Source organism: Geotrypetes seraphini, chromosome 14 (assembly GCF_902459505.1).
Source record: "Geotrypetes seraphini chromosome 14, aGeoSer1.1, whole genome shotgun sequence".
Lineage (NCBI taxonomy): Eukaryota > Metazoa > Chordata > Amphibia > Gymnophiona > Dermophiidae > Geotrypetes > Geotrypetes seraphini.
This window is the reverse complement of record NC_047097.1, coordinates 63,320,013-63,392,101: the sequence shown is the minus strand read 5'-3', so window position 1 is coordinate 63,392,101 and position 72,089 is coordinate 63,320,013. Positions and strand designations below refer to the sequence as shown.

At 38.7% G+C, this 72,089-nt stretch overlaps 5 protein-coding genes across 8 annotated transcripts; 3 read left to right on the top strand and 2 right to left on the bottom strand.

Annotated features, from left to right (window-relative positions):
• The first annotated feature begins 17,979 nt into the window (after nucleotides 1-17,979).
• LOC117348363 (olfactory receptor 1020-like) lies at nucleotides 17,980-22,575 on the top strand. Of its 4 annotated transcripts, none has more exons than XM_033920406.1 (2): nucleotides 17,980-17,989; nucleotides 21,650-22,575. In XM_033920406.1, the coding sequence occupies exons 1-2, from the start codon at nucleotides 17,980-17,982 to the stop codon at nucleotides 22,573-22,575; spliced, it is 936 nt and encodes a 311-aa protein (XP_033776297.1). The 4 variants fall into 4 exon arrangements, with proteins under 4 accessions (XP_033776297.1, XP_033776296.1, XP_033776295.1 ...); XM_033920405.1 differs by lacking the exon at nucleotides 17,980-17,989 and adding an exon at nucleotides 20,132-20,152 and having other exon boundaries at nucleotides 21,658-22,575; XM_033920404.1 differs by lacking the exon at nucleotides 17,980-17,989 and adding an exon at nucleotides 20,132-20,155 and having other exon boundaries at nucleotides 21,658-22,575.
• Nucleotides 22,576-33,110: 10,535 nt separating this feature from the next.
• LOC117348143 (olfactory receptor 469-like) lies at nucleotides 33,111-34,061 on the top strand. The gene has a single exon (XM_033919847.1). The coding sequence runs from the start codon at nucleotides 33,117-33,119 to the stop codon at nucleotides 34,059-34,061; it is 945 nt and encodes a 314-aa protein (XP_033775738.1). The 5' UTR covers nucleotides 33,111-33,116.
• A 9,085-nt stretch (nucleotides 34,062-43,146) lies between these two features.
• LOC117348142 (olfactory receptor 13G1-like) lies at nucleotides 43,147-66,708 on the bottom strand. Its single transcript, XM_033919846.1, has 5 exons — nucleotides 66,622-66,708; nucleotides 65,726-65,799; nucleotides 51,476-51,533; nucleotides 50,106-51,011; nucleotides 43,147-43,248 (listed from the first exon to the last, which is right to left on the bottom strand). Exons 1-5 carry the CDS (start codon nucleotides 66,706-66,708, stop codon nucleotides 43,147-43,149), a joined length of 1,227 nt encoding a protein of 408 aa, XP_033775737.1.
• Nucleotides 44,558-45,499, top strand: LOC117348501 (olfactory receptor 13G1-like). The gene has a single exon (XM_033920716.1). It carries the CDS (start codon nucleotides 44,558-44,560, stop codon nucleotides 45,497-45,499), a length of 942 nt encoding a protein of 313 aa, XP_033776607.1.
• A 303-nt stretch (nucleotides 66,709-67,011) lies between the features above and the next one.
• On the bottom strand, nucleotides 67,012-67,953 carry LOC117348141 (olfactory receptor 13G1-like). The gene has a single exon (XM_033919845.1). It carries the CDS (start codon nucleotides 67,951-67,953, stop codon nucleotides 67,012-67,014), a length of 942 nt encoding a protein of 313 aa, XP_033775736.1.
• Nucleotides 67,954-72,089: the final 4,136 nt, after the last annotated feature.

Below are 72,089 nucleotides of genomic sequence, written 5' to 3'. Positions count from 1 at the left end.
GTTCAGGTGGAATTCCTAAGACAGTTTCCAATAGATTCAACACCTTGAAGGGACCTAATTTCTCCTTCATTCTGGTATTCTTCGGGACATCTTGTAAAACTAATTACCTGAAAATGGGACACTCTCATTCTTTTATATTGGTCTCTCCTTCTTTTATATTGGTAAGGGTCCCCTTATGGGTAAATAAGTTGCTTTTCTTTGATAAATCTGCGTAGAGATCATTAAGGCATAGATTACTTAATTTTAGGATTCATACATCCACGGCCCTGCTGTTCCCCCTTTTCTTCAAAACTTCTGATAAGGTTGCATGTGTACTCACCTGAAAATGGGGGAATCTCTTTCTATTCTATCAGATTATCCTCCATTTTTAGGTAAATAAGATCTTTTTCTTCATCACAGCTTCATAGAGGTCATTAAGTCATCGAGTACTTAATTTCAGAATTCAGACTATCAAAGGATATTTTTGGCTTATATTTGACTATCCTCGATTTTTTTTGTAATAGATATAGCCTAGACTAAACATATTTTCAAATATTTCTAATAATGTTGGCGGACTATTGACCTGAAATTGGGAAACTCTCTTTCTTTTATATGAGAACGTTTCTCACTTTTCAGGTAAGTAATTTGCTTCATTTCGACACATCTGAGTAGAGATCATTAAGGCATAGATTACTTAATTTTAGGATTCAGATATCTACGGCACTGCTGTCCCCCCCCCCCTTTTCTTCATTTCTTCTGATAAAGTTGGCTGAATACTCACCTGAAAAGGGAGTCTCTCTTTCTTTTCTACAAGAATCCTCACCATTTTTGGGTAAATAATATGCTTTTTTCAATACAGCTGCATAGAGGTCATTAAGCCCAGGCGTTTTCCATTTTCTTCAATACTTCTAGTAAAGTTGGCAGACTATTCACCTGAAAACGGGGTACTCTCTTTCTTTTCTATCAGAAAGTGCAACATTTTTGGGCAAATAAGATCCTTTTCTTCATCATAGCTTCATAAAGGTCATTAAGTCTTCGATTAATGTTATGAATCAGACTAACAAACAATATTTTGGGGGGGTTTGCATTAGACCATCCTCGATTTCTTTCATAGTAGATATAGCCTAGAGTAAACATATTTTCAGATATTTCTAATAATGTTGGCTGAATACTCACCTGAAAATGAAACACTCTCTTTTTTATCAGAACGTTGCTCTCTTTTCAGGTAAGTAATGTGCTTCTTTTCAACACATCTGCTTAGAGATCATTAAGGCATCAAATAATTACCAGGGGGCCTGGTGTTCCCACTTTTCTTCAATACTTCAGATAATGTTGGCAGACTACTCACCTAAAATGGCACACTCTCCTTCTTTTATATGGGAAAGTGCTCCCTTTTGGGTAAATAAGTTGCTTCTCTTCAATGTGTCTACATGGCTTCCCCTGCTGCTACATGAATATTGAAAGAACTTAATGTTGTTCAGGTGGAATTCCTAAGATAGTTTCCAATAGATTCAACACCTTGAAGGGACCTAATTTCTCCTTCATTCTGGTATTCTTCGGGACATCTTGGCAAACTAATTACTTGAAAATGGGACACTCTCCTTCTTTTATATTGGTCTCTCCTTCTTTTATATTGGTAAGGGTCCCCTTATGGGTAAATAAGTTGCTTTTCTTTGATGAATCTGCATAGAGATCATTAAGACATAGATTACTTAATTTTAGGGATTCATTCATCTACGGCACTGCTGTTTGCCCTTTTCAATTCTTCTGATAAGTTTGGATGTGTACTCACCTGAAAATGGGGGACTCTCTTTCTATTCTATCAGATTATCCACAATTTTTGGGTAAATAAGATCCTTATTTCAACACAGCTTCTTAGAGGTCATTAATTAATTTCAGGATTCAGACTAACAAAGTATATTTTTTCTAGATTATATTTGACCATTATAGATTTCTTCCATAATAGAAATAGACTAGACTAAACATATTTTCAAATATTTCTAATAATGTTGGCTGACTATTCAACTGAAAATAGTAATAGATACCTTTCATTTTTATCAGAAAGTTGCTCTTTTCAAGTAAATAATGTGCTTCCTTTCGACACATCTGCTTAGATATCATTAAGGCATCAAATAATTACCAGGGGGCCTGATGTTCCCACTTTTCTTCAATACTTCAGATAATGTAGGCAGACTACTCACCTAAAATGGAACACAGGAAGGTGATAGTCATTATAGGAGACTAGGTGGATGCTAGCAGTGTAGGCTACCACATATCTTCCAAGGGTGGGCAGGTGGCTAAACAGGGGAAGAAGATGAAGGAGCCTTCATTATAGACTATATGAACTGATTTGCATACTCATTTGCAGAGAGGTTTGAACAGGAAACAGAATTACATTTGGATGCAGAGAAGACACTTTGGAAGAGTTGGGTGTGAACCTAAGGTTTGTGGGGAGATTCCTCACATGGGAATTTATTGTCCAATAACATTTGTATGATAGGAGTTGCCTCACCCTGAGGGTATGAGGAGACTACTCATAGGACTTTAAGCACAAGAGAGCATAGTCTCTGAGTTCCTGGAAACAAGGACTCCTTAGGCAACCCTCGAGGGGATGAATGCTGGCCTTCGGGCCTAACCCTCGGTAAGCCTTACTTGTGGTTAGGAGCCAGGGAACTGGGAGAAACAGAGTATGGTATACACCTTGGCTTAAGCGCAATGGTAGGTAAGGAGGCAGCTTGGAGACTCAGCTTAGGCCTATAGTTGCACAGCAAATCTAAGAGTATCCGAGCAGAGTCTGTGCATTTAGTAAAAGAGGGAGGGAAGGTGGGAGAAGATATAGCCATGATTTAATATATATTTTATCAAATTTCTGTTGCTTAATTTTCCCTTTCCCAAGAAGTAGATTCCTCCTGAAGTTGGGCAGCAAATCTAGGAGAGTCTGAGCATTTGGTAAAAGGGGGGGGGGGAGATATAACAAACAGTAAATGTATTTTTAAATTTATTTTGCTTAATTTTCTTAAGAAGTAGTTTCCTCCTGAGAAAATAATGTCACTGATGCGGGTTGAATATCGGAAACAACTCAAGGTTACTCAGATAGTATTTTAAAGACAGTTTACAAAATATTAAGTACATTCAACATTCTCCTCTTTTCTGATACACTTCTGCTAATGTTGGTAGATTACTCGCCTGAAAATCGGACACTCTTTCTTTAATATGGGAAAGTGCTCGCCTTTTGGGTAAATAATGTGCTCCTAATCGATATATCTGGATGGAGATTATAAAGGTATATATTACTAATTTTCAGGAATTAGACATCTAGGGCCCTCATTTTTACTCTTTTTTTCTATATTTCTGGATAACTACTCACCTGAAAATGGGGTATTCTCTTTCTTTTCTATCAGAAAGTGCACCATTTTCGGGTAAATAAGATCCTTTTCTTCATCACAGCTTCATAGAGGTCATTAAGTCTTTGATTTATTAATTTCAGGATTCAGACTAACAAAGGATATTTTTTTTAGACTATATTAGACCATTATAGGTTTCTTTCATAATAGAGATAGCCTAGGTTAAACATATTTTCATATATTTCTAATAATGTTGGCTGAATACTCACCTGAAAATGGAACACTCTCTTTTTTTTATCAGAACGTTGCTAACTTTTCAGGTAAGTAATGTGCTTGTTTTCAATACATCTGCTTAGAGATCATTAAGGCTACAAATATTTACCAGGGGGACTGCTGTTCCCACTTTTCTTCAATACTTCAGATAATGTTGGCAGACTACTCACCTAAAATGGCACACTCTCCTTCTTTTAATGGGAAAGTGCTCCCTTTTGGGTAAATAAGTTGCTTTTCTTCAATGCTTGTGCGTGGCTTCTTCCTGAAGCAAGTATGTTATTAATAAATGAATAATGAAAGAAATTAATGTTGTTCAGGTGGAATTCCTAAGACAGTTTCCAATAGATTCAACACCTTAAAGGGACCTGATTTCTCCTCCACTCTGGTTTTCTTCAGGACATCTTGGCAAACTAATCACCTGAAAATAGTACACTCATTTTTTTAAATTGGTAAGTGCCCCCTTTCTGGGTAAATAAAGTACTTCTCTTTGATAAATCTGCGTAGAGATCATTAAGGCATAGATTACTTAATTTTAGGATTCATACATCCACGGACCTGCTGTTCCCCCTTTTCTTCAAAACTTCTGATAAGGTTGCATGTGTACTCACCTGAAAATGGGGGAATCTCTTTCTATTCTATCAGATTATCCTCCATTTTTAGGTAAATAAGATCTTTTTCTTCATCACAGCTTCATAGAGGTCATTAAGTCATCAAGTACTTAATTTCAGAATTCAGACTATCAAAGGATATTTTTGGCTTATATTTGACTATCCTCGATTTTTTTTGTAATAGATATAGCCTAGACTAAACATATTTTCAAATATTTCTAATAATGTTGGCGGACTATTGACCTGAAATTGGGAAACTCTCTTTCTTTTATATCAGAACGTTTCTCACTTTTCAGGTAAGTAATTTGCTTCATTTCGACACATCTGAGTAGAGATCATTAAGGCATAGATTACTTAATTTTAGGATTCAGATATCTAAGGCACTGCTGTCCCCCCCTTTTCTTCATTTCTTCTGATAAAGTTGGCTGAATACTCACCTGAAAAGGGGGTCTCTCTTTCTTTTCTATAAGAATCCTCACCATTTTTGGGTAAATAATATGCTTTTTTCTATACAGCTGCATAGAGGTCATTAAGCCCAGGCGTTTTCCATTTTCTTCAATACTTCTAGTAAAGTTGGCAGACTATTCACCTGAAAACGGGGTACTCTCTTTCTTTTCTATCAGAAAGTGCAACATTTTTGGGCAAATAAGATCCTTTTCTTCATCACAGCTTCATAAAGGTCATTAAGTCTTCGATTAATTAATGTTATGAATCAGACTAACAAACAATATTTTGGGGGGGCTTGTATTAGACCATCCTCGATTTCTTTCATAGTAGATATAGCCTAGAGTAAACATATTTTCAGATATTTCTAATAATGTTGGCTGAATATTAACCTGAAAATGAGACACTCTCTTTTTTATCAGAACGTTGCTCTCTTTTCAGGTAAGTAATGTGCTTCTTTTCAACACATCTGCTTAGAGATCATTAAGGCATCAAATAATTACCAGGGGGCCTGGTGTTCCCACTTTTCTTCAATACTTCAGATAATGTTGGCAGACTACTCACCTAAAATGGCACACTCTCCTTCTTTTATATGGGAAAGTGGTCCCTTTTGGGTAAATAAGTTGCTTCTCTTCAATGTGTCTACATGGCTTCCCCTGCTGCTACATGAATATTGAAAGAACTTAATGTTGTTTAGGTGGAATTCCTAAGATAGTTTCCAATAGATTCAACACCTTGAAGGGACCTAATTTCTCCTTCATTCTGGTATTCTTCGGGACATCTTGGCAAACTAATTACCTGAAAATGGGACACTCTCCTTCTTTTATATTGGTCTCTCCTTCTTTTATATTGGTAAGGGTCCCCTTATGGGTATATAAGTTGCTTTTCTTTGATGAATCTGCATAGAGATCATTAAGACATAGATTACTTAATTTTAGGGATTCATTCATCTACGGCACTGCTGTTCGCCCTTTTCAATTCTTCTGATAAGTTTGGATGTGTACTCACCTGAAAATGGGGGACTCTCTTTCTATTCTATCAGATTATCCACCATTTTTGGGTAAATAAGATCCTTATTTCAACACAGCTTCTTAGAGGTCATTAATTAATTTCAGGATTCAGACTAACAAAGTATATTTTTTCTAGATTATATTTGACCATTATAGATTTCTTCCATAATAGAAATAGACTAGACTAAACATATTTTCAAATATTTCTAATAATGTTGGCTGACTATTCAACTGAAAATAGTAATAGATACCTTTCATTTTTATCAGAAAGTTGCTCTTTTCAAGTAAATAATGTGCTTCCTTTCGACACATCTGCTTAGAGATCATTAAGGCATCAAATAATTACCAGGGGGCCTGATGTTCCCACTTTTCTTCAATACTTCAGATAATGTAGGCAGACTACTCACCTAAAATGGAACACAGGAAGGTGATAGTCATTATAGGAGATTAGGTGGATGCTAGCAGTGTAGGCTACCACATATCTTCCAAGGGTGGGCAGCTGGCTAAACAGGGGAAGAAGATGAAGGAGCCTTCATTATAGACTATATGAACTGATTTGCTTACTCATTTGCAGAGAGGTTTGAACAGGAAACAGAATTACATTTGGATGCATAGAAGACACTTTGGAAGAGTTGGGTGTGAAACTAAGGGTTGTGGGGGGATTCCTCACATGGGAATTTATTGTCCAATAACATTTGTATGACTGGAGTTGCCTCACCCTGAGGGTATGAGGAGACTACTCATAGGACTCAGCACAAGAGAGCATAGTCTCTGAGTTCCTGTAAACTAGGACTCCTTAGGCAACCCTCGAGGGGATGAATGCTGGCCTTCGGCCTAACCCTCGGTAAGCCTTACTTGTGGTTAGAAGCCAGGGAACTGGCAGAAACAGAGTGTGGTATACACCTTGGCTTAAGCGCAATGGTAGGTAAGGAGGCAGCTTGGAGACTTAGCTTAGGCCTATAGTGCACAGCAAATCTAAGAGTTTTGAGCAGAGTCTGTGCATTTAGTAAAAGGGGGAGGGAAGGTGGGAGGAGATATAACCATGATTTAATATATTTTATCAAATTTCTGTTGCTTAATTTTCTCTTTCCTAAGAAGTAGATTCCTCCTGAAGTTGGGCAGCAAATCTAGGAGAGTCGGAGCATTTGGTAAAAGGGGGTGAGATATAGCAGACAGTAAATGTATTTTCAAATTTATTTTGCTTAATTTTCTTAAGAAGTGGTTTCCTCCTGAGAAAATAATGTCACTGATGCGGGTTAAATATCGGAAACAACTCAAGGTTACTCAGATAGTATTTTAAAGATAGTTTACACAAAATATTAAGTACATTCAACATTCTCCTCTTTTCTGATACACTTCTGCTAATGTTGGTAGATTACTCACCTCAAAATCAGACACTCTTTCTTTAATATGGGAAAGTGCTCGCCTTTTGGGTAAATAATGTGCTCCTAATCGATATATCTGGATGGAGATTATAAAGGTATCTATTACTAATTTTCAGGAATTAGACATCTAGGGCCCTCATTTTTACCCTTTTCTTATATATTTCAGGATGACTACTCACCTGAAAATGGGGTACACTCTTTCTTTTCTATCAGAAAGTGCACCATTTTTGGGTAAATAAGATCATTTTCTTCATCACAGCTTCATAGAGGTCATTAAGTCTTTCATTTATTAATTTCAGGATTTAGACTAACAAAGGATATTTTTTTTAGATTATATTAGACCATTATAGGTTTCTTTCATAATAGAGATAGCCTAGACTAAACATATTTTCAGATATTTCTAATAATGTTGGCTGAATACTCACCTGAAAATGGGACACTCTCTTTTTTATCAGAACGTTTCTCACTTTTCAGGTAAGTAATTTGCTTCTTTTCGACACATCTGAGTAGAGATCATTAAGGCATAGATTACTTAATTTTAGGATTCAGGTATCTACGGCACTGCTGACCCCCCCCTTTTCTTCATTTCTTCTGATAAAGTTGGCTGAATACTCAACAGAAAAGGGGGTCTCTCTTTCTTTTCTATAAGAATCCTCACCATTTTTGGGTTAATAATATGCTTTTTTCAATACAGCTGCATAGAGGTCATTAAGCCCAGGCGTTTTCCATTTTCTTCCATACTTCTAGTAAAGTTGGCAGACTATTCACCTGAAAACGGTATTCTCTCTCTTTTCTATCAGAAAGTGCAACATTTTTGGGCAAATAAGATCGTTTTCTTCATCACAGCTTCAAAGAGGTCATTAAGGCATAGATTACTTAATTTTAGGATTCAGATATCCATGAACCTGCAGTTCCCCCTTTTCTTCAATTCTTCTGATAAGGTTGGATGTGTACTCACCTGAAAATGAGGGATTCTCTTTCTATTCTATCAGATTATCCTCCATTTTTAGGTAAATAAGATCCTTTTCTTTATCACAGCTTCATAGAGGTCATTAAGTCATCGAGTACTTAATTTCAGGTTTCAGATTTTTTTGTTTATATTTGACCATCCTCGATTTCTTTCGTAATGGATATAGCCTAGACTAAACATATTTTCAAATATTTCTAATAATGTAGGCTGAATACTCACCTGAAAATGGGACACTCTCTTTCTTTTTTATCAGAACGTTTCTCACTTTTCAGGTAAGTAATTTGCTTCTTTTCGACACATCTGTGTAGAGATCATTAAAACATCAAATAATTACCAAGGGGCTTGGTGTTCCTACTTTTCTTCAAAACTTCAGATAATGTTAGCAGACTACTGACCTGAAAATGGAACACTCATTCTTTTAAATTGGTAAGTGCCCTCTTTTTCGGTAAATAAGTTGCTTCTCTTTGATAAATCTGCATAGAGATCATTAAGGCATAGATTACTTAATTTTGGGATTCAGATATCTACGACACTACTGTTCCCCACCCTTTTCTTCAATTCTTCTGATAAAGTTGGCTGAATACTCATCTGAAAATGGGGGACTCTCTTTTTATTCTATCAGATTATCCTCCATTTTTAGGTAAATAAGATCCTTTTCTTCATCACAGTTTCATAGAGTACTTAATTTCAGAATTCAGATTAACAAAGGATATTTTTTTGTTTATATTTGACCATCCTCGATTTCTTTCGTAATGGATATAGCCTAGACTAAACATATTTTCAAATATTTCTAGTAATGTTGGCGGTCTACTCACCTGAAAATGGGACATTCTCTTTCTTTTTTATCAGAATGTTTCTCACTTTTCAGGTAAGTAATTTGCTTCTTTTCGACACATCCGCATAGAGATCATTAAAACATCAAATAATTACCAGGGGGGACTGGTGATTTTCTTCAAAACTTCAGATAATGTTGGCAGACTACTGACCTGAAAATGGGACTCTCTTTCTTTTTTATCAGAACGTTTCTCACTTTTCAGGTAAGTAATTTGCTTCTTTTCGACACATCTGCGTAGAGATCATTAAGGCATGGATTGCTTAATTTTAGGATTCAGATATCTACCGCACTGCTGTTCCCCCCTCCTTTTTCTTCAATTCTTCTTTTAAAGTTGGCTGAATACTCACCTGAAAATGGGGGACTCTCTTTCTTTTCTATCAGAATCCCCACCATTTTTGGGTAAATAATATGCTTTTCTTCAATACAGCTGCATACAGGTCATTAAGCCCAAGTGTTTCCATTTTCTTCTTTACTTCTAGTAAAGTTGGCAGACTATTCACCTGAAAACGGGGTACTCTCTTTCTTTTCTATCAGAAAGTGCAACATTTTTGGGTAAATAAGATCCTTTTCTTCATCACAGCTTCATAGAGGTCATTAAGTCTTCGATTAATTAATTTCAGGATTCAGATTAACAAAGGATATTTTTTTGTTTATATTTGACCATCCTCGATTTCTTTCGTAATGGATATAGCCTAGACTAAACATATTTTCAAATATTTCTAGTAATGTTGGCGGTCTACTCACCTGAAAATGGGACATTCTCTTTCTTTTTATCAGAATGTTTCTCACTTTTCAGGTAAGTAATTTGCTTCTTTTCGACACATCCGCATAGAGATCATTAAAACATCAAATAATTACCAGGGGGGACTGGTGATTTTCTTCAAAACTTCAGATAATGTTGGCAGACTACTGACCTGAAAATGGGACTCTCTTTCTTTTTTATCAGAACGTTTCTCACTTTTCAGGTAAGTAATTTGCTTCTTTTCGACACATCTGCGTAGAGATCATTAAGGCATAGATTACTTAATTTTGGGATTCAGATATCTACGACACTACTGTTCCCCACCCTTTTCTTCAATTCTTCTGATAAAGTTGGCTGAATACTCATCTGAAAATGGGGGACTCTCTTTTTATTCTATCAGATTATCCTCCATTTTTAGGTAAATAAGATCCTTTTCTTCATCACAGTTTCATAGAGTACTTAATTTCAGAATTCAGATTAACAAAGGATATTTTTTTGTTTATATTTGACCATCCTTGATTTCTTTCGTAATGGATATAGCCTAGTCTAAACATATTTTCAAATATTTCTAGTAATGTTGGCGGTCTACTCACCTGAAAATGGGACATTCTCTTTCTTTTTTATCAGAATGTTTCTCACTTTTCAGGTAAGTAATTTGCTTCTTTTCGACACATCCGCATAGAGATCATTAAAACATCAAATAATTACCAGGGGGGACTGGTGATTTTCTTCAAAACTTCAGATCATGTTGGCAGACTACTGACCTGAAAATGGGACTCTTTCTTTTTTATCAGAACGTTTCTCACTTTTCAGGTAAGTAATTTGCTTCTTTTCGACACATCTGCGTAGAGATCATTAAGGCATAGATTACTTAATTTTAGGATTCAGATATCTATGGCACTGCAGTCCCCCCATTTTCTTCATTTCTTCTGATAAAGTTGGCTGAATACTCACCTGAAAAGGGGGTCTCTCTTTCTTTTCTATAAGAATCCTCACCATTTTTGGGTAAATAATATGCTTTTTTCAATACAGCTGCATAGAGGTCATTAAGCCCAGACGTTTTCCATTTTCTTCAATACTTCTAGTAAAGTTGGCAGACTATTCACCTGAAAATGGGGTACTCTCTTTCTTTTCTATCAGAAAGTGCAACATTTTTGGGCAAATAAGATCCTTTTCTTCATCACAGCTTCATAGAGGTCATTAAGTCTTCGATTAATTAATGTTATGAATCAGACTAACAAACAATATTTTTGGGGGGCTTGTATTAGACCATCCTCGATTTCTTTCATAGTAGATATAGCCTAGAGTAAACATATTTTCAGATATTTCTAATAATGTTGGCTGAATACTCATCTGAAAATGAGACACTCTCTTTTTTATCAGAACGTTGCTCTCTTTTCAGGTAAGTAATGTGCTTCTTTTCAACACATCTGCTTAGAGATCATTAAGGCATCAAATAATTACCAGGGGGCCTGGTGTTCCCACTTTTCTTCAATACTTCAGATAATGTTGGCAGACTACTCACCTAAAATGGCACACTCTCCTTCTTTTATATGGGAAAGTGCTCCCTTTTGGGTAAATAAGTTGCTTCTCTTCAATGTGTCTACATGGCTTCCCCTGCTGCTACATGAATATTGAAAGAACTTAATGTTGTTTAGGTGGAATTCCTAAGATAGTTTCCAATAGATTCAACACCTTGAAGGGACCTAATTTCTCCTTCATTCTGGTATTCTTCGGGACATCTTGGCAAACTAATTACCTGAAAATGGGACACTCTCCTTCTTTTATATTGGTCTCTCCTTCTTTTATATTGGTAAGGGTCCCCTTATGGGTAAATAAGTTGCTTTTCTTTGATGAATCTGCATAGAGATCATTAAGACATAGATTACTTAATTTTAGGGATTCATTCATCTACGGCACTGCTGTTCGCCCTTTTCAATTCTTCTGATAAGTTTGGATGTGTACTCACCTGAAAATGGGGGACTCTCTTTCTATTCTATCAGATTATCCACCATTTTTTGGGTAAATAAGATCCTTATTTCAACACAGCTTCTTAGAGGTCATTAATTAATTTCAGGATTCAGACTAACAAAGTATATTTTTTCTAGATTATATTTGACCATTATAGATTTCTTCCATAATAGAAATAGACTAGACTAAACATATTTTCAAATATTTCTAATAATGTTGGCTGACTATTCAACTGAAAATAGTAATAGATACCTTTCATTTTTATCAGAAAGTTGCTCTTTTCAAGTAAATAATGTGCTTCCTTTCGACACATCTGCTTAGAGATCATTAAGGCATCAAATAATTACCAGGGGGCCTGATGTTCCCACTTTTCTTCAATACTTCAGATAATGTAGGCAGACTACTCACCTAAAATGGAACACAGGAAGGTGATAGTCATTATAGGAGACTAGGTGGATGCTAGCAGTGTAGGCTACCACATATCTTCCAAGGGTGGGCAGGTGGCTAAACAGGGGAAGAAGATGAAGGAGCCTTCATTATAGACTATATGAACTGATTTGCATACTCATTTGCAGAGAGGTTTGAACAGGAAACAGAATTACATTTGGATGCATAGAAGACACTTTGGAAGAGTTGGGTGTGAAACTAAGGGTTGTGGGGGGATTCCTCACATGGGAATTTATTGTCCAATAACATTTGTATGACTGGAGTTGCCTCACCCTGAGGGTATGAGGAGACTACTCATAGGACTCAGCACAAGAGAGCATAGTCTCTGAGTTCCTGGAAACTAGGACTCCTTAGGCAACCCTCGAGGGGATGAATGCTGGCCTTCGGGCCTAACCCTCAGTAAGCCTTACTTGTGGTTAGGAGCCAGGGAACTGGGAGAAACAGAGTGTGGTATACACCTTGGCTTAAGCGCAATGGTAGGTAAGGAGGCAGCTTGGAGACTTAGCTTAGGCCTATAGTGCACAGCAAATCTAAGAGTTTTGAGCAGAATCTGTGCATTTAGTAAAAGGGGGAGGGAAGGTGGGAGGAGATATAACCATGATTTAATATATTTTATCAAATTTCTGTTGCTTAATTTTCTCTTTCCCAAGAAGTAGATTCCTCCTGAAGTTGGGCAGCAAATCTAGGAGAGTCGGAGCATTTGGTAAAAGGGGGTGAGATATAGCAGACAGTAAATGTATTTTCAAATTTATTTTGCTTAATTTTCTTAAGAAGTGGTTTCCTCCTGAGAAAATAATGTCACTGATGCGGGTTGAATATCGGAAACAACTCAAGGTTACTCAGATAGTATTTTAAAGATAGTTTACAAAATATTAAGTACATTCAACATTTTCCTCTTTTCTGATACACTTCTGCTAATGTTGGTAGATTACTCGCCTGAAAATCGGACACTCTTTCTTTAATATGGGAAAGTGCTCGCCTTTTGGGTAAATAATGTGCTCCTAATCGATATATCTGGATGGAGATTATAAAGGTATCTATTACTAATTTTCAGGAATTAGACATCTAGGGCCTTCATTTTTACCCTTTTCTTATATATTTCAGGATGACTACTCACCTGAAAATGGGGTACACTCTTTCTTTTCTATCAGAAAGTGCACCATTTTTGGGTAAATAAGATCCTTTTCTTCATCACAGCTTCATAGAGGTCATTAAGTCTTTCATTTATTAATTTCAGGATTCAGACTAACAAAGGATATTTTTTTTAGATTATATTAGACCATTATAGGTTTCTTTCATAATAGAGATAGCCTAGACTAAACATATTTTCAGATATTTCTAATAATGTTGGCTGAATACTCACCTGAAAATGGGACACTCTCTTTTTTATCAGAACGTTTCTCACTTTTCAGGTAAGTAATTTGCTTCTTTTCGACACATCTGAGTAGAGATCATTAAGGCATAGATTACTTAATTTTAGGATTCAGATATCTACGGCACTGCTGACCCCCCCCCCCTTTTCTTCATTTCTTCTGATAAAGTTGGCTGAATACTCAACAGAAAAGGGGGTGTCTCTTTCTTTTCTATAAGAATCCTCACCATTTTTGGGTTAATAATATGCTTTTTTCAATACAGCTGCATAGAGGTCATTAAGCCCAGGCGTTTTCCATTTTCTTCCATACTTCTAGTAAAGTTGGCAGACTATTCACCTGAAAACGGTACTCTCTTTCTTTTCTATCAGAAAGTGCAACATTTTTGGGTAAATAAGATCCTTTTCTTCATCACAGCTTCATAGAGGTCATTAAGTCTTCGATTAATTAATTTCAGGATTCAGATTAACAAAGGATATTTTTTTGTTTATATTTGACCATCCTCGATTTCTTTCGTAATGGATATAGCCTAGACTAAACATATTTTCAAATATTTCTAATAATGTAGGCTGAATACTCACCTGAAAATGGGACACTCTCTTTCTTTTTTATCAGAACGTTTCTCACTTTTCAGGTAAGTAATTTGCTTCTTTTCGACACATCTGTGTAGAGATCATTAAAACATCAAATAATTACCAAGGGGCTTGGTGTTCCTACTTTTCTTCAAAACTTCAGATAATGTTAGCAGACTACTGACCTGAAAATGGAACACTCATTCTTTTAAATTGGTAAGTGCCCTCTTTTTCGGTAAATAAGTTGCTTCTCTTTGATAAATCTGCATAGAGATCATTAAGGCATAGATTACTTAATTTTGGGATTCAGATATCTACGACACTACTGTTCCCCACCCTTTTCTTCAATTCTTCTGATAAAGTTGGCTGAATACTCATCTGAAAATGGGGGACTCTCTTTTTATTCTATCAGATTATCCTCCATTTTTAGGTAAATAAGATCCTTTTCTTCATCACAGTTTCATAGAGTACTTAATTTCAGAATTCAGATTAACAAAGGATATTTTTTTGTTTATATTTGACCATCCTCGATTTCTTTCGTAATGGATATAGCCTAGACTAAACATATTTTCAAATATTTCTAGTAATGTTGGGCGGTCTACTCACCTGAAAATGGGACATTCTCTTTCTTTTTTATCAGAATGTTTCTCACTTTTCAGGTAAGTAATTTGCTTCTTTTCGACACATCTGCATAGAGATCATTAAAACATCAAATAATTACCAGGGGGGACTGGTGATTTTCTTCAAAACTTCAGATAATGTTGGCAGACTACTGACCTGAAAATGGGACTCTCTTTCTTTTTTATCAGAACGTTTCTCACTTTTCAGGTAAGTAATTTGCTTCTTTTCGACACATCTGCGTAGAGATCATTAAGGCATGGATTACTTAATTTTAGGATTCAGATATCTACCGCACAGCTGTTCCCCCCTCCCTTTTCTTCAATTCTTCTTATAAAGTTGGCTGAATACTCACCTGAAAATGGGACACTCTCTTTCTTTTTTATCAGAACGTTTCTCACTTTTCAGGTAAGTAATTTGCTTCTTTTCGACACATCTGCATAGAGATCATTAAAACATCAAATAATTACCAGGGGGGACTGGTGATTTTCTTCAAAACTTCAGATAATGTTGGCAGACTACTGACCTGAAAATGGGACTCTCTTTCTTTTTTATCAGAACGTTTCTCACTTTTCAGGTAAGTAATTTGCTTCTTTTCAACACATCTGTGTAGTGATCGTGGCGGGGGGGGGGCACGATGTGAGCGGGGATGCCAGATCATGGGGGGGATGGCAGATCACATGGGGGCGGGCCTTCGTGAGGGGGGGAGCAATGCCGGTTCTCGAGGAGGGGGTAGAGCAGTACCACTACCTCAGAGGGGGGGAACGAATCAAGCGAGTTTCCCTTACTTTCTATGGGGAAACTCGCTTTGATATATGAGCACTTTGGATTATGAGCATGCTTCTGGAACAAATTATGCTCGTAAACCAAGGTACCACTATATTTGTAAAGTAGCTAACGTATTTTTTCATGTACTGTATATGGTTTTGTATGATAAACCATACAAAATCTTAATATTTTAGGGCTCTTCCATATTAAACCCCATTGTGAGTCTTTAGGGCAGATAGGAAAGTTTTTTTCAAGTACCTAATTGCTTTTTAAATTTGCAAAGCCACTTTGATCTTTTGCATTAAGGAGGATATCAATCAACATAAACATTTGAAAAAAAAAATCCATGTATGTCAGTCTGGGTCTTTTAGCCATTGTCTATAAACAAATACCATAGCCCAAAATAGCATTCTTCAAATATAAATTAAATGCTCTAATTATTTCTTTGCAATTTTTGCACTTTGGAATACTTCAGGGATTCAGTCCCTCATGTCACAGAACACAGAATATATATTTATTCATACCGTCAGTTGTATTCACACATTAATGTGAGGGAAGAAAGATCCCTGCACCCTGCCAAGGTAAGACATGATTAAAATGATCTCTCTACATATGTGAACGCCTCCAACAGTTACTATCTGTGATGTATTTTGATGTGACTAAACGGAGAATGTCAGAATTCTGTAAGAGCATTTAACTCCCTCTATTTCATAGCCGAGTTAGAGTTTTTTTTAGCACCTGTCGCCGCGGTAACAGCTCGGACAGTTCTATGAGTGTCGGAGCTGTTACCGCGGCGGGCGGTGCTAAAAACTCTAGTGCGGCTTTGTTAAAGAGAAGGCGCACTCACAAAAAAACCTCAAAAAAACACCACAGGAAAAATAATAGAATTTACTTCCAGTTCCTTTTCCCAAAAAAATAAGCCCTAGCATGAATTTTAAAGATGCTACCCCCAAAATAAGCCCTAGTTAAGATCGACCCCCGAACCACCCTCCCCCCCGAATGTTCCCAACACTCCCTGACTCCATCCCTGACACTAGTGCTGCCTGATTTGCTGAAAAAAACCCCATCCCTGCTACTTTAGGAGGCCTCGGAGCGGAGGTATGTCAGTCTCACGGTGGGAAGGTTGGTGGGTTAGAGGGGAGGAATGATGCTGCACTTGAGGGTGTGGGTGTGTGAAAGAAAGGAAAGACGAAGAATTGGGTAGAGGAGAGGAAGGGGGAAGATGATTGTTTATTTGGAAAACATAAGACATCCCCCAAAATAAGCCCTAGTGCGTTTTTTGGACCCCAAATTAATATAAGACACTCTTATTTTCAGAGAAACACGGAATTTCAAATAATCAAGGTTTCTGCTTTTTTCTCTCCTGAACTTTTTATTCATGCAAAAACCATCCGCAGTTTAACCTGTTTTACGTGTATTTTAAGTTCTTTTGTTTTCTTCACGCTCTCTCGACGTTAACCATGCTACTTTCCTGACCTTCCTTTTGAAATTTTGCTGGGTTCCATTCAGGATCCTTCCTTTCGCTTCTTATATGCTGTTTCCTCTGTCTCTCCTACAGAGAGTATTGTTTATTTATTGGGATTTATTAACTGCCTCTTCATTGAAAGCGGTTTGAATAGTAATCAGGTACTCTCACGAGGGGCCGTCGAAAAGTTCTCAGTCCAACTGATAAAGTTGGGATAGTCTCCATCGAGGGATATACACTTATTGCAGCGATTTTCCACTCCATATTTTTCCGACAGACAAAAAAAGTGCAAAATCACTGGACTAAGTGTATATCCCTCGATGGAAAGTGCCCCAGCTTGTTGGTTGGTCTGAGAACTTTTCAGCGGCCACTCATTTTTCTGCTGCACTCACAAGCTGACCATGGTACACCGGCCAATGGAGAGTTAAGTGACTTGTCGGTATAGCGGTATATAAGAAATAAAATAAAAATTAAATTAAATTGTTCAGGGTCATGGGGTGCTAAGACAGTAGCTCTAGTTCTAGGCCACTCTTCCCCGGCCCTAGGAGCAGGAGAAGAGGGGGTTACTGTTGGCCCTGGGGTAGGATGAGAGGCTGCTGGATTTAGGGAAGAGAGTGAGATTCCACTGGAGTGAGAGGGGGCAGGACGCTGCTAGACCTAGGAGGAGAGAGGAAAGGGAAAGGTCCTGATGACCTGGGGGAGGATGAGGAGGGGTGCTGCTGGACTTAGGAGGGGAGGGGGAGAAGCACCTCTGGATCTGGAAGGGGTGAGGAGTGCTGCTGAACCCGGGGAGGAGAATGAGAGATGCTGCTAGACTAGAAATGGGAGAAGTGCTGCAGGACCTGGAGGGATGGAGATGCTTATCTCAAGAGAGGGAGAGAGCGGATTGAGGGGCATTTGAGAAAGAGATAGAGACTGGTTTAGGGAAAAACAGGAGGGACACTGGACTGCAGGGGAGAACTTCTTCCCAACCAACTTCCTCAATTCTGAGCGTTATTTTGCCACTGTAGCTGAAAAGAGTGACAATTGTTTCAGATCATTGATTGAACCATATCTACAACATTCTCGGTTGGGCTGGGAACTTTTCGGCACCATAAAGCTGTGACAGCTCTTCTTGCCCCTGTTTTCCATTCCTTAATATCCTCTCACTCTTCTTACCCTTCTGAATTGTATATCATATGGGAAATAGTTCGATAATGGGCTACATAACTGGATAAAGGCATAATATACAAATCGATGGAATTGTGCACACTGGGGGAGTGAGAGGAATTTATTAATGTGTGCTATTGCTAAAATAGGTTATTTTACCACAAGTTGTGCCGATTTAGCACAGGGGCTCATGGTATTCAATGAGATCCTAATCTAAAAACGTGAGACATTCTTAAAAAAAAAAATCACACATGCAAATAAAATCAGTGGACAACAGTGAAGATTTCCTACATTTGCATGTGCCCATCGCTGATATGTGTCCTATATAAAGACATCTTTGAGCACTGACACTAGTCCACCTTCCTCAAATTCATAAAAGGCAGCTCCAAAGAAACCTCTTCCCCTCCATCATATTTTTCCCCTTTTTTGTTCTCTGTTCTTGACTTTATTGTAGTTCAGCCCTCTCTCCCTTTTGTTTCCTTGTTTGTCCGTCTTTGTCTTTTGAATTTGTTTAGTATTTTAAATTTGTAATGCCCCCTTTTTCAATTATTGTATATCACCTAGAATCTAAGATAGGTGATTAATCAAATTTTTTATTAAACTTGAACTTTGAAACCCTAATAGTAGCAATAGTCCATGCTACCAATCCCAGGGCATGTCTGTCTCAATAGCACACTATGGACTTTTTCTCCAGGAGCTTGTCCAAACACATCTAGACTATTTTCTGCAGGAGCTTGTCCAAACACATCTAGACTATTCTCAAACAGCTCACCATCAACATTAAGTTTCTTTTTAGCCTAACCAACACTCCAGGGCAAATAAAAAGTTTTTGTTATTGCTAGAACCGATTCAGCTAGAACCATTGGGGGTCACTATTCCAGACTGAGGTAAGTTCAAAAATTTGAAATTAATCCTTGTAGCAGTTCTCAAAACATTCCAACTTTTTATGCTAGAATTCCAGATCTTTAAATAAGGCGATATCGTGCTTCCCCAAATGTACTGGTTGAGATGGTGACCCACCTTTCTTTCCCTGCAATTCTACTCAATTCTTTTCAAAAGAATTCATATGCTAATAGAGATTCCCAACAATAACACAGACGCCAGCCATAAACCGCTCAATGATTCTATCTATCTAAACCAGGGATGTCCAACCTGCGGCCCTGTGAAGTATTTTGTGCGGCCCCGGTCGAGGGTGATGCAGTGTTTTCCTCTGCTGCCCCCCCTGGGTGTTTACCATCTTGCCGGCTCCCGCCTCTGTCTTGCTGAAGCGTTTGCGCGGCCCCAGAAACATTTTTTTCGGCCAATGCGGCCCAGGGAAGCCAAAAGGTTGGACACCCCTGATCTAAACTATAGCAGACCATATATTATCCAAAACAAGTCTCTGTACATACACTATTATACTTCAAAGTTTCTTGCAGCTTCAAAGCTATACTTCCCACCTAAATTTGGGCCCTTTCCATAAGGAGTCAGCTCTTCAACCTCCAATGTTATCTTCTCTATAGGCAGTATCATGGAGATAGCACCGACATCACCAAGCTTTGCCTCAAATACCATCAGATTGAAAAGTAGTCTGCATCAGTGAGGAAGAGGATCTTCAGGACCGATAGAGGCCTTGCTTTCTCTATGCGTCAAGAGTCAAATCTCTTGGCCCCCTATCCTAAGCTTCTTTTACAACAGCTGGACCTCTGCTACTCACTGCAAAAGATTATATTAATTGCAGTACTAACCGGGCGTCTAAGGTAAGGGGGTTATAGAGTCAAATCAGGCGCTTCTGCTTCCTCATTGCAAGTACAGCAATGAGGGGAATAACGCTTCGGGATCGGAACTGGCTCCGGCTGCAACGGGGTGCTGACTTGGCTTCTCCCTTTCTTTTTCTCGCACTGGGAGGAGGATCGGGGAGGGAAAGACATCAGTCCAGAAACAGATGGGCAAAGCCCAGCCCCACGGGGAGAGAGGCAAAACGTGGATCCGTCAGGACAGGGTGGCCCAGACTAGCATCGGGGAGGGGGGGGGGTTCAGTGGAAGGGGGATGGGAGGCAGGCAGGCTGGCATCAGAGGGGGGGGGGGGGTTTAATGGAAGGCAGACAGGAAGGATGCCATGGGGAGATGTTCAATGGAAGGACGGGAGGCAGGCGGGCATCGGAGGGGGGGGTGAGGTGAGGAAGGACGACTGGGGGCACTATGGACATAGGAAGGGGCAATGTTGTGTGTTATGTTTGATTAGTTATTGTTACAAGTACTATATATGATGCTGAGAATAAATGTCCAAATAAGTGTTCTCGACTTTTTAATTTATTATCCATGTCACATTTTTTATAAAGGTTAGTACCAATAACAACATGTTTCATTTAACATATTGATATATATCACAGTAATGTTGTATTTTATTATCTCTCATGCAATTAACAAAGTTAAAAATGGGAGGTGAAAGGGCCTCATAAGTGGAATAGCCTAGGGCCTCTTTTCATCTAAATCCAGCCCTGGTCTCAGGGGAGATATGATAGAGGTCTGTAAAATACTTAGTGGAGTGAAGCGGGTAGATGCGAGTCATTAGTTTATTTGTTCATTTTTATAGCCCGTCCTCCCCAGAACGGGTTACAATAAAATAAAATTAGGTACTTGGAACTTCCCTAACTGTCCTGAAGGATCACAATCTAGCTAAAGTAGCTGAGAAAACAATTATTAAATAGTAAAGATATAACAATTCAAATTTTTTAAAAAATACTCTTTCCAAAAATACTAGGACTAGGAGGAATGTAATGAAGCTACTAAGTAGTAGATTTAAAACATACCAGAGAAAATATTTCTTCACTCAGTGTGTAATTGAATTCTGGAATTTGTTGCCAGAGAATTTGGTGAAAGCAGTTAGTTTGCTATACCAAGAATATCATAACATAAAATTAATTAAATATTTAATTTATTGATTTCTTTAATTCAATTCATATCCTAAAAATTAACAAAATTTATTTCATCTACATTCAGAATCTAACATAACATGTAATACAAAGTGCAAAGTGCTACTAATAACAAAATCATAGGCTGGGGAAAGCTACAGGTACTATCAAAAGCTTTAAAATAGAGTCCATCAATCAATCTTCAAAGTTCTTAATGATAAGTTTTGAAGCCCTTCAGGCCCAATGAAGCTCACTTAACCTGATGATGAGTCAATTAAAGTTTCAATATCTCCTTGAGTAGTATTCTGTAGGCTTGACCCGTTAGTTTAGCAAGGTCTTAAAAAGGTTTGGCTAAATCCTAAAATAGAAGTCCATAAGCCATGGTTAGGATGGATGTAGGGAAAATCCACTGCTTATTCCTAGGATAAGCAGCATAAATCTGTTTTATTCTTTGGGATCTTGCCAAGTACTGTACCTGTGACCTGGGTTGTCCACTTTAGGAACCAGCATATTGGGTTTGATGCGCCTTCAGTCTGTCCCAGACAGCATATTCAGCAGTTCTATTTAAATAGGTTGATTTAATATCTGGTACTTGATATTAACTCCTTGCATATTGTAATGATCTGATAATGTTATGCTAGTCACAGTGGGAACTGGATTGGAAAGTTTAGTTAAAAGGATTTAGAACACTCAAGAGAGATATCCAGTTCTCCATGTATTTCACATGTACGTAATTACTTTCTGATTTTCATTTTCTCTTGCCCTAGCAGCACATATCTAAACTCTGCCCAAAAGAAAATGGAAGGCAACCAGACGTTTGTGACCAAATTCATCCTCTTAGGATTTTCAGACCTCTTCGAGCTACAGAGTTTACTCTTCAGTCTATTTTTGGTCATGTATCTTTTCACCCTACTGGGAAACATCAGTATCATCACGATCATTAGAATGGAACCCAATCTTCACACGCCCATGTACTATTTTCTCACTAATTTATCATTTGTAGATATCTGTTACTCTTCAACAATCACTCCAAAAGCACTGATCAGCTTCAAAGAGGAGCAAACAAGAATTTCCCTGTTGGGTTGTACTGTACAGGTGTTCAGTTATGTTGCCTTGGCAACTTCAGAGTGTTTGCTGCTTGTAACGATGGCATATGATCGTTATGTGGCAATATGTAACCCGCTGCTTTATACTGTTGTAATGACTAGGAGAGTTTGTATCATGCTAGTAACAAGTGTGTACATGCTTAGCATAGTATATTCACTGATACAAACTGGTAATATATTTTCTTTGACATTCTGTGGATCCAATGAGATCAATCATTTCTATTGTGATATCCCTCCACTGTTAAAACTCTCCTGCTCTGATACCTACTTTAACGAAATGGTCTTATCTACTCTTGCTGGCATTGTTGGTTTTCTAGCAGTTACAGCAATAGTCCTGTCGTACATTTTCATTATTTCTGCGATCCTGAGAATCCGTTCTTCAAAGGGCAGACACAAAGCGTTCTCCACTTGTGCATCTCACTTTATCACAGTGATTTTATTTTTCGGGACTCTAATCTTCACATATGTAATCCCAAGTTCCCGTTTCTCTCTGTACATAAATCGTGTGGTTTCTGTAGTATATACCATGGTAATTCCTATGGTAAATCCCATGATCTACAGCCTCAGGAACAAAGACGTGAAACAAGCACTAAGAAAAGTCCTGGAGAAAAAATGGTCTTGTTAAGCAAAATATTTCATTATTATTATTTAAAATCTATAGCCCACTATATCCAATGATCAAAGCAAGTTATAAAATAACATATACAATATAATAAAAAAGATATCACAAACAATAACATAAAGCCTTTCTGTGGTTCATCTAAAGCAGTTTATGTTTCACATATGTGGGTACTTTCTCTGTCCCAATTGGACTCACAGTCTAAGGGGCTCATAATCGAAAGAGAAAAACATCCAAAATCTGGCCTAAGTCGGCACTTGGACTAGCATTTCTCAAAAAAGTCCAAGCGCCGATAATAAAACCAGGTTTTGGACGTATTTCTAAACGACCTAGGCCTTCATAGTGCCGCTCAACATCCAAAGCTAAACAGGGCGTTTCGGGAGGCGTGTCAAAGGCGGGAGTTGGGCGGGACGTGGGTAGGCTTAGACTTGGACGTTGTAACTTAGACCATGTAAAACATGTAAAACATGGTCTAAGTCACAAAAGGCATACAACCCACCTAAACTCCCCAGATAAGCACTTCAAACACATAACACAGATCCCCACACCTTACACCAGTGATCACCAACCCCATAAAAATGTTATTCACAATTTTAAATTTCAGCCTCCAGACCATCATCACCTGGCCGCCTGGCATAGGAAAGCCTAGTCATCCAGCCCAGAGGCAGCTTAAGTCATCTTGGGGGTGGGTTAGGGACCCATAGAGAAGAGAACCCATGCCCATAAGCCCCTGTAATCACTGCATTGATACTTAAACATGTGCATTCCCCTATATACCCCCAAAACCCTTTTTTACTGGCATATAAGTGGCTCCTGCAGCCATAAGGGCTATTGGGGTGGTAGATAAGTGGATCTAGGGGATTCTGGAGGTTTTCTGGAGGGATTCTGGAGGTTTGGGGGGATCATTACCTATAAGGGAGCTGTAGGGAGGAAAAGCCATGGCACCCTTTTTGTGTAGTTCATAGCAGTGCCCTGTAAGGTACCCCACTATTTAGGTGGCATGTCTGGGTGTTCAATCCATCACTTTGCAGACCCCTCCCACGTCCAACAGGGTTTGATCTAGGCATTTTGGACTTGGACGGAAAGTTGGACAGAAATGTGGTATAAAGATGGACGATTTAGTGGTTTGGATGATCAGATCGGCAGGACGTATAATTAGACGATTTTCTAAAGTAAAAAAAAGTTGGACGTCTCTTTCGAAAATGTGTCTTAGGCTCTTTTTAACTTTGGACGATTTGCGAGATGGACTTAAACGGACTTAGACGTCCCTTTCAATTATGCCTCTCTAAGGTTTTTTGTTATTGTAGGGTGTATGCATGTGTGTGCTATTTTCAAAACTAGTTCAAGATGGTAATAATTCAAAATTTATTATAACTCGGAGATGAATAATAGAACTCAAATCCTTAGTACTATCGTCAAGTGAACTGGAGTTACCACAGTACTGGTGGAACAATATCAACTTCTTAATGCTTTCTGTCTAAGACATTGAGTTAGGCAGAAAATATTAAGAAGTTGATAATGTTCCACCAGTAGTGTTGTAAATCCAGTTCAGTTGGCAATAGTACTAAGGATTTGTGCCTGTCTAAACTCTTTGTAATTTTTCACAATTCATTTGTAGTTTTGAAAAAAAGGGGGAACATCAGGGCCGTAGATGTCTGAATCCCGAAATTAAGTAATTGATTCCTTAATGATCTCCTAGCAGTGTATCAAAGAGAAGCACATTACTTACCCGAAAAGTGAGCAACTTTCTGATATAAAAGAGAGAGAGAGTGACCCATTTTCAGGTGACTGGTTTGCCAATATTTCCTGAAGAATACCACAAAGGAGGAGAAATCAGGTCCCATCAGGGTGTTGAATCTATTGTTTATGTTTATTAAAGACTTTCTATACCGCATAACAGCTAAAAAAAGGATCCAAGCAGTGTACAATATATAATACACATTCATAAAGAAAGGAATTCCATTTAAAAATAGGATAGAAAAGAGTAAAAGCAAACGTTAAAAAAACACAATCAAAATCTCCATAATAATAATTCTAGTAGCAATTCCAATAAAAACAAGCAATCCGATCTCAGTAAACCATAATAAATATATACAGTTAAAAAAATATTTTTCCATGTCAAAAAATTAATTATTATATAAATACAAATTACAATCCCAAACTCAATTAATCAATATGAGAAAGCCAATTGAAAAAAGTACACTTTTAGGTGTCTTTTTTTTTTTTTAGTCAAGGTGTTTTTATTGAAAAAATTTTTTTTGAATTAAGGTATACATACAAAAGGATAAAAGAAAACTAGAGTTATACAAGTTGCATAAAGATATATATGATTAAATTAGTAGTAAGGTAAAGCAACTGTGACACCATGAATGATGTAGATAACATTTGTGTAACCCATAATCATACAACTGGTAGAAACAAAAAGGCAATTCAACAGCATGAATCCTTTGTAAATAAAGGGAAAAAGAGGCAAAAACAAACGTAAAAAGGGGTCAGAAAAATCAAGGAGTAGGAATATGAAGAAATAGCCTCAATGAGTTCTATCTGGTTTTGAATCGAGGGAATCTATAGGTGGATTTAGCCAAGTAGGCTTCAGTGCGATAGGTAAGGCAAACTAAGTTCCACCATTGGGAGTGTGAGACTTGAGTAAGGTCTTTCCAAGAACTAAGGAGGACTTTAAGAGCTAGGGAGATCAGAAAGTCCATTAGATATGCGTCATCCTTAGTAAGTAATGACTTCAGGGCGGAAGATTTTAGTAAAAGCATTTGATAAGTGAGAGCAATGTTAATGTGGAAAACGGAACAAATGGTATTCCAAACATCATTCCAAAAGGAACGTATCGCTGAGCAGGAAAAGAGGAGATGTTGCAAAGAACCTACTTCTTTATGACAGGTCCAACAGTTCTTGGAGTAGGAGGGATTTATATTATGAGATTTGATAGGTGTCCATTGAGCTCTATGCAAAAGAAAAAACATGCTTTGGAGAAAGGATGCTGACCTAGAAGTGTGAAAGGTGGATCGGAAGATGTGTGACCAGTCGTCATCAAAGATGGTTTGTTCTAGGTCCAGTTCCCAGGATTTTAAAAGAGGGAGGATAGAATTGGGAGAGTAGGACATAAGGAGTTTATAAAAGTGGGAAGCAGTATGTTTATATATGATTCTTCTTTTCTCAAATTTATGGGCTAATTATTCCATAACCTCGGAACTAGAGAAAAGAATGCACAATCTCTAGTTGACGCAAGATGTGCCTTCGAGATATGAGGAACGACTACCCTATTGTCATTCAAAGATCGTAATAAACGTCTTAAGGCATAAAATAACACCAAGTTGGAAAGATATGAAGGCTGTAGCTGAAATAATGCTCTTCTGTGCCATCAAGATCTTAAATTTGATCCTAAATTCCATTGGTAACCAATGGAATTTTAAATACAGATGTCACATGATCACAAATATATGCACAGCCTAATAATCTAATTGCAGTATCTTGCACTATTTGTAAACGTTTCAACTATCCCAATGCAATACCTACATAAGCTATAAATTAGTCCTAACTGCTGAAATTAAGTATTTGAGGGCTTAATGCGGACATGGTGGACATTCTGATAGAAAAGAGAGAATCCCCCATTTTCAGGTGAGTATACAGTGGTTTTTAACACGTTATTAACACAAGTTAATTTCTTCACCGCTGGGGAACAATAACAAGATCTAACCATCCTACTCACAGATAAGTAACCACATTTTGAAACTTTTAATAATAATAAACAGGATGGTGAGGGGACAGTGAATTTCAATGATGGTCCCCCAATGAACCCCAGTTTGGTGATTTCACCAGTCACGGGTGTTGGTTCTGAGATATTCACAATATTTAATTAAGAATTATATAATATAAAGAGCTACTGTGATTAAATTACATATTGGAGTATACAGCCAACCTTATCAGAAGAATTGAAGGGGGAACAGCAGTGCCGTAGATGTCTGAATCCTAAAATTAAGTAATCTATGCCTTAATAAAAATGCATTTTAGATGCAGAGCGGCTTTAGAAAATTGCCACCTACATCTGAACAAAGTACAGAATCAGGCACTTTCATGTTCTTTAGGGATTCAATCCCTTATGTTATACAGAACTCAAGAATATATACGAGCAAAACCGCTGCTAATTTAATTCACAGATCTTTCAAAGTCAAGAATCAACTGCATCTCTCTGGTACAGGTATCGTAGGCATTAAATTTCAGTAATTATGAAGTGAATGTTCTTTATAAGTACGGTGGTACCTCGGAATCCAAACGCCCCAGAACACGAACGCTTTGGAATCCGAACTTTTTTTCGTAGTAAATTATGGCTTGGAATCCGAACTCTGCTTTGGAATCCGAACGCCCTGCACATGGTATGTGTGTGTTTGTGCCCCAGAATCTGAATGCTGCTTTGGAATATTTGTTAATATTTTACCTTAAAATCCAGTGTATTTCCTGTTAAAATTTGAGTTTGTGGGACCCAGGAATGGATTAATTCAGTTTCTATTATTTTCAATGGGAAAAACTGTCTTGGAACTCGAACAGGATTCTGGAACGGATTAAGTTCGTATTCCAAGGTATCACTGTACACAGAATATTGTTTAGAAACTTTGGGTGTAACTGATAAGCTTTACGTCTGTCTCTTTTATTTCTGTTTTATTTTCTCTGTTATTGGTTGCTTTTGATATTTTCCTCCTCTTATACTAAGGCACGCTAATCAAATTAGCTCACGCTAAACGCTTAAGCGTCCCTAGACTAACATGCGCGCTAATCGGTTAGCGCACCTTAGTAAAAGAGGACCATTGTGTTGCTTTGAAATATGGTATTGGTGAGAATAGTTAAATAAATGCCAGCATGGGAAGGGGCTAAATAGAGGAATTTGGCTTCTACTGGTCACAGCCTGATTTAACTTATCAAAAACTAAGTTGAGAAATCACTTATCAAAAAGAAATTGAAAGCATGCCCACTAATCAGACTAGGAAAGTTTAGTCGAGAATTGTTTAGTCTCCTGCATTGAAGGAAACTCTTTGCTATGATCTATCCCTTACTATGTTTCTGACCCATGTCAAGTTTCAAGTTTAATGAGGTTTTGATTAATTGCTTAATCATAATTCTAAGCGATGTGCATGATAATAAAATTGGAAAACAATACAATACTAACAAAAGCTAAGTCCAGTAGGACTATAGACAGACTTGACAAAACTAAGAACACAAGGAGAGGAAGGGAAAAGAACTACAAGTTATTTGAAAGAAAACAAGACATTCAGGGGGAAAACATGAGGAAAGGGGAATTTAAAATTCTACAATAAAATTATACAGTGAGGTTAAAATTGGCTAGGAAACTAGCTAGTTAAATATCAAAGGCATCTTTAAAAAGAAAGCTCTTTCATTTACTCTTGAATCTTTCCAAGTTGTTTTCTTCCCTCAAGTAGATAGGAAGCGAATTCCATGTTTGGGGGGGGCTGTGACAGAAAAAATAAATGACCGTCTTGTGTTGATCATTTTAAGAGAAGGAATCGTCAGCAAATGCTGTTCATTAGATCTCAACGGTCTATTAGAAGTGTAAGGAATTAATAATTTATAAATGAAAGCAAGAGTTTTTATAAAGAAGAGATTTGAGTGTGAGCAGACATAATTTATATGTTATCCGGTGAGCTACCGGGAGCCAATGTGCTTTCTTAAGGAGAGGTGTTCCATGATCAAACTTCTTGGCTTTAGATATGAGCTTGTCTCTTATTTTGCCAGCAAGGCAGTCACTACAGGCAGGAGTCATGGTGTCTCTTATAAGCCTATTCTAGTATGACAATTGGAGATACACTTCTTTATAGAATAGTAGTATAAATGGCTGAAAATGCATATGTACATTAAGATAGACCAACTTTATACCACTTTATGCACTCTCTCGGCTGCCCCTCACTATCTCCCTTCACTTATCTCCCGCTTTGTTTCCCCCTAAGCTCCACTTGTCTGTGCCCTTCTCATCCTCCACCAACTCCAGACATCGTCCCTTCTGCCTTGCTGCGCCCATATGCTTGGGACAAGCTGCCCAAATCCCTATGGCGGACTCCTTCTCTGGCAGTGTTCAAGGCCCAGTTCAAAGCCCACCTCTTCAAGTCTGCCTTTCAACTCCTAACTCCTCTCACCTTGGGTTTTGTCCAAGTAAAATTGTAAGCTCTTCTGAGAAGGGACCGTCTATTAAATGTCAAAAGCGATAAATAGTAGTAGTTGTAGTAATTATAGCTAGTGTAAATGGCCACACCTAGATATTAGTATGCACATGCTCATAGTATTCTAAAATTTGTATGTGTACTTGTGCATTCCGTCGACTGTTTTGCCCAGTCTCCACGCTTGCTCACTCCCACTGGCAAAATACACGCCATTAAACCATGGCATGTATGTTTATGCTAGTTGATAATCTATAAGAGGTCATTTATGCATATATGACTAGAATCCCACTATTTAAATACCTTCCCGCAGCCTAAAACTAGATCGTTTTTATAGAATTAGTCCCAATATGTGTAAAACAAAATGAATATGCATCTTATTTAAAGGGGGTTGGGACTTGATAGACCACCTTTCTGTGGTTACAATCAAAGCGGTTTATTATTTTGTATCTGGGGCAATGGAGCCTGGTTCCCTTGGTTTTCAGGGCGTTGCACCCACCATCACTCTTTCTCATCTCATTCAAAACTCATCACATTTCTGCTGATTGTTTCGGTTCAGATCATTCAGAGAGATTAGTATCTTGTTGCATTCCTTATTTTTCTTTTTTTTTTTAATATTCTTTATTCATTTTTAAAACTTCAATTGTGCACAAAAGATGATGCATTTACATAAATTAATATCATTACAGCACAATATACTTAATAGAATAAAGACAAAACTTATTTTTTCCCACCCATTTTCAATTTACAAACATCTCATAAAATACTTGTAATCAACCCTTCTATATTTCTTAACAAATGCCAAAACATACTCCCCCCCCTCCGTGCATGTGTTCCCCAAATTATACAAATAAATCAATCTTTACAATATTTAGTTAATGGTTCCCCAACTTCCATACATTTTTTATAATAACCCTTCTGAATGGCCATAAATTTTTTCATTTTAAAGATATAACATAGGGATTCCCACCAGAATGAATAATTTAATCTATCCCAATTTTTCCAATTCTTTAAAATAAGCTGCATGGCAACTCCCGTCATGATAAACAAAAGTTTGTTATTTTTTGCCGAAATTTGACTTTTTGCCCTCATAGATGTTCCAAATAAAATGTTATCATACCATAGTGCCATTTTCTAATAAATTTTCTAATAAATTATTAACCTGATCCCAAATTGATGTCCAGAATTTTAGTATCAAAGGACAATAGTATAGTAAATGATCTAATGTCCCAATTTCCAGATAACAATGCCAACTTCTATTAGATTTAGAACTATCTACTCTATGCAAAAAAACTGGGGTCCAAAATACTCTAATAATAACTTTATAACTTTATTCTTCTGTACTGCCATAGTCATGAGACTTCTAGGCGGTCCACACTGAAGAGAGCTGGACAGTCAGCGAGTTACAATATGTAGAAGTCCGGGATACAGTATATAGAAATTTACAAAAAAGCATATAGAATCTTACAAAAGGTCCAGGATACAGCATATAGAATCTTACAAAGAGCATATAGAGACTTACAAAAAGGTAGAGAGATACAGCATATAGAATCTTTCAAAAAGGCAGTGAAATACAGCAAACAGAATCTTAAAAAGGCTGCAAAATTTAATGTTAGACATTTCAGACTTAAAAAGCAGGAGTGGACATATGTAGATACTCTAATAAAAAAAACCGTTTGTCTCATAGATGAAGACATTGTACATCTCATCCTCCAAGATCAAATTCGTGGCCATTGAGACGCAGTAATTTGATGCTTTATCTCAATGCTCCAAATGTCACGCAGACCAGTTTTTGGTTTCTTATTCAAAAATCCAGATATTAATTTATACTTTATAATTGGGCATCCCTTATTTTTAAAAATAAAAGGCTGAGTTCTATCAGTGTGCAAACTTAGACACCTGATTTAAACTGATTTTCAGTACAATATCATCCTAATCTAAATAGCTAAACACTTATCGATCCTCTATTTTTTTATCTACCGGTCGATGGCGATTGACCTTTTGGGCAGCCCTGATTTAGACGTTCAGAGTTAGACCTGTTTTAAAAGCGCATAAGAGCCAAAAAGGTACCCAAACTGGATGCATGAAGGATGACACCCCAAAAAACACACACACTCACTCCCCTAGTGGTCACTGACCCTCTTCCATCCCAAAGATATGAAAGAAACACTACATACCAGCTGTTATGACAGCTGCAGATATTATGGGAATCCTAGTAGGGTAGCAAGCAGGTGTCTGGAGTAGCCTGGTGTGTGGTATAGTGAACTGAGAGAGGGAGGATCAAGGTTCATATCCAACCTTACCTACTACATTTATAGTAGAAAGTTTGAGGCCAACAAAACTCACCCCAAATCTACTGTACTGCTATAGACGTGCCACCTGCAGCCATAATGGCTATTGGGGAGTTAGAAAGGTGGGTTTAGTAAGTTTTGCAGGGTTCACCATGCAGTATAAGGGGGTTATGATGAAATGTGTACCTGACACTCTTTATGTGAAGTTCACAGCAGTGCCCCCTAAGGAACCCCACTGCTTTGTTGGCATGTCTGTGTGGCCAGTCCATTAAATACTCAAAAAACAAAAACAATGCTTTTCACTTGGAAAGGAGATATAACTTTAAAAATACCATTCGCACTTGATAATACTCCAATAGAATCAGTTTCTCAACTTAAAATCCTTGGTGTAATAATTGATGCAGATCTTTCATTTCACAGCCACATTAGCGAAATAGTTAAATCATGCTTTTACAGATTACGGCTCCTTCGTTCAATTTCGACCTTTTTAGATTCCAAATCAATCAACATTTTAGTTCACTCTCTAATTATCTCAAAATTAGATTATTGCAATTCTCTGCTTATCAATATAACTCAGAAAGAAAAGAGACGACTCCAAATTATCCAAAACACATCAGTTAAACTAATTCACAAAGCAAGAAAGTTCGACCATGTTACCCCCTTACTTATTAAATCACATTTGCTTCCCATATCTCATCGAATTACCTTCAAAATTATATTTCTGGTATATAAGACATTGATCTCTAATGAACCCCAATTTATATAAAAAATGATTGTCCCGTATAATTCTTCTCGCTCTCTAAGGTCATCCTCATCACAATTGCTATCAGTCCCCTCGTTGAGAATTATAGGCACAAGACGTAATGATATGTTCTCTGTGATGGCCCCTACACTGTGGAATTCTCTTCCAAATTTTATTAAAAGTGAAAAAGACCTCGTCTCTTTTAAGAAAATTTTAAAAACATATTTATTCCAAGATGCATTTGATTCATGAAATGCAATATTTTAAGGCTCTTTCATTTTCTCTTAACTTTTACATTTAATATCTTTGTACATTTAAAACATTTTATTTTACCTCACCCCATTATTACCCAATGTGTTTTCCTTTTTATGTAAAAATTTTAACAAACTACAAAATTGTAACTTTCCCCTGCCTTTCCATTTACTCTTGTCTGTCCAATTTGTTTGTCAGTTGTCTAACTTATTCAAATTATATGTATTGCCACATTCTGATGGTTTTTAAATTGTACATCGCTTTGATATTGTTATAAGCGATTCATCAAATGCAAATTAAACTTGAAACTTGAAACTTGAAAATGCTTGCCCCCTCATGTCCAAATGGGATTGTTTTGGATAATATCACACATTTGGTTGTTTTGATTTTAGAAAATGGCCCAAAAAGAGAGATGAATCGGTTTCAAAACTGGTCATTTTTCCAACCAGACTTTTGGATGACTTTTCAAAAATGTCCAAAGTCGGACTTAGATGTCCTATTGAAAATACCCCCCTCCATTCATTATATGAACTTGACTATTATAAGTGCTGAATTAAAACTGTAAACTGCTTTGATTGGTTTGAACTAGAAAGTTATATAAATGGCACTCAATGAATTATATCTTTCTGGAGGTATTTTGGAGAAAGATATTAAATTATTACCTCAAAAGTAAAGGAATAAACTAAAATGCATCATTCAGATATAGAGAAACTCAATGAATTATACTCAGAATTTAGCTATTTGATTGCTAATTCTGTAGAGTATGTGGAGAATCTAAAAATATCTGAGATTCTATTTGAAACCAGGTTCAGGTAATGTTAACCAGACAAACCTGCCTATGGACAACTTTATCTAGCACTGACTGGCCAAATCTAACCTATGATAATTGTTTTTTGACCTTGTAAATTTTGTGTGGGTAAAGAGGGAGAAATTTTGGCCATCAGTGTTGTGTACCTAAATCTAAAAATTAGCCAGATAAATCCTTTAAATATTGACCGTTCAATAAGTGAAAGCTAGATCCAGGGATAATTATATTTTTCTTTCCTCTTTCATCCAGGAGTAGAAACATAACCACTTTCTGTGGAAATGGCAAGAAGAAACCAAACCACCGTGACCGAGTTCATCCTCTTGGGATTTTCTGACCTCCCCAAGCTGCAGAGTTTACTGTTCATTGCGTTTTTCTTCATGTATGTTCTCACTGTACTAGGGAACGTCAGCATCATCACCATAATTAGGGCTAGTCTTCAGCTTCACACACCCATGTACTTTTTCATCAGCAACTTATCGATCTTAGACCTCTGTTATTCTTCAACAATAACCCCCCAACTATTGGTGAACCTCATGGTGAAGAAAAAAACCATTTCTCTGATTGGGTGTGCTATCCAGTTCTTCAGTTTTACAACGCTGGGGACCGCAGAGTGTTATTTGCTGGCCGTGATGGCGTACGATCGTTATGTGGCGATATGCAACCCATTGCTTTATACTTCCGTTATGACCAGAAAAATGTGTATCCAGTTAGTGACCACGGTTTACATAGGTGGCTTTGTAAACTCTTTTACACAAGTTAGTAATGCCTTCTCTCTCTCATTCTGTGGTTCCAATGAGATCAAACAATTCTTTTGCGATATCCCCGCACTGTTAAAGCTCGCTTGCTCAAGTACTGTAATCAATGAGACTATACTATCTTTCATGGGTTTCTTTATTACCAACATTTCATTGGTGGTGATAATTCTCTCTTACAGTTACATTATCGCCGCCATCTTGAGAATCCGTTCTGCAGAGGGACGACAAAAGGCCTTTTCCACGTGCTCCTCCCATTTTATCACCGTGATTTTATTCTTTGGAACACTTATTATCATGTATGTAATTCCGAGTTCCCATTACTCACTAAACAAAAGTAGAATGGTTTCTGTAGTGTACACGGTGATAATCCCTATGTTGAATCCCATGATTTACAGTCTCAGGAACAACGATGTCAAAAATGCGCTGAAAAAAAGCTTTAGACCACGGCGGTTTTCAGCATTAAAATGACTGCCTCAGTTATTTAGCAGTAGTTATACAATAATACTTCTAAGGGTTTAGGCTGACCCCCCCCCCCCATTATTTGGCAGCTTGAACATCTAGACAAATCACCATGAGTTAAGGCACCAATGAATATGCATGAGATCTATTAGCATACAATGAAAGCAGTGCATGCAAATAGACCTCGTGTATATTCATTGGGGAAATCCTGAAAATCCGACTGGACTGCGGCCCTCGAGGACCGACATTGGACACCCCTGAGTTAAGGGGATGATGTTTGGAGCTGCCAGGGCAGGAGTGTTTGAAAATCACCCACCACAACCACCATTATTCAACAGAGATGCTCTAGGTAGGTGCCAGGAATGAAGTGTTGGGGGCAATTGTTGCATTGGGGGTAGGCTTCACTTAAGTGGGGGAAAAATATGTTTAAAGTGATATTGGTGTGGGGGGTTACGTATTTAAAGCACCAGCGTTTTTAAAGATAGCAAGTCTGACTTTGTGATTCTGTCTTTGCGTTGTTGGGACTAGGAATACTTCGGGTTCTCAGGTGCAGCCACTCAAAATCCAGGTTATTGACTTGCATTGTACATTTTTCAGTAGTACAAAGTAAAACAGGGGAAACAAAACCACAAACTCAAAAGCACACAAAAAAAAGGTGGAATTGTCCTAGTCAGAATGGCGAGCACCAAAAAAAGTGTCCTTCAACTCATCTGATACATACAAATGCCTTTATTCATCCAAAAGCTCCTCTATATATGTCCGTTAGGATAATCAATGGTTCACGTCTTTGAATTAGCCGCATATAGAGGGTGTGTGCATCCTTGTATTTCATACGGTTTTCTAATACACCCGTTGAAGACTCATAAGACTCTTGAGGCAGGCCGGTTGGGCCGAAACATGTGCATGTCCACACCTGGAGTACTGTGTTCAGTACTGGCCACTGTACCTCAAGAAGGACATGGCGGTACTCGAGGGAGTCCAGAGAAGAGCGACTAAACTGATTAAGAGGTATGGAAAATTTTGCATACACTGACAGGTTAAAAATGCTGGGGCTGTTCTCCCTGGAGAAGAGGAGACTTAGAGGGGACATGATAGAAACCTTCAAAATCCTAAAGGGCATAGAGAAAGTGAATAAGGGCAGATTCTTCAAACTGTGGGGACCCATAACCACTAGGGGTCACTCGGAGAAATTGAAAGGGGACAGGCTTAGAACAAATGCTAGGAAGTTCTTTTTTACCCAGAGGGTGGTGGACACATGGAACGCGCTTCCGGAGGAGGTGATAGGCCAGAGCACTTTACAGGGGTTCAAGGAAGGTTTGGATAGGTTCCTAGAGGATAGGGGGATTGAGGGGTACAGATAGAACTAGAGGTAGGTTATAAAAGTGGACAAAAACCACTTCACAGGTCACGGACCTGATGGGCCGCCGCGGGAGCGGACCGCTGGGCGAGATGGACCTCTGGTCTGACTCAGTGGAGGCAACTTCTTATGTTCTTATGTCGGGTCGTTGAGTCATTAGATGTATATACGAGCTTTTGGATGAATAAAGGCATTTGTATATATCAGATGAGTTGAAGGACACTTTTTTGGTGCTCACAATTCAGACTAGGACAATTCCACCTTTTTTTTGTACATTTTTCTGTGGTAACATTGTATCACAGTTTAGAAACTATTCCAGAAAATACTGTCTTGTTAAATGATACTAATGAGGTACTTATGACCTTGATTAGCCACCGTTGGAAACAGGTTGGGCTCGATGGACCTTTGGTCTGTCCCAGTATGGCTTATGTTTTCATACTCCTAAGCAATGCCCAAATTTATGGGCTCCTTTTATCAAGCCGTGCAAGTGGTTTAACACACATAATAGCGCACGTTAGACCGCTAGCCGCTACCGCCTCCTCTTGAGCAGGCGGTAGTTTTTGGCCAGCGCAGGGGTTAGCGCTTGATGAAATGTCACGCGCGGCTTGATAAAAGGAGCCCTATATGTTCAGAAAACTGGATAAATTGAACGTTGGAATCATATTTATAAAAAATGCAACAAAATATAAATACTAACGGGCTTAACATATGTTTACTGTAGTCTGTTTAATGTAGTTTCTGAAAGTCAGGTTGATTAAAAAAATATATTAGACAGATGCACCTGAGCATTTCTATTTCGTTTTTCTGGAAGTAAATAATAGGAATTGAACTTTCCACATAGGATCTGCTGGGCTCTTAGAAGTGTCTTGGACTAGCCACTAGCAGAGAAAAGATGCTGGTCCTGATGGATCACTGAACTGCCCGAGTACGGAATGACTATGATAAATGTTTTTAAGTTCAAAAAGTGCCCATTGTATAAATTGTATTTCTGCCTTTTACCTACTTGTTCCAGTTTGTATTAATAGAACATAATGATTAGTCTGTATAATTTTGTCTCATTTGTATTTGTCATCCCTGGCTTTTATTGTACATTACAATTATGTAATACGCATTGAAATATTGGATATTGCGTAAAATCAAAATTTAATGAACTTGAAACATACTGGCCACTCAGGCAGCGAAGATAGACAACCAAGTCTCCAACCTGTTGACAACAACCCCAGACTACAAGATGTTCAGAAAGGAAATAAAAACTTATACTCTTCAAGAAATCCCTTAATAAAGCTTAATACCATGATAAAGCTTAACCCCCCTCTTACCATCCCCTCCCTAACCCCAGATCCTACTTTTCCCTCTCTTGGAAACCTTCTCTGATCTAACGTTGTAACCCTTCTTCCATAACTCTTTTTTTAATCCGCTTTGAACCGAAAGGTAATGGCGGAATAGAAATCTGTCATGTAATGTAATATTACTCCACTTTTCTTGGAAGAAATATGGATCTGCAAACAAACATAAAAACAGAGTTAAATGAGTTCATTGAAGGGCTTTTTTCATAGGATGTCTAAGTCTGACTTAAAATTGGGTAGAGAAAATGTTCATTTTCGAACCCACAATACCTCTAATTTTTTTTTTTTTTTTTTTTAAATAGCCCAGTTAGACATCTAATTTTTTTGCTATTATTGGAAAAAAAAAAAAATGTCCACAATAAAAACATCCTAAGCAAGCCATTTGCATGTAGGAGGGGGCCAGCATTTTTAATGAACTTGCCACACAGGCATGCCAGCAGAGCAGTGAGGCACCCGATGGGGCACCGCTGTGAACTTCACATTAAGGATGCCCACTACAAATGTCACCACAACCCCCAAGTGTACTAGTAAGGGTGGCATATGGGCCTGGGTCCCCTTCTCTGCAATCCGCTGCACTGCCCACCAGGCTACTCCAGAGACTTACTTGCAGCCAGTGGCGTAGTAAGGGGTGCCATCTTGCTGAGGGCATCAGCACCTCTCCTCTTCTCTTCTCTACTACCCCTTCCCACTCTTCCTCCTGCCATGCGCACGTCCATTCCCTTCCCCCTGTACCTTTTTAGGTACAGCGCAAAAAGCCTCCGACTTGCCGCCTGTGTTGGCTTCAACACTCCCTCTATGTAAATTTTAACAAATAATGTAATTGTAACTTTCCCCTTCCTTCCTACCTAATCATGTCTGTCCAAATTGTTTTGTCAATTGTATAACTTAGATATATTATATGTATTACCACAATCTGCTGGTTTTTAAATTGTACATCGCTTAGATATTTTTTATAAGCGATACATCAAATGTAAATAAAACTTGAAACTTGAAACTCTGATGTCACTTCCGGGACCTGCACCTAGGAAGCTTTCTTGAATTCAAGCTCAGTCTTTGTTTCCATCACCTCCACAAGGAGGCCATTCCATGAATTTGTCACCCTTTCTGTGAAAAAGCTGATAATTTTTATTTATTTATTTATTCAATTTTCTCTACCGTTTTCCCAGGGGAGGTCAGAACGGTTTACATGCATTTATTCAGGTACTCAAGCAGTTTCCTTCTCTGTCCCAGCGGGTTTACAATCTATCTAACGTACCTGGGGCAATGGGGGGATTAAGTGGTTTTCCCAGGGTCACAGGGAGCAGCGTGGGTGTGAGCCCAGAAACTCAGGGTGCTGTTACTGTAGCTTTAACCATTGCACCACTCTAGAAATAAAAATGTAGCAAAAGAGAGCCAAGTAAAGGACAATCAAGCCATTGTGACATCACTGATGAGTTGGCTCTTAGGCACTGGTGGAATGCGGCATTATGATGTCACAATACCAGCTCTGGTTATGAGAGGCTGAAACTTTTCACACTATTAGTTTATTCCATTTTCTCTACTATTCTCCCAGGGGAGCTCAGAACGGTTTACATGAATTTATTCAGGTACTCGAGCATTTTTCCCCTGTCTGTCCCAGTGGACTCACAGTCTATCTAATGTACCTGGGGCAATGGGGGGATTAAGTGACTTTCTCAGGGTCACAGGGAGCAGCGTGGGTTTGAACCCACAATCCCAGGGTGCTGAGGCTGTGGCTTTAACCACTGCGCCACACTCTCCCACCACATATATCCATACGTACTGATGAAATGCAGTTGGTAAAGTCCACAGGATATGGGAAGGCTAGGCCTCATAATGTCCTATTCAGTCATTGGGATGTTACCAGCTCCTTGTGAAGTGGATTGGCAACGGTTGGAAACAGGATCCGGGCCTCCAATGGACTGTGAACTTGTGAGGTTTGCCCACTGTTGTGCCCCTGTGGCTTAGACTCTGAACAAAGCTGCCGGTACACCTCCAACAGCCGCTACATAGCCCCAAAATTTGGACCAGGACCTGACATTGTTGCTGTAGTTCTGTGCATAACTGAGACTTGCTGCAGGAGCTGCACAGGGTTAGGGTTGCCAGATTTTACGATCATAAAATCCCTAGGCCCATGCCCAGGCCCACCTATCTCCGCTTCGGTCCCGCCCTCGCTCTGTCCCCCGCTTCCTGCTTTGGTTGAGGAAGAGGCAATCCACGCATGCACGGATTGCCTCCTGCCCGACGCGATTGGGAGGAGGTCCAGAGGAAGGTTACTAAAATGGTGCGTGGTCTTCGTCACTTCTTATGCGCGGCACCTGTAAGTGACATCAGCGGAGTGGCGCTGTTGCTCATGAAGGTGAACAACTGGAGGTATAGGGGAAGGAAAGGTGGGCACACGCTCGGTGGGAGGGGACGAGTGGGAGAAGACGGGGTGGATAGGAGGAGGGGCACCGCAACTTCAACGTGCTCCTCACAACCGCATTGGCTCTCCCTCTGATGTCATTTCCTGTGTGTGGCACCTGGAAGTGATGTCAGTGTGACCCGACACGGTCGCCAGGAGCACATTGAAGTTGTTACTCATGGTGGTAAACATCTCGAGGCAAGGGAAAAGGGAAGAGGGGCTCACGAGCGGTGAGGGAGGAGCAGGAAGAGAGGTGCTGGCACCCTCACCAAGATAGTGCCCGGGGCGGACTTCCCCTCTGCCACCCCTCCCCTTACGATGCTACCGAACTGACTTGCCCAAGACCACACGGAACAGTAGTGGGCTTTGAGTTTTGCCTTTCTTTGGTACTCTACTTTTTAGCTGACCTCTCCATTTTCGTTCAATAAGATGATTGCATAAAACTTTTGAAGTTGTTTATTAGAAGATTTGACATATCATGGAGCATCCTCGGAGGGCCAAGATGGAAAATAAGATCCCCAGAGCTTCTTCCATTACATTTAAAACGATCAGGCATGAACTGCTTGATATCGGTGAAGAAAAGTTGCATTTACCAACAAAGGGTATGTTTCCATTATGTTTATACTTTTGATTAGTAGAAATGTTATCACTAACGTATCCACCCACCTGAAAAAAAAGTGAAACAGAGTCAGTTATGTGAAGTGTTTTATTCAAATACTTTGCAGCTTTATGTTTTTAATTTCAAATGATGGAAAGAGCAAAGAGACAAATTTCAAATGCTTAGTTTGTTGCATTGAATAACTTGCACCGCAAGGCAAAACAAAATACATGTCCATGATCTTAAAGGGAAAGCAAACAAGCGTAACCAAAACAACAGCGCACGATAGAACTATCCAGATATTCATTAGGATTAGAAAACTGAGGATTATAGATATCCCGTCTCAGCAAATGAGAACGTCAAATAGATTGAAGGCAGTTTTGTACCTAAAATCCAAGAGGACAATGTGAGACAGAAGCTGTTTATAGACTACTTGAAAAATGGTTACCAAAATACATCATTTAAGATTAGGTTAAAAGCGGAAAAAGTGTCCTTTTAAAAATGACAGCTTTGATCTACATCTTTGTGGATGGACATCATTTATTTATGCTTTCATTGATCCTTTTGGCCAATTCTTCATTTGGATCAAATCAAATTTTTAAATGAACTTGAAAACTTGCCCCCTGCTGGACTTTTCTGGGTGACAACTTTGAGCCTCTGCATAAAAGACTGAAGGCTCCTTTTATAAAGGTAGAAATCCCAACATTTTTCTTGGATGCAGTGAAACTAGCAGGAGCCAAGGGAATGGTTTAAACACTCCACCAAAACAGTAACCCTTAGGAAGATAGCCAATAATAGACTGAAAATACCACCACTTCACAATTGGCTAAAACACCTGGTCCCTTGGATGAGAAGTCAAAAAAATATATATATAAAATAGAAATAGAAATAAATACATCACTGGGAAAATAAAGAGGGCTTTATAAGAATGGACATCAGCATGAGCCTTTAATCCCTCAGCGAAAGCCTCTGGCTCAGGCAAAATCTCAAAGGTGACCAGCACCAGACAATTGCCTCATACATCATATAGTCCAATTATAAGCCAATAAATAGAAATGCGCTCCCAGTGAAAAAATTTTGACTTATACACCAAGGGAAAGCGTCAGCTGTCACTTTTTGTACCCATTCAGCGTTAGAAGGTGTAACATCTCCGGGCTCACCCCCGCTGTGAAAATTAGTGCACAAACGTGCCTCAGTGTAAATCAAATGTGAAAAAATCATGAAAAAAAACATATATTTTGGGTGTGGGGGAAATTAAATATGACCGTGTAAGTCCATATTTGATTCATTTGCATTGGTTACCAATAAGAGCTAGAATTTAATTTAAAATTCTTATACTGATATTTAAAACCATTTATGAATTGGCTCTGTGTTATCTCACTGATTTCTGAACTGTTTGTCATCCTTCCAAAGCAATACTTTCCACTACTGAAACTAGACTGGTTGCTCCCTCAAGTATGAGGACATCCGTGGAAAATCAGGGGCGGGAAACTGCACGGGGACCCCAGGAAATTCTTTTTCACTGAAAGGGTGGTTGATCGCTGGAATAGTCTTCCACTTCAGGTGATTGAGGCCAGCAGCGTGCCTGATTTTAAGGCCAAATGGGATAGACACGTGGGATCTATTCACAGAGAAAAGTAGGGGAGGGTCATTGGGGTGGGCAGACTAGATGGGCCGTGGCCCTTATCTGCCGTCTATTTCTATGTTTCTATGTTTCTAATAGGAAAGGGACCACGACTGTGGAACTCATTGGATAATAATTACATGAGGTTCAGACAGTCCTTTAAGACAATAGCGTTTTCTAAATATGTTGGATAACTTGAATAAATATTCTGGTTTTGTGATGGTTTATTTTTTTTAGGTAATGTGTTTATATGATGATGTGAATTACCCTGAGTTGAATTACAAGGGACCACTGAAAATTTCTCAGCCCAACCATCAAAGGCCCTCTTCCGTTAAACTGTTCTAGCAGTTTTTAGCACAGAGAGCCAAGCTGAATGGCCCGTGCTGCTCCCGATGCTCATAGGAACTCTATGAGCATCGGGAGCAGCGCGGACCATTCAGTGCAGCTCCCTACGCTAGAAAACTACTAGCACAGTTTAATAGAAGAGGCCCTTAGTCCAATGATTTTCCACATTTTATCATTCTGTTGGAAAAATATGGAATGAAAAAAGTGGAAAATCGCTAGACTAACCTCCCCTTTTTACAAAACCACACAAGCGGTTTAGCTGAGTGCTATGCACTGCTCCGACGCTCATAGAGTTTCTATGAGCGTCGGAGCAGTGCACTGCATTCAGCGCACCAGCCAGCGCTAAAAACCACTTGCACAGTTTTGTAAAAGTGAGTAGCCCTCGACAGAGACTGCCCCCGCTTTGTTGGTTGGGTTGAGAGCTTTTCAGCAGCCCCCTCATATGTGTGCAAAACTGTCTTTTCGTAATCCACCTTGAGCTGGATGTGGTTAAGTGGACTAAATATGCCAAGGTTAGATTAAATTAAGAAAATAAAAATCTCTGCCCATCCACCATTCCCTTTGGACCGAATCACATACAAGTTTAAGGCTGGATTTTCAATGAGGCAAGCTATGAAGGGGTGCTAAAAAAAGTTCTCAGCCTGACCAAGAAGAGAATGACGTGGACATGGGTCAATCAATGATCTGAAACAATGTGAAAACATAGAATTTTGTTTCTACAAATTGGCAGCGGATAGCATTCAGCGTGCTGGCCGGTGCTAAAAACCGCCATCTAGAAGCAGGAACTTTAGATCATTTATTCTTTCATTGCCCATTTATTATGAATTTTTGGAAATCAATTTGGGACCAAATTAATAGTTTATTAGATAACCCAGTGGCATTATCCTATGATACTGTGATTTTTGGTATGGAAATGAGAGCAAAAAAGTCAGATTTCTGCGAACAACAATAAATTGTTACTTATAATGACTGGTGTTGCCGTTCAGCAAATTACATATAATTGGAAGGATTGGAAGAGACTAAATTACAGTTTTTGGTGGAACTCTTTGTGCCATATCTATAAAATGGAAAGATTTATTGCAGTACAAAGAGGGTATTTCAAGAAATTTCAGGATGTGTGGAAACCATTAGCAGAATTTTGTAAGGATTAGTTGAAAATGTTTCCCTTTAATGTATCAATTAATTTGGGTAGGGTTTTTTATATGATTATGGAATATATGGTAGGGAGGGGTGGGAAGGGGGAGGGATAAAAATTTAGGTACTGTACAAATGATAGAATGTAAAATGATATATTTATTGTTAATGTGATTGAATATATATATACATTTAATGTAATTTTGAAAATGAATAAAGAATTAAAAATAAAAAAAACCGCTTTCGCAGTTTTGTAAAAGGGGGAGGGGTATATATGTTGGTGTTTCTGCTATTGACTTTTATGTTTATTCATTATTTCCTCTTGTATAATTATTAAACATTTATAAATATATAAACAAAAATAGTTTAGTTTTCTGATTTGCAATGTAATCTAATGGTATGGTTTAATAGAGAAAGAAACTTCTACTAAGCTATTCTGAATTAAACATGCCTTTTGTATGGCAATTCGTGTCTAATGGGTGGACATATTTATTTTATTTAAAAAATCTATAGACCGTTGAAACCTAAATGGTTTACATATCGTTACTTACATAATTCAGTAAGACAAATAAAATCAAACAAACTCCAAAGCAGCAGAATTTATCTGCTGACAGTTTGGACTTATCTAATGTCCTGGAGACGTCGGATACGGAGGTCCAGACTTCAGCTACATTATTGGTTGCAATTTGCTATAGATTCAGATAGGGTTTGCATGCTTAAGCTATTTTTCAAATATAAGGATGTTCCCATTTTGACTAACGTTATAAGAATGTATCCAGATGTGTTACGTCCTACTCAAAAGCGAAGGAAACAATTTTTGATTTTGAGGTCGAAGGTCATTCAGTTGGGAGCAACCTTCGTTTTGAGATATCCCTGCAAGTGTGTCATGATATTTAATGGGAACATATGTATTTTATGAGCCGCAGCAATTATCCAAATTTATTTCCATTAAAGTACAACTTATAGAAGCTTCCCGAGTTATTCCAGTATGTTAGTTTGAAAAGAAAGAAATGTTTAGGATCTGTATTGCCACTTCCTTAGTTTTCCTTTAACATGTTATTTCAGTTTAATTTCAGCTCCTTCTCCATATATATGGTGGTCTAACTATAATCTGTATAACTTTTCATTATCTTCTGTAATATGAAATATTTCGTAGTGATTTTCTTTAGAGATACAGATTGTTATTTCTTTTTGACTTTTTTTTTTTTTTTAGATTGTCGATTGTTAAAATTAAATAAAGAATTAAAGCGAAAAAAAAAATCAAACAAACAATAACATTTATCCGTCAGAAAATCACGTAAAGTGCCCATCAAAAGAACAGCCGCAAAGATCAGTTCCTAGAAAAATGCGTTTTAATAGTTTCATGACATTTTTGTAATTGACCGACAAGTGAGTTCTACAATTTGACCCCCGCACTGCAAGAGGCCATTTTACCGAGGTCAGCATATTTCGGATTAGCATTTGTTTTTAGGGCTCCTTTGACTAAGCTGCACTAGCGGTTTTAGCACTCGCTAGATTGTGGCGCACGCTAGACGCTAATGCCACCATTGAGCTGGTGTTAGTTTTTGGCGCACAGCGTTGGGTTAGCCTAAATTCTCAGAATGCAGAGACCTAGATGGTAAATAGTTAGACATCTTAATCTTGGTATTTTTCTAAAGTGTGCTGTCGTTTCATTTCTACAGATTAAAATTTCAACTCTAATGGAAGAAAACAACCAGAGCATGCCCGTAGAGTTTTATATGATTGGCCTGTCTAGTTGCCAATATCTCCAGCCTTTGTTCTTCACCATCTTTCTCGTTATCTACATGGCAGCTTTGCTCGGCAACGTCGCAATCACTACCGTCATTGCTTCTGACTCTCGTCTTCATACTCCCATGTACTTCTTTCTCGTTAACTTGTCCGTCTTGGACATCTGTTGCACAACAGCTGCTATTCCTAAAATTTTACAGATCATCCGCTCTAAGGAGAAAATGATGTCCTTCTCTGAATGCATAGCTCAGTTGTGTATCTTCTCCTCAGTCTTAGGTACAGAGACCATGCTCTTGACGGTGATGGCTTACGACCGTTATGTTGCAATATGCCAACCACTGCATTATGGTACCATTATGAGCAGGAGGTCATGCATTCTTCTGGCTGCGGCCGTCTGGCTACTTGGGTTCGTTAATTCAATGGTGCACACTAGCTTAATCCTGAGGTTAAAATTTTGCCAGCGCAATATCATTGACCATTTACTCTGTGAAATCCCCCCAGTGTTAAAGGTGGCCTGCTCAGACACTTATTTCAATAATGTAGCAATTATAATTGCAGATGTTATATTGGGCATGGTTTGTTTCCTTCTAACAGTCGTATCTTACACATATATCATCTCGGCCATATTAAAAATCCGTTCAGCTGACAAAAAGAAGAAAGCCTTTTCTACCTGTGCATCCCACCTCACCGTTGTGACGTTGTTCTATGGGGGTATTATTTACACCTACGTCCGACCTGCTTTCAGCAACGTCCTGGCGGCTGATAAAGTAATGTCTGCTCTTTATACAATTGCCTCGCCTGTTCTGAATCCCATTATTTACAGTTTGAGAAACAAAGAGGTTATCAATGCTCTCAAGAAACTACTAGAAAGAAAGGTGTGCTCGTATAAATAATAACAGTTTAAAAATGTACTATTTAGTATAGATCCAGGAACTTATGCTGGGTTTTACTAAACGGCACTAGAGTTTTTTTTAGCTTGGGCCAGTGAGGTAAATGCACCGAAGCTCAAAGGAATTCACTGGCCCTTGCTAAAAACCTCTAGCCCTGTTTAGTAAAAGGAAAAAAAAAATTGCATAACAATAAAAGGTAGAATAACTGCACACAGAAAGAAGAGTAAAAATTTGAAATACTAGTTATTTGGGGTCAGAAGGAAGATTCAGGCTCAAAGTGCATCCCTGCTCTGATTTTTTTAAAAGCAGTGGTTCTCAACCCTGTCCTGGAGGACCACCAGCCAGTCAGGTTTTCAAGATAACCCTAATGAATGTGCATGCCTTTCATCTGCATTATATGCAAATTTCTTTCATGCATATTCATTAGGGCTATCCCAAAATCCAGACTGGCTGGTGGTCCTCCAGACATGTTTAGGAACACTGTTTTAAAGCTATCAGCTAATGAGTTACTAAGGAGGCCATTTTAGAAGGCTTCCCACATGTTTTTGCATGTTCAAATTTGGTATTTACACTGTACCGTGACCAATGTGTGAAATTAGTAACTTTAGAAGTTGCTATATACATGTGAAGATCTCCGTTGGAACCTGTGCAGGTTGGTGTATGTTGTGGGTAGACCAGAAAAATATGCTCAGATTCCTGATTTCACAATGGCCAAAATCAACAGCGGAGTGGAACATGTGATCTGCATGAAAAGGTCTTTGTTAGATGTCTAATGAAGTGGAAAATCTTCCATGTATTTAGTGGAACCCTTTGCTTTATGATTTCACAATAGCAACACTCATATTCTGATAAGGGGCGTCTAATATCAACTCCCCCACCCTATGCACAAAATGGAACCAAGGCACAACCTGCATCCCTCCAAATGCTTTGCTTCTAGGGCCGGATCCTCTTCCCATGCTCTCCTACAGGGATTTTCCTTGGCCTCAATGGACGTGCCTAAAAGTTATGCAAAGCACTGGTGCTTAGCGTGATTCTATAAAAGCTACGTGCACCTTGTAGAATCATGCTCAGCATTGTTCTAGTTGGTGACAAAGCGTTTGGTACTATATGTAGAAACAGGCCCTTAGAAGGGAAGTTATCAACATGGGATACAGTTAAGATGTGCTATGTTACTGCTAAATCCAGTTATTAATAACTAGGTCTCATTGCATAAAATTAGACCTGTGGTACACTAGAACAAGTTATCCTTATGATATCTCACATTGATAACTACACCCCCTAATTTGTAATCACTCAGAAGATATTGAAACTACATAAAGAAAATCAGAAGGAGTCTAGTCAGTGATCAGACAGAGGATTGATTTTTTTGAAACTTTTTTATACCATTTACAAAAAAAAACTAAACGGTTTACAGCAATTAAAACATGCATAAGATGAAAGCAAAAGATATCATAAAATCTACATAATTAAACAATTTCTTCTTTGCACATATCAACCAATAATGAAGCCGCCTGCGCCATGTGCGGCGGCGGTGAAAAGGGCAACAGAATGCTAGGAATGATAAAGAAGGGGAACAGATCGGAGAGGGTTATCATGCCGCAGTACAGGGCCATGGTGCACCCTCACCTGGAGTACTGCGTCCAGCACTGGTCACCATACATGAAGAAGGACGCGGTACTACTCGAAAGGGTCCAGAGAAGAGCGACTAAGATGGTTAAGGGGCTGGAGGAGTTGTTGTACAGCGAGAGATTAGAGAAACTGGGCCTCTTCTCCCTTGAAAAGAGGAGACTGAGAGGGGACATGATCAAAATATTCAAGATAATGAAGGGAATAAACTTAGTAGATAAAGACAGATTGTTCACCCTCTCCAAGGTAGGGAGAATGAGAGGGCACTCTCTAAAGTTAAAAGGGGATAGATTCCATACGAACATAAGGAAGTTCTTCTTCACCCAGAGAGTGGTAGAAATCTGGAACGCTCTTCCAGAAGCTGTTATAGGGGAAAACACCCTCCAGGGATTCAAGACAAAGTTGGACAAGTTCCTGCTGAACCGGAACGTACGCAGGTAGGGCTAGTCTCAGATAGGGTGCTGGTCTTTGACCAGAGGGCCACCGCGTGAGCGGAATGCTGGGCACGATGGACCTGATCCAGCAGTGGCAATTCTTATGTTCTTATGTACATCACAAGAACACATTCTTCAAATGCCAACTAATAAATCTCAAAAATGCAGTAACGGCCAGCTGAGTTTATAACTGTTTCTTAAACTGAAACTGATTTACGGACAGTCGCAATTGGCTCACCAGAGCATTCCATGTTTTAACACCAGCAATACAAAAAGTCATCACTCTAGTGTCTACATAATTTCCCTGCGCTATTGGAATTAATAGCTTTTGCTTTTCAGATCATAACGATCTATTAGACTTATAGAGTGCCACAACTTGTTGAAAGTACCCTGGTGTTTGATGGTAAATAGTCTGGTGGACCTCAGAAACAATTTCATGTTGCACCTTTAACCCTTTCAGGACCATAAGGATCGTAGGCCAATTTTTGTGGTTTTGACGACATTTTTATGGTAAAAAGGGCTTGCAGATGCCAAAAAATTGATTTTTTTTGTGAAATATCATTATTTTTATTTAGATCACACTTCTGGCTTATGGACAGTGTGGCAAGTGAATCTTCTCGTCAATTTAGCAACGACGCTAATGAATGAATGTCGGAACCAGTTTGTTTACATAAAGGCAGTATCATATGGAATCCGTACATATCAAATTTAGAACTGTAGACTATCCCAATCAAAATTTATAGGATTTTAAAGTTATGGGACAAATATGTCCCTTGGTCCTGAAAGGGTTAACTGGTAATCAAAGTAATTGCTTCAGAATTGGCGTAATATGTGCCATCCTGTCAACTCCCATTACTAACCTAGGACTGCGACATGTAGAATTCCCTGAGTAATTTACAAAGTCTAGGTGAACTCAGCACTTTTTGTGAGAGAAAATGGGTAGAAACATATCACTAATCTTCAGGAACATACATGAAAAACATTTCCAGTTTGTGTTTGAGTCATTTTCTATTTTTTTTTTAAATTTTCTCACATCAAGTTTCAAGTTTTATTAAAATTTGATTTGATCACTTATCAAGCATTTCTAAGCAAAGTACAAGAAAAATTTTTTTAAGAACATTAAAAGTCATAAAACTTACAAATTATTCACAATAAAATATTTTAGACAATACATTACATTACTGATTTCTATTCCGCCTCAACCTTGCACCTTCTGGGTGGATTACAAAAGAGACATCTGGACATTTCCAGGATGATTACAAAGAGACTTCTGGACTTTTCCAGAAGAGTTACAAGAAGAAGAACATTAACAGAGGAGTTACAAGAAGAATGGTATAGTATAGAGAATGGGATACAGCAAGGAGAATTGGGCTATTTCAGTGGATATACAATTCGGGATGCTGTACAGATAGGATATAGTGCAGTTTCAGTATATATGCAGCTAGGGAAGCAGTTGACAAGCTTGGGCTTTGAGGGGAAGGGTAACTGGTGAAGGAGGGAGGATGGGGGAGTCACACTGAGGGGAATCCAGGTTGGAGTTATGACATCTGTATAAATTTTTTGAATAGATGGGTTTTGATTTCTTTGCGAAAAGATTTGAAATCGCATACGAATATGTATATTGACTGGTACATAAGGGCAGCAGGGATAGAACTACAATTTGTTTTAGAAAAGAGAGGTAACATATATACATATATGGGAAGCTCAATAAGGATGGTGGAGGGAAAATGTAAAGGGGGAAATAAAAAATAACTTTTTTCGGATAAATTATAGGTTGAAGGCATCTATAAACAGAAAGCTTTTCAGGGAACTTTTAAAACGTGTTACGCCACGTATCTACTACCGTAGGACTCTGAAGAAGACTATCTGGTTGTGGGGTCCCACGCTTTCAGCGGACTAGGTCTTTCAGGTTTTTATGCGGATTATTTTATTTCTTATGTGGATTGCTCGATTATACTTTCGGAACTTTGAAATTTTCAATAAAGTCCATTTCAGGAACATCGTCACTTCACAGTGTTTTTTGGTTTCTTCTGTTTTTTCTTCTCTGTGGATCTCCCAGTGTCAATTTTTTTTGTTTTTGGTTTAATTTTCAGGATAAACCAAGCAGTAACAACTTACACAGAAATCATGAGACAAAACTCAACTATTTGGGTCATTAGACAGATCTAATCCAAATCGGTTAGCACGTCTTAGTAAAAGGAGCCCTCGATTTCCAGAAAGACCCAATTATTATTATTTGATTAAATTTGACTTCCCTATAATCCCTTTATAGCTTCTAGTTTCAAACCATCTGCATTACAGAGCAGAGATGAAAATCAAGCCTCAATCCACCCCAGCCCCAGAACTAGTATTTCAGTTCTTTAATCTGTTTCTTCTTTGTGATTATTCTACCTTGTATTGTTATATAATTTCCTGTACATTATAATTTGCCTAGAAATCCTGGATCATAGGAAAAATATGAAATTAAAAACTACATATCACATTGTAAACGGCTACTATTTTTGTGGGTAGAAGATTCTATTCCTTAATTTTTTGAAAGCATTGATAACCTCTTTGTTTCTTAAACTGTAAATAATGGGGTTCAGCACAGGAGAGGCAATTGTATAAAATGCGGACATTACTTTGTCAGCCTCCAGGATGTAGTTGAAACCAGGCCGAACGTAAGTGTAGATAACACCTCCGTAGAACAACGTCACAACGGTGATGTGCGATGCACAGGTAGAAAAGGCTTTCTTCTTTTTCTCAGCAGAACGGATTTTCAATATGGTTGAGATGATATGTGTGTAAGACAGAGATGTTAAAATAAAACAAGCCATACCCAAAAACACATCTGCAATAATAACTGCCATGTTATTGATATGCGTGTCCGAGCAGGCCGCCTTTAACACTGAGGGAAGTTCACAGAAAAAGTGATCGATTATGTTGTATTTGCAGAATTTTAACCTTAGAATTAAGCCAGTGTGCACAATTGCATTCAAGAACCCAAGAAACCAGACAGCTACAGCCAGAAGGATACAAGTATTCCTGTTCATAATGGTACTATAATGGAGTGGGATGCATATTGCAACATAACGATCACAGGCCATCACCGTCAAGAGTATGAGCTCTGCACTCAGGGCTGTGGAGAAGATACACAACTGAGTTATGCATTCAGGGAAGGACACGGTTTTCTTCTTTGACTGAATGATCTGTAAAACCTTAGGAATAGCAGCGGTTGTACAACAGATGTCCAAGATGGACAAGTTAATGAGAAAGAAGTACATGGGCGTATGAAGACGAGAGTCAGAAGCAATGATGGTAGTGATTGCAACGTTGCCCACCAAAGCTGCTATGTAGACGACGAAGAAGATGGTGAAGAACAAGGGCTGGAGTTCTGGGTGACTGGACAGTCCAATCATGTCAAACTCTATAGGCATGCTCTGGTTATTTCCTTTCATTACATCCAAAATCTTTACCTGTAGGGGGGGAAAAAATACAGAAGCAAATATTAGAAAAATACCAGAAATAATCCCAGTCAGGAAATCAAGTTTGGTCGATAAAAGGTGGACCCTATATTTAAATGGAAATATCTGGAGAAATCCCAGAATGATCTCACAATTTCTCATTCCTATGTTCATCTGCTGGTATTCAGCAGCTTTACCCAGATAATACTGTTGAATATCATTGCAGCAGCAACGAAAGTGAAGGAATCTATAGCACAGAAGGAGCAACAAACCAAGAAAAAGCATTAAAGGCCTCCAAAAATGGATAAACATTCACACCTTTAATGAGGAACCCAACATAGGCCATGTTTCAGTCTAATGTCTGCATCAGGGGGTCTATGAAAATAGCATAAAAATGTGTACCATTATAATCTGGGTTAGATCAAATGATTCTTGATAACATTGTAGAGCTAGTTACGTGATTTGCTAATAATTACTCTGTTAGTTTGCAGCTTGTCTCGTCTGCTTGGAGTATGATTTTGTCCTGAGCTGTTCCTAAAATAAAGAAAAAAGGTTTCACAAAGGTTTTGGTGGCAATGTGAGAGTAGAGTGCCACACTTTGGAAATATATTACAATTTATTGGTAATATAAAAAAATATATGTGTACTGTATGTATAACAGAGAAGGATATATAAGTTTGGCAGCACCTGAGATAGCAACTCATAATTATTCCTGAGACATTACTAATGGTGCTAACCTAAGAAATTACATGCCAGAAGGACCTGACTCACTTGGAACTTGGCAATAGAGAATGACACAGGACCACGTTTTTCCCTGTCCCCGTGGGAACTCATTTTCCCGTCCCATCCTGGCGAGTTCTTTTCCTGTCCCTGCCCCATTCCTGCAAGCTCTGTCCTCATCTGTACAAGCCTTACACACTTTAAATCCTAAGTAGCAACATTCTAGAGCTCAGATTGTGATGTCATAATGCCTCATTCCACCAATGCCTAAGCTCCGTCCTCATCAGCGCAAGCCTCAAACACTTTAAAATCCTAAGTAGCAACATTCTAGAGCTCAGATTGTGATGTCCTAATGCCTCATTCCACCAATGCCTAAGCTCCGTCCTCATCTGCACAAGCCTCAAACACTTTAACATCATAGGTAGCAACATTCTAGAGCACAGATTGTGATGTCATAATGCCTCATTCCACCAATGCCTAAGCTCCGTCCTCATCAGCGCAAGCCTCAAACACTTTAAAATCCTAAGTAGCAACATTCTAGAGCTCAGATTGTGATGTCCTAATGCCTCATTCCACCAATGCCTAAGCTCCGTCCTCATCTGCACAAGCCTCAAACACTTTAACATCATAGGTAGCAACATTCTAGAGCACAGATTGTGATGTCATAATGCCTCATTCCACCAATGCCTAAGCTCCGTCCTCATCAGCGCAAGCCTCAAACACTTTAAAATCCTAAGTAGCAACATTCTAGAGCTCAGATTGTGATGTCATAATGCCTCATTCCACCAATGCCTAAGCTCCGTCCTCATCTGCACAAGCCTCAAACACTGTAAAATCATAAGTGTTCGAGGTTTGTGCAGTTAAGGCAGAGCTTACAGGAATGGGGCAGGGAAAACTCACGGGGACGGGACAGTGAAATTCAGTTCCTGCGGGGATGGGGAAAAATTTGTCCCCGTGTCATTCTCTACATGGCAATGCTTCCTTGGACCATAGGAAGGATAACTGACCTCACTCTGTAGACTGCTTGAAAAGGTCCTCGTTTGTACGGCAGGTCTCTCCTTTCCATAAGCTGAAATTTTTACAGCCGACTCTTGGAGATGTAAATAGGCTGTCTCGGTGTTCATTGTGAGAAGCTATCAGCAATGAAGCTGGAGTGCAGACAGATCTTGTCCGGAACTAGTCTTAGCTGTGGTTAATATGCTACCTAGTGCTGGTTCTTATTCAGTAGAGCAGACTTGTAGTGCAGGGACATGTATTAGCACTGAGGGTGAGGCATCTGGAGGGACAACGTGTTGGCTGCTGAAACAACACCCTTCAGTCTAACAGACTAACTGCCTCCTTCTCTCAGTCAGTATCCCTCATATAGCGCATATTCTATCAGGTGTGGAACAGTTCTCTGATTGGACAAGCTCAGCAGACAAAAACTGCTGGCATGAAGGGTGCCCTTGTCTATTATGTCACATCTCATCGTGAGATGTAACATAATAGACAAGGGCGTTTACTTATATCATTAATTTCAGAGCATTGCCAAGAACCTTTGGACTCCTGAGGCAGGCATATTGCCTAAACACAGTTCAGGTTGAGCCCCCCTATTTATTTTAAGACTCTATGGATGCATTTTTTTGGGTTGTGATTAAAGTGTGGTTCTTTTGAAGACCAGGTTCACTATGCTCTGTCTTTGCAATCTAGATCGCAAACTCTTGGCACTATCCCAATGAGTAGCAAGATTCCATGCTATTAACCCTAAAGGTCTACCTGAATAGCAGACGATGGACTTTTTCACCGGGAATTTGCCCAAACATTTTTCGAAGCCCAGAGGGAACATGATTGAAACATTCAAGATAATGAAGGGAATAGACCCTAGTAGAGAAAGAGATTGTTCACCCCCTCCAAGGTAGAGAGAATGAGAGGGCGCTCTCTAAAGTTAAAAGGGGATAGATTGCGTACAAATGTAAGGAAGTCCTTCTTCACCCAGAGAGTGCTAGAAATCTGGAACGTTCTTCCGGAAGCTGTTATAGGGGAAAGCACCCTCCAGGGGTTCAAGACAAGGTTAGACAAGTTCCTGCTGAACCGGAGCAGGTAAAGTTAGACTCAAATAGGGCACTGGTCTTTGACCTAAGGGCCGCCGCGCGAGCGGACTGCAGGGCACGATGGACCACTGGTCTGACCCAGCAGCGGCAATTCTTATGTTCTTATATGTTAACTGCTTTTACCATATCCTCAAGTATCCTCCAGAATATAGCTATTCGTTGAGTGAAAATTTGTTTCTCCTATTTAACAGCAACACTGTGTAACTTCATGGAGCGTCCTCTCGCCTTGGTAATATATTTTTTTTTTTTTCCGAAAGAGTAAACAGTTGATTCGCATTTACCCGTTCTGCTCCACTCAGCATTTTGTAGACCTCTATCATATCCTCTCTCACCACGCTCCTTGAAAACACAAACTGAAAGCACTCCCAGAAGCATCAGAAAAAAAGTTCCAGATCCCCAAAAGAAACCAGAGAGGACTGCCAGACTGGCACCCCACTGAATCGGTAACAGATTGGCTAATGTACAGAAGAGAGCTTTAAACTAAGAGCTCCTTTTACTAAAGTGCGCTAAGATCTATTAATCAAAACCATTTGATTATACCTACATTCAGAGAAATTTTTCCAGATACCATTGGCAGAGCTATTTTTTCTGTATAAGGACCCGAATTATGGAATCTCCTTCCTAACCATCTGAGATTTCAGACCTGGCTTAACCACCTTTTCAAAAGAGGCCTTAAAACATTTTTGTTTGCTGATGCTTATTTTTAAGTATTTTCCTTTTTAGTACCTTAATTTTGTATCGCCATAGCAGATTTCAGCTCTTCAGTTGGCGCACAAGAGACCGTCCTTTTTTAGTTTCCCTTCCCTACTTTTCTCTATATATTATAGTTCACCCCTTTACCCAGAATTTCATGTTACGTCCTAACACAATTTTGATTTTCTTTTGTTTTATAGCTATTTCAATATTTTATGTAAGCCATTTACCGTATTTTCACGCATATAACGCGCACGTTATACACGATTTTACAAACCGTGCATAACCATGTGCGTTATACGTGTGAGCGCGTTTTACAAATTTTTTTTTCAATTCCGATCGGCAACCCCCCTGCGAACCGGCATCCTCCCACCCGCTCGCGTTACCCCCCCTCCCCCACGATCCTACATCCCTCCCAGCACCGCAAAACATCTCTTACCCGATTGGGCATCGGCACCAGCACCAATGCACAGGATGTGCCAGTGCCAGTGCCCGAAGATCCTCCCTCGTTGGTTTGGTTTGGGCTCAGAGAGAGCGAGACCAGAAGGCTTTGAGCATGCACAAATGCTCAAAGCCTAGTCCAGCCCGGCGCAGGAAGAAGGAGGATCTCTCCCGCACCGCGCCGCCCAGCCCAGCCCAGCCCAAACCAATGAGGGAGGATCTTCGGGCACTGGCACTGGCACATCCTGTGCATTGGTGCTGGTGCCGGTGCCGGTGCCCAATTGGTTAAGAGATGTTTTGTGGTGCTGGGGGGGATGTAGGTTCGCGGGGGAGGGGGGTGATGCGAGCGGGGGGGGGAGGATGCCTGTTCGCAGGGGGGAACAGTTGTAAAACGCGGGTAAGCGAGCGGGGGGGAGGATGGCGGTTTGGAGTAGGCGGGAGGAGGTTTTAGCATGCGCGGTATAAGCGTGTGCGCGCTATATTAAATTTTTTTTACATAAATTTGTGTTCCCCGCGTGCTATACCCGTGTGCACGTTTTACACGGGTGCGCGGTATATGGGTGAAAATACGGTAGACATCTTTTTGATAGGTGGAATATCAAATTTATATGAAACTTGGATATGGGGTGAGTGCATAAGCCTTCTTTTGATTCAGAACTGAGTTCTACATGATGTCAAGCTCAGAAAATGTAGCCAGATTAAGGAGGGAATCTAATAAAAGATGATTAAGGAGAGATGGGAGAATGGTACTCGTTCCTGCAGATACATCTTTTGCATACAAAACGTAACTCCACTCAAAACTGGCACAGGCTGCTGTCAGTTTTTTCTTTACTCTTTTAGATGGAGTAGAAAATAAGCTTGAATTGACCGAGACAAACATAGAAATTACAATTCATTAAAAATGTAAAAAAACGAGACAGCAAAATTGAACGGGAATGCTTTTAGGGTCTGGTTTAATTCTGCCTGAGATGGGAGTAAATATATTCAGCTCTGAAGCTCTGTGAAATAAATAAATATCAACTGTGAGGGTGATTATTCGTTGGAGGTGTGCAGTAGAGAATGACACGGGGGAAAAAAAAAATCTGTCCCCGTCACCGTCCCCACCGTCCCCTTCACCGCTCCATCCCCGTCTGTGCAGCCCCAATGTTTTCATTTCCAATACTCTCTAACCTGCAAATTTCTCACATTGACAACATAGTTTTAGGGAATCCAGTTCAAATTGGGCTTCAATCTACATTATTTGGAGCTCTGGCTTTCTCAGGTAGCTGATTATCTTTTGGGAGGTTCAGAAATATCAGCTTCCTAACCACAATGAATTTCTATGATAGTTTAGTTATACTATGTATATATTAAAAAATGTATAACCCCCACAATCTACCATTCTTAGTGAAACACAGATGTACATATATAATGGAATAAAGAGGTTCAATCAAGATCTCAATCATTGGCCTATAGCATATAGTAAAAAGAACTATTGTTTAGTATTTTTTAATTCTTTTTAAATATTTTAAATGTTTTTAGAAAAATTTAAGAAAACATCCAATGATGCAAAAAATAGTGCATGACTTTTAAGAAAAAACACTTATCTTAAATATGAAACGGCACTGCATTCAAACCCAATTTTTCAGTAAGGAATTAGGACACATATGTTCCGCACTGTGAATGCTTTTCCCCTGATGAAGCCATCGCAGGTGAAACGGCGGCCCCGTTGGGTTTGAATGCAGTGCCGTTTCATATTTAAGATAAGTGTTTTTTCTTAAAAGTCATGCACTATTCTTTGCATCATTGGATGTTTTCTTAAATTTTTCTAAAAACATTTAAAATATTTAAAAAGAATTAAAAAATACTAAACAATAGTTCTTTTTGCTATATGCCATAGGCCAATGATTGAGATCTTGACCGAACCTCTTTATTCAGCATTGTTTGCTTGAATAATCGGTCTCTGAGGCTTGGCATGCATTTGTCAAATAATCAGTTATAAGTATTTACCTTTGAAGTGAATTTGTTGTTCAAAATTGTTTTGACACTTCTTTAGTACTTTTTTTTTTGGTTTAACATATAGAATGGAACACATAAAACCATAATAAGAACAGACTTATCTACAAAACTCCTTCATAATATAATCAGTATCACAGAGCCACAGCCAGACCATCATTAGGTTATCATATCACAGTATTCAATTCAAATCATCACGAAATGCTCGCTGAAACAGAAAGGTCTTCAAACATTTTTGACATGGTTTCTAGGCTCTTAGTTGCTCTCAGTGAAGATGGTAATCACTTCCACAGTTTTCGTCCAGCAATATAAATATAGAGGACCTGTATTCCTCTAGTTTTAGGGTATGAAATGATGGAATATCCTAAGTTCTTTGCTTCAGGTCTTAATGACCGGGTGGTTTGTACCATGTTTCATGCTATTGTTTTTGTATAAACATGATTTCTCCCTTTAAGATCACATAAATATGTGGATATTCTATGCAAAATGCCATGTATTTAGTATCTAAGACCCCCTAGTTTCAGCTTCTTTTCCTCTTCTCCGTTTTCCTCCTCCTTCTCGGTTTTTATCTCCGACTCCCTTTTGATTCTTGCTTTTATAAACTGATATCTGTGATTTCTCCTTACGTCCCTTATTTGAAATGAAGGACGAAGCTGCATCTTGTTTCAGTAACACTGAAGCAGAAGCAAGTGCTCCTTACGGACTTGTCAGTCTAACGAAGCATGAGTTTTTGATTTGAACCCACATCTTCCGATGTAAATGAAGCATACTCTGGACCTTGAAAGCTTATGCCTCGAGCAAACGGTTAGTCTATAAAGTGCACCTGCCAGTGCTATTTTTGCTACATCAGATCAGCACGTTTCTCCCTTTTAATGTTCATGCAACTGATTCTAATTAATCTTTAAGGTGAGGGGATAGAATAATATTAACATTAATATTAATAATAAATATAAAATAAACATACCCATTCATTGGCAACTGGGTCCTTTCTTCACTGATTTCAAGCAGTTCATTTATGTTCCTTTTAAATATTTTTTGCAGAAGCTCCAGAGATCTTATTTTCCAGTTTGTCACCCCAAGGAAGTTCATAATTTACATAGATCTAAGCAACTATGGACGATTTATGCAATCATCTTTATGAGCCACGTCATCCTCTGGACTCCACAGCAACATCACACACTGTACAGTACATGACATCTAATTAATGATGAATTATCCTACCTGGGCATCTAATCTTCTTTCTCTATACTTTACAAACATATATATTACATTTTATTTTCATATGCAAAATAATACTTTGTCTCTAAATCCTCATCTGCCACACATTATAATTTTATTGTAGACAGACAGATCTATAAAGTCAGATGCTATGCAAAGACACTGCTAAATCTCTATCCATAGGGAACAAGAAAGGTAATTTTTACCAGCCATTTCTAGTGGCAAAAAAAAAAAAAAAATGCTTTTAGTGGCAGAAAAGGGCATTTACAAAATTTCCAATTCTATATGTAGATAAAAGTATACACACAGTAGAAGAAGACATTTTATGAAGTGGGATTTAGACATGAACACAGAAGGGCATTGTCAATAGGACATCTAAGTCAGAATTTGGACATTTAAAATAAGAACATAAGAATTGCCATACCAGGAGAGAATTAAGGTCCATCAAGCATTGTATCCTGTTTCCAACAGTGGCCAACCCAAGTCCCACGTACCTGGCAGAAACCCATAAAGTAGCAACATTCTAGAGTTGAGATTGTGATGTCATAATGCCTCATTCCACCAATGCCTAAGAGCCACTCATAAGTGATGTCACAATGGCTTGATTGTTCTATACCTGGCTCACATAAGAATTGTCATACTGGGACAGACTGAAGGTCCATCAAGCCCAGTATCCTGTTTCTAACAGTAGCCATCCCATGTCCCAAGCACCTGACAGAAACTCAAAGAGTAGCAACATTCTAGAGCTCCTATTGTGAAGTCATAATGCGTCATTCCATCAATGCCGAAGAGCCAACCTTATCAGTGATGTCACAATGGCTTGATACTCCTATGCTTGGCTCACATAAGAATTGCCCTACTGGGACAGACCAAAGGTCTATCAAGCTCAGCATCCTCTTTCCAACAGTGGCCAACCCAGGTCCCAAGTACCATCTAAATCCCAAGTAATAAAACAGATTTTATGCTGCTTATCCTAGGAATAAGCAGTGAATTTCCCCATGCTGTCTCAAAAATGGCCTATGGACTTCTCTTTTGGAAAATTATCCAAGCCTTTTTTAAACTCTGCTAAGCTAACCGATTTCACCACATTCTCTAGCAATGAATTCCAGAGTTTAATTACATTTTGTGTGAAGAAATATTTTATCCATTTTGTTTTAAATCTACTACTTAGTAGCTTCATCTCATGTCCCCCCTAGTCCTAGTATTTTTGGAAAGAGTAAACAAGCAATTCACATCTACCCTTTCCATTCCGCAACATATCCAAAGTCAGGGGCGGATAGGCTTTGGACAGTCTAAGCCTGTCCAAAGCCCATCCAGAATACGCATCCAACATGCCACCTTTAGTCTTGGACCCACAGTGGATAGAATGCCTTGCAAGATATCCAGAAATATGGTTTCAAAAATCAGTACCTGGACATCCTGGTGATTAGGCTCTCCAAGTGCCGATTTATGTCATTTTTTTGGACGCCTTAGTGTTTTGAAACTGCTCTATAAGACTCCTCCGATTCCATGTTGAGTTCCCTCCAGTACTGGGATCACTTCAGTGGAGCATCTCTCTTGCTCCACCCTTGTTCCCAACACTGCCTCTCTCAACTTCGCTTCTCTGTCATGAGACATCGCCTCCGCTATACACTTTTTTTTTTTTTTTTAAATTCTTTATTCATTTTAAAAATCTTTCATCAAGTGTACAATAATCATATTCAACACAATGAAACAAGTCACTTGTATATCTTACATTATATTCTAAACATATATATGTAACCCTCTCCCCACCCTCCCTCAAAACCCTTCATTCATGTAACGAAACCTATCTTTGTATCCCTCCCCCCTCCCATTATTATATGATGTCTGACTAATAGGAAAATGGCATTTAATCTTGACAAAAAGACGCCAATGGCTCCCATATTTTAATAAAATTATTGTAATTTCCATTTTGTGTCGCTATTGATCTTTCCATTCTATATATGTGGCATAATGAATTCCACCAAAAATTAAAGTTCAACCTAGTATGATCTTTCCAGTTATTAGTAATATGTTGGATGGCAACTCCAGTCATGATCATTAAAAGTTTATTATTACTCGATGTTATCTGACTCTTTTTCCTCATACACATTCCAAAAATCACAGTATCATAAGATAACGCTACATGGTTTTCCAATAAACAATTTATTTGATCCCAGATTGAGTTCCAAAAGGCTAAGATATGGGGACAATAGAACAAAAGATGATCCAAAGTTCCTACATCTAGATTACAATGCCAGCAACTATTAGACAAAGAACTATTTAACTTTTGCAATCTAACTGGGGTCCAAAAAGCTCTATGTAACAAGAAAAACCAATATACACTTCAACATTTGGAAACTTGAAAAGCCTTAGGTGGCTGTTTGCGGGGGCTGCGGTAAACCTCACCTCTCAGACGAACCATCTCTCTCTGAATCTTAAAATGCAGAAGGAGGACCTGACACCTTACCCATAAGTGGTCAGTGACTCCACTGTCTGGGGAGGGAGTGGAGCTAGGGTGGAGTAGGAGGGGCTAAGCTTAAAATCTATAATCTGGGGGGGAACAAGTATGCCAGCAGGAAGGGAACAGTAGGGACTCTTTTGAACACAACAGGGAAGGACCCTTTCACTGTTTACAAGCTGCCTCCTCCTAATACCTCTGTTATTGATGGTATTATGTACATTAAATACTATTCATTCACTTCTAGTAAAAAAAAACTTCTCTAAAGTAACATAGATTCATAAAAGAAATGATTTGTCCAAACTATAGATGACCAGTGGTCGTCTGCTAATCACATATTTTGAGCAGAGACTGAGAAGAAAGCCAAAATGTCCAAATGATGTCCCTTTTCATGGAATCTAGGTATCACATATACATGAAAGGCTAAAGTTTCCAGAAATTCTAAAAATTCCTGAATTTTTGACAAGTATTCAAATGTCTCTGTTGTGTAATGTATAGCGGAATATTTTGTGTTCTGTCTATCCTGACCTCTAGATGCAGATTAACATTTCTCAATACCATATAATACTTAAATTTAAACACAAAAAGAGCAAGTCCCATAGAATCTCCTTGGCCTGCGACCAGTTACCAGGGGGCTGATTCAACATTAAACAGACTATACTGTCCATTAAAGATGAATCCGAAATCTCATAGGCCAAAAGTTTTAAATAAGGTAGTTGCAATTTTTGACAATTAGTTGTAATTTTTTAAAATGCAATTTAAAAAGAATTAGGAATAATTGCCAACCCTCCTATGAGTGAGGCCTTGTGCACCTGAGCCAATCAGAACCTTACATACCCCCCTCCCCAGATGCATAATGAGAGGGGCCTGAGGCTCTGATTGGCCCAGGTTGTTTAAGGCCCTTTCTATGGATGGGGCCTTAGGTGTCTGGGCCAGGATGCACCGGGGAGGGGAAGGCCCGCCATTTTGAAGAGGTGGGCCTGCTGGCCGGAGGGAGTAGGCATCCCTCCTGCTAGCCATCTGAAAATAAGATAAGGGGGAGAGGGCGTGGGTTGCCAGAGGCACAAGGGGTTGCATGGTGGCGGGAGAGCATGAACTACTCTCCCGCTGCCGAGGGGGGGTTGGGAGGGGGTGTTTTACAAAAATGTTTGTACAGAAACATGGTATAATTCAGATCTAGCAAAAAAGGAGAGGGAATCCAAAGCACAGACCCTCCCCTCTCTTTTTTCAAAACCACGATAGTGGTTTTATTAGCGCAGGCCGGTGCGCTGAATGCTCCACGCTGTTCCTATGAGCGTCAGGAGAAGAATGGAGCATTCAGCGCGCTGGCCTGCAGTAAAAAAAAACAAACCACTTGCAGTTTTGTAAAAGGGGGAGAAATTGATGCCAAACAAAAAAATGTACGATAGGCCTCAAAGTGTGGGTTTTCAGCTAACCTTCAATGAGAGATATAAATATAATACAGATATAAACAAAGAAGCTGTATATAAGTAGAGAAAGCAAAGTATCTTCCATGCAAGTCCATAATTCCAAGACTGAGCCAATAAGAATATATTTGAGAATTTGAAGGATATTTGGACACTGGTATCAGAGACACAAACTATGATTCAGCAGTTTCTTCTCCAAGTCGCTCAGTTCTTTCAGCAGACATAGTAACATAGTAGATGATGGCAGATAAAGACCCGAATGGTCCATCTAGACTGTGAATAAGCTTGCAGAACTTTACTCTAGGCTGGCTAATTTAGAATCTTCTTTGGGGACTTTGGAGAACTAGATCTCAGTTATTCAATCTGCTAATGTTTCATTTATTAAGGATATTTTGTTCCGGTAAAGGACAAATGAGCTTTTAGAAAATTCATGTTGAGCAAGGAACCCACGACTCCTAAATCCGGAAGGGCTGGAGTGAGGCTTCTGTGACAGCTTTAGTAGTTGGAGAAGAAGGCTAGAGCTGGGCAGACTTCTATGGTTTGTGCCCTGAAAATGACAAGGACAAATCAGGATCAAGAATGCATTTGTAGCATCACATCATATCTTATGCTATGAGTTTATGTTGTTGGCCAGACTGAGTGGATCGCACAGGTCGTTCCGTGTCAAAATTGGTAGAGCCCAAATCACTTAACATTCTGATATACTCTCTGGTGATCTTCAAAATCGATTACTGTAACGCCCTATTTAAGGAAATTACCCAAAAGGAAATAAGACGCTTACAAATCATCCAAAATGCTTCTATCAAACTCATTGTGAAAGCAAAGAAATTTGGCCATGTTTCGCCGCTCCTATAAAAAGTTCACTGGCTCCCGGTGTGTCATCGAATAACCTATAAAATATGACTGTTAAACTTTCAAGTCTCTCCTTCATTGACAGACTCTTTTTTTTTTGTTTTTTTTAATAAATCTTTATTGGTTTTTAATCTAAAAACAAAGCAAACAAATAAAATAACAGTAGATATTACATACATTGCACTATTATCTGTACAGGTAACATATATACCATTCCATATTTTCAGATTTCCTACATTTAATAATAACATAATATAGCATAATATATAATATAAATGAAGGATAAAGTTACCTAAATGTCACCATCAAAATTTATTTCCCTCCCTCCAACCCCTCTCCCCCATGGATGTGTAAAAGTACATGAACAGAAAGAAAGATAAAATAAATATACGTTATTATGATTCCACAAATTTAGTCAATGGGCTCCAAACTTTATTACATACACCACTAAATCCCCTACATTCTGCATAAATTCTTTCATATTTGTATGTAGTGCATAAATTCACCCACCAAAAAGTGTAATTTATTCTGTTATGGTTTTTCCAGTTACTCGCGATCAATTGAATGGCTATGCCTGTCATTATCATAAAAAGACTAAACTAAACCTTGGGTTTGCATACCGTGCCATCTCCGCGAGCGTAGAGCTCGGCACAGTTTACAGAGTTAAGATAGAAAGGAACTACAATGAAGGGTTATAGGAGAGGAACTGAGAATAGAGAGGGACAAGGGTACCAGAGAGCGGGAGGTGATTAGATTTTTGAAAAAAGTCAAGTTTTCGAGTATTTGCGGAAGGATTGGAGGGAGCTTGAATTTCTGAGCGGGGATGTGAGGTTGTTCCAGAGTTCTGTGGTTCTAAAGGGGAGGGATGTTCCAAGTTTTCCTACGCGGGATATTTATCTAAAGTGGGTTTCACATGTAGTAGCGTACCACATATAAATGGCCTCATTTGATAGTGCAGTGATTCCCAACCCTGTCCTGGAGGAACACCAGGCCAATCGGGGTTTCAGGCTAGCCCTAATGAATATGCATGAGAGAGATTTGCATATGATGGAAGTGATAGGCATGCAAATTTGCTTCATGCATATTCATTAGGGCTAGCCTGAAAACCCAATTGGCCTGGTGGTCCTCCAGGACAGGGTTGGGAACCACTGTGATAGTGGAACATTTGACTCTAGAACCAGATCTATTTGTCCCCAAATGGACTTCCAAAATATAAATATAAAAGGACAAAAATATAACATATGGTCCAAAGTCCCTATATCAATATGACAATGCCAGCATCTATTAGACTTTGAACTATCTATTTTATTTAATCTAACTGGGGTCCAGAAAATCCAATGCAACAAAAATAACCATGTTGTCTCATAGATGCTGACGCTGTACTTTTCAATCTCCAAGCCCAAATTCGTGGCCAACGAGATACAGAAATATATTTTATTTTTATTTTATTGACAGACTCTTGATTACTCATGTGCCCGCTAGAATGCTCAGATCCAACGACCAACACTTACTGACTGTCCCCTCTCTTAAAATCATCAACACTCGTCGACAATACATTTTCTCTGTCACGGCTCCACAAACGTGGAATTCTCTCCCTATTCACTTAAGGCAAGGGTAGGCAATTCCGGTCCTCAAGAGCCAGAGCCAGGTCAGGTTTTCAGGATCTATGTATGAGATGGATTTGCATGCACTGCCTCCTTGAGATGCAAATCTTTCTCATGCATATTTATTGTGGATATCCTGAAAATCTGACCTGGCTCCGGCTCTCGAGGACCAGAAAGGCCTACCCCTGACTTAAGGGAAGAGCGTCTTAGAGACAGATTTAAGAGCGAGTTAAAATGCTTTCTTTTTAAAGATGCTTTTGACTGTTAGCACCCCAGATTTGGATTGCTCCATCAAACTCTGACCTCTGATATCTCCTAACCCTTCTGCTTAACCCTCCCTGTTGTCTTATCTCTTATTTGTCTCATTTTCTATCAATTATTATATTTCTTAACCTTTTTCTCTATTGGTAGCGTATGTCCTGTACGTTTAGTCTACGTTGCATGTATTGCTCCTCTGAAAGTTGTAAAAAAAATTTTAGCTATGTTCATCGCTTAGAAGTATGATTAAGCAATTAATCAAATCTTAAATAAAACTTGAAACATGAAAACTTTATCTACCATCATCTACTATGTTACAATGTAAATTTTCCAAAATGTCATTTACTAGCTCTTAAATAGCTGTTTAATAAATATTTAAAGGAAATCTTTGAGTTCCTGGAGGCTGATTCTGTTTTTGATTCCCAACATGCTAAAGCTGTTTCCAAAAATAACGAAGACAGAGGGGAGCTGGTGGCTGAAATATCAGTTGACTTAACTGCTTTTTTTTTAAAGATGTCTCATGATGTGATTTCCACCAGGGCTACATTTCTGGTTTCCTTTGTAAAAAAAAATAAAAAAAATAGTCGTATTAAAACTTCTTTTCAATATAAGGTTGCAATGTCTAATGGTCCAAATGTTAATAATTGCCTCAATGCGGCCGGTCCTTAAAACGCTAGCATGGCTTTGTAAAGGAGGGGTTTAGTGTGGTTTACGATTAACTTGCAAAGGTAATCCCTTCTCCCTCAGATCAGAAATCAGATCATTTTCTATGCTTTCTTCACCCCTTGACGTGATGATAGCAACATATTAAATTCATGGCTTATTGCTTGCAGTATTGCATTCTTTTCTTTAATAATACTTTGACAAATCTATGCAAGAAAAATCGAAAGAAAAAAAGAAAAGATAAGCAAGTGAAATCATTTAAACCCAAGCCATGGTTAATTCAGTGTCTCTACATAGTTCACACCTGTTCACTGGCAAGACTCCAGGTGCCAATATGATGGGTTGATTTGCAGCCAGGAAAGCTATCATCTGTGCAGGCTGAAAAATTGAAAAAAAATATCATACACATATTCACCAGATTTGTATTTTCTTATACATTTATAAGGAGATTTAAGGAAAAAGAGAGTCTTCAGTTGTATCTCTTGGATGTGAGAAAAACAAATTCAATTCTGCTTTACTGAGTTCCTCTAGTAATATCAGGAAACATCCTAATTTTACTATTTAAAAAAGGCTGGCCTTTTAAACATTTTTATAAGCTATATTGCTGAAGGGCTGTTAGGTAAGATTTGCTTTTTTGCTGATGATACAAAAATCCGCAATAAAGTAGACATCCCGGATGATGTGAATAACATGGAGAAAAACCTGACGAAGCTTGAAGAATGGTCTGAAATTTGGCAGCTGAAATTTAGTGCTAAGAAATGCAAGGTCATGCAATTTGGTCTGCAAAAACCTGAAGGAATGGTATAGTTTAGGGGGTGAAGAGCTTATGTACACTACAGAAGAGCAGGACTTGGTTGTGATTGTATGTGATGATCTTAAGGTAGCCAAACAAGTTGAAAAAGTGATGGTGAAAATTAGAAGGATGCTAGGGTGCACAAGGAGAGGTATGGCCAGTATGAAAAAAGAGGTATTGATGCCCCTGTATAAGACTCTGGTGAGACCTCATTTAGAATATTGTGTACAATTTTGGAAACCGTCTCCAATTTTGGAAACCATCTCCAATAAAGCTCCCAGTGGTTCCAGCTCACTGGACCACTGCATCTGAGTACTTCTGCACTTCACAAATTGATCTATAGGTCCTAAAACAGGAGTTTATGGGTCCACATAGATCAAAGGCCTAGTTTTACCCCCTACATTTACCCATGGAGTAATGTTGCAAGCAAAGGAGCTCCAGAGCAAATCAACCTGCTGCCATCTTGGCTCCACCTCAAACATGAGGGATGTCATTTTCACACTGGGGGAACCAAAAGAGTAACTCCTTGGTTACCCAGTTAAATACCTTTATAAATTGTCAACTTTTGGAACTTCCCTATAATTCTTTTATGATTTCCAGAACCAGGTCATATGAATATGAAACTGAGTCTCAACCCACCCTCCCATTAATAATATATCCATTCTTGAATCTTCTTTCTACATTTTAATGTTGTACATTTTTACTTTTCCTAATTTATTACAATTCACCAAGAGATGATGGATTTTATCAAAATATCAAATTATAAAATAAACTAAATAGTACATTTTAAATGTGTACTATATATTTGGGTATAACTTTCTTCCCAGTAGTTTTTTGAGAGCATTGATAACCTCTGTGTTTCTTAAACTGTAAATAATGGGGTTCAGCATAGGAGAGGCAATGACATAAAATGCAGATATTACTTTATCAGCCTCCAGGACATTGTTGAAAGCAGGTCGAACGTAGGTGTAGATAACACCTCCATAGAACAACGTCACGACGATGAGGTGCGATGCACAGGTAGAAAAGGCTTTCTTCTTTTTCTCAGCAGAACGGATTTTCAGTATGGTTGAGATGATGTATGTGTAAGATATGACCGTTAAAAGGAAGCAAACCATGCCCAATAGAACATCTGCGATTATAATTGCTATGTTATTGACGTAAGTGTCTGAGCAGGCCACCTTTAGCACGGCAGGGATCTCACAGAAGAAGTGGTGAATGATGTTGCGCTGGCAGAATTTTATCCTCGGAATTAAGCTAGTTTGCACCGTTGAATTTGAGAACCCAAGTATCCAGACAGCTGCAGCCAGAAGAATACAGGTCCTCCTGCTCATAATGGTACTATAATGCAGTGGTTGGCATATTGCAACATAACGATCGTAAGCCATCACCGTCAAGAGAATGGTCTCTGTACTTAAGACTCCAGAAAAGAGACACATCTGAGCTATGCAACCATAAAAAGAGATAATCTTCTCCTTCGACAGAATGATCTGTAAAAACTTAGGAATAGCAGCTGTTGTGCAAAAGATGTCCAAGATGGACAAGTTGATAAGAAAGAAGTACATGGGAGTATGAAGACGAGAGTTAGTGGCAATGATGGTGGAGATCAAACTGTTGCCCAGCAATGCTGCTAAGTAGATAACAAGGAAGATGGTGAAGAATAATGGCTGGAGTTCTGGGTGATTCGGCAGTGCAATCATATAAAATATTATGGGCATGCTTTGGTTCTGTCCTTCCATTATAGCTGAAATCTTTACCTGTAGGAATGAAATGGAAATAGATATTAGATAACTACCAGAAATAATGCAAGTGTACATTCTGACTGGGTGGTTTATTAACATATGTTTTAAAATGAGTGAGTGCTAAGTTAGGGGTCCCTTAAATAAGGCGCACTAACTGGTGTTAACCTATAGACTAGCATATGTTAAATTCTTGTCCATGCTAATTTCTTTCTTAGTAAATAAATGTGTAAACTTTTAAACTGGAACGCATGAATGCATTACAAAAGGGACATTATAGGAAATTTAAGGATGTCTGGGAGCCATTGACAAAATTCTGTAAGGAGTGACTTGGAACACAAGCACAGTACCGGGTAGAGCGTTGGATTCTTGCCTAGAAATAGCTAAGAAGAAAAAATTAAAAAATTTAAATTGAATCAGGTTGGGCAGACTGGATGGACCATTCGGGTCTTTATCTGCCGTCATCTACTATGTTACTATGTTAAGTTTAGCCCTTTCAGTATACACATCCAGGGGGGTGGGAAGGGGGTGGGGATATACCATTAATTTAACTTGGGAAAGGTTTTTCTTGATTAGTCATTTGGGTGGGTGGGATGGGTAAAATGATTGCTTATGTATTTCTGCAAGATGAAAGTGCATTTCTTGAATTGTTATATGTACATCTACTTATTTATTGCACTGCTGATAGTTGGAAAATCAATAAAGAATATATAAACAAAATAAATGTTACATTACATTACATTACATTAGGGATTTCTATTCCGCCATTACCTTGCGGTTCAAGGCGGCTTACAAAAGATTAATAAAACGGGGGTTACAATGGGAGAACTATTGATTAACTAGAGAGGTAAGTAGTAGATCTTTTAACATTTCACGGGTTGTTAAGGGTAAGGCGGTTTGCAAAAGAATTAAAAGGGGGTAACAATGGAAGCACTATTGTTGTTACTATTGAAGTAAAGAGTAGATCAATTGTCAATTTTAGAGTTATTAAGAGTACGTGATGTTATGGCTGCTTCAGAAATTTCTTGAAAGTATAGTTTTTATTTCTTTTCTGAATGTCTTGTAGTCTGGGGTGGTCATCAGAAGGTTGGAGATCTGGTTGTCCAGTCTTGCGGCTTGAGTGGCTAGGAGGCCATCCTGTAGTTTTGATCGTTTTACTTCCTTGATCGGGGGAGGTATGAATGGGGACAAAGTGCAACAATGAAAACTATGAAAAATTGCTGGTGTTTCACCTCCGGGTCTTCAGAATGCCAGCTGGGTCCTAAGGCTCATGCTGGCTGGACTCCTTGTTAGTTTTTCTATTTGATCTTACTCATGTTTAAATGTTGTTTCTTTGTTTCATTTGGTTTTTTTCTTCTTAAATAATAAATTTGAATTTTTTTAAATATAAATATACACCTTATTCATCACCAGATGCCTGCAGCAACAAATCTTAGCTAACCAAAAGCTCACCTACTCCCTGAGAAAATGAAATGGACATCACGTCAGAGAGGTGTTGCTTCTAAGCAAGCTAAGTACATGATTTTAAGAAATTGGAGTGTATTTAGCAGTTTATAAATATGATGAATAAGGTGTATTTTTGATTGTGAATGGTTCCTGTTAAGCTGTAGAGAATGACATGGTGAAAAAATTAATCACCGTTCCCGTCCCAGTGGATAATTGGTAGGCTGTTCCAAGCATTCACCACTCTTAATTTCTGAGGTTACTTCTGAGTCTATCCACTTTCACTTTCATCCTATCCTCTTCATTCCAGAGTTTCCTTTCAACTGAAAGAGACTCATAGATATTTAAACACCTCTCAAAATTCTAGAAAAAATGTTATTCGCCAAATGGTGAAAACCATTTACTCAAAAGTGGAGAAAAAGCCTCAACCATCAACAATATGCAGACGGCAACCCAATGAGTTTTAAGCCATTCTAATTCTGTATCATGGGCAAAAAACTCCACTATTTAAACATCTCTATCATATCTCCCATCTCCTGCCTTTCCTCCAAAGTATGCATATTGAGATCTTAAGTTTGTCCTCTACACCTTATAATGCAAACCACGCATCATTTTAGTAGCCTTCCTCTGGACCGACTCCATCCTCTTGATATCTTTTTGCAGGTGCAGTCTCCAGAATTGTACACAATATTCTAAATTAGGTCTCACCAAAGTCTTATACATCAATACCTCCTTTTTTCTACTGGCTATTCCTCTCCCTATGCACTCAAGCATCCTTCTAGCTTTCACCATCGTCTTTTCAATCTGTGTAGCCGCCTTAAGATCATCACCTACTATCACACCCAAGCCCTGCTCATCTTTCATGTACAAAAGTTCTTCACCCCTTAAACTATTCTGTTCCCTCAGATTTTTGTAGCCCAAATGCATGACCTTGCGTTTCTTAGCTTTGGATCTTAGCTGCTTATTTCCAGACCATTCCTCAAGCTTTGATAGTTTCTTTCTCATGTCATCCACACCATCATTTTGGACTCATTTTTAGCCTATTTTCTGATCAAATTTAATGCAAAGAAGTTAGACCATGTTATTCCCCTCCTTTATAAAGCTCATTGGTTGCCGGTAGAACATAGAATCACATACAAAATCTTTTACTGACCTTTAAAACTAGACAAAATAGTCAACCAGAATTTATCAATAACCTTCTTATTCCCTATAGTTCTTCTAAGATTTTAAGATCTTCTTCTAAAAATTTTTTATCTGTTCCGTCTCTGAAGTTTATCAGCACAATGAGGTCTACTTACATAAGAGCAGCGCTCCATCTCTTTGGAATAATATTCCGGTCCACTTACGGGAAGAATCTTCACCATTTTAAGACAAATTTAAAAATATTTCTTTTTCTTGATGCTTTCGAGACCTAAACGCCCTTTTTAGGGCTACCTAGTTTTATTCTGCTTTTAGACACCCTCCCTTTTGTTTTTTCCTTTATGCTCTCTCTTTTTACTTGATAAATTGTAGTTCTACCCTTCTTCCCTTTTTTTTGTTTTTATTTGGTTTTGTTTTTAAATGTTTTTAATAATGATTATTGTTTTAAAGGATGCATTGTTATTCCATATATGTTTTTAAGACCGATTGGGTGGTATATAAATTTTTAAAATAAACTTAAAGCTTCACGTGTTCATCTTGTTTATGAGTTTGTCTGTTCACTAAGAAATGTACTATTCACACACTGACTGATGTAGGTGACTATCTTTTGGGCTGTTCAGCAATATATATTAAGTCAGTGACAGGGAGCGTTTTGCTGACTTCTGCTGGTGTTATTCCTGAATATTCAGGGCTAGGCTATGTCTGGGATTCTTTGAATCTCTGATTTTTGCAGCACCAGTTAACGCATGGTCAATTAAGTCAATATTCAGGACTTAAGTGGCCATGGGTTGCCACAAAAAGATAGGAATGTGCTTTATGCAGTCCCATTTATTCAGTTACCCTGGCCACTTAAGTGTTGAATGATGGCATTTAACTGGCCAAGTTCTGACTTTGCTCCCGGAGCACCCTCAAAATAGCCAGCTTGCTCTTAGACCCTAACTGCTAATTTTCAGTGGTGATAACCACTTTATTGTGACCGAAAACTAATGGATAGCCCTGAGCGAGCAATTTCACTGGTCAGCAGGGATAGAGAAAGTAGACAGGGACAGATTCTTCAGACTGTGGGGAATCACAAGTACAAGGGGGCACTCAGAGAAATTGAAAGGGGACAGATTTAGAACGAATGCTAGGAAGTTCTTCTTTACCCAGAGGGGTGGTGGACACATGGAATGCGCTCCTGGAGATTGTGATAGGGCAAGGCACGCTACGGGGGTTCAAGGAAGGTTTAGATAAATTCCTGAAGGATAAGGGGATTGAGGGGTACAGATTGAATTAGAGGGTACAGATAGATTTAGAGATAGGTTATAGGAAAAGGCAGGAACCACCTAACAGGTCATGGACCTGATGGGCCGCCGCGTGTGCGGACACGCTACCGGGGTTCAAGGAAGGTTTAGATAAATTCCTGAAGGATAAGGGGATTGAGGGGTACAGATAGAATTAGGAGATAGGTTATAGGAAAAGGCAGGAACCACCTAACAGGTCATGGACCTGATGGGCCGCCGCGTGTGCGGACACGCTACCGGGGTTCAAGGAAGGTTTAGATAAATTCCTGA

What these genes read in the sequence shown, in the direction of transcription:
- LOC117348501 (XM_033920716.1), top strand. Translation starts at nt 44,558, where the DNA reads ATGGAAGAAAACAACCAGAGCATGCCCGTAGAGTTTTATATGATTGGC.
- LOC117348142 (XM_033919846.1), bottom strand. Translation starts at nt 66,708, where the DNA reads ATGACATCCCTCATGTTTGAGGTGGAGCCAAGATGGCAGCAGGTTGAT. An exon ending in ACAAGCTGCAAACTAACAGA is followed by an intron (nt 51,012 to 51,475) that starts GTAATTATTAGC and finishes CCCCCCCTACAG; the next exon opens with GTAAAGATTTTGGATGTAAT. An exon ending in ACAGTTTAAGAAACAAAGAG is followed by an intron (nt 43,249 to 50,105) that starts GTTATCAATGCT and finishes CCATACCATTAG; the next exon opens with ATTACATTGCAAATCAGAAA.
- LOC117348141 (XM_033919845.1), bottom strand. Translation starts at nt 67,953, where the DNA reads ATGGAAGGACAGAACCAAAGCATGCCCATAATATTTTATATGATTGCA.
- LOC117348143 (XM_033919847.1), top strand. Translation starts at nt 33,117, where the DNA reads ATGGCAAGAAGAAACCAAACCACCGTGACCGAGTTCATCCTCTTGGGA.
- LOC117348363 (XM_033920404.1), top strand. Translation starts at nt 20,132, where the DNA reads ATGGACATAGGAAGGGGCAATGTT. An exon ending in ACATAGGAAGGGGCAATGTT is followed by an intron (nt 20,156 to 21,657) that starts GTGTGTTATGTT and finishes GAAGGCAACCAG; the next exon opens with ACGTTTGTGACCAAATTCAT.